The sequence below is a fragment of the Ursus americanus genome, chromosome 5, assembly GCF_024610735.1.
Source record: "Ursus americanus isolate L20-20 chromosome 5, mUrsAme1.1.p, whole genome shotgun sequence".
NCBI lineage: Eukaryota > Metazoa > Chordata > Mammalia > Carnivora > Ursidae > Ursus > Ursus americanus.
The window spans coordinates 70,096,496-70,168,584 of NC_142131.1; positions in this window are offsets into that span (position 1 = coordinate 70,096,496).

The following is a 72,089-nucleotide window of genomic DNA, read 5'->3' on the forward strand; positions in this document are numbered from 1 at the left end:
TAACTGAAGAATAACTCTTTTTTAGGATTGAACATCTCTAAAATTTAAAATTTTCAGTTTGTGCTCACAGAGCAATTAAGCGACCTCAGCATGAGGCCTATTTAGGGCCCAATTCTGTAAATTTGATAACTCTGGTACCCTACAGGTTAAGATAGGTGTAAAGAAGAATATCAAACATAGATCTTTCATGGAAACAACCATCAAAGGATAAATGAATAAAGAAGTTGTGGGATATATACATATTTCACACTACACACAACACACACACACAAATATATATATATATGAGTAAGAACAAATATATATATATATATATATATATATATATATGAATAAAGAACAAAAATGTAAATGAATAAAGAAGTCATGTGTGTGTGTGTGTGCGTGCGTGCGCAAGGGAATATTATTCAGCCAAGAAAAATGAGGAAATCCTACTATTTGTTAACAACATGGATGGATTGTGAAGGCATTATGATTAAGTGAAACAGAGAAAAAGAAATACTGTTGGGTCTCACACGTGGAATCTAAAAAACAAAAACAAAAAACCAAACTCACAGAAACAGGAGCATAATTATGGTTATTCAAGGCAGACGGAGGGGGAAGGGGGAATTGGAAGAAGGTGGTCAAAAGGCACAAACTTCCAGTTACAAGGTAAGTAAGTACTAGGGATATAACGTACATGATGATACAGCTAACACTCCTGTCTGATATAAAAGTTGTTGAGAAAAAAAAGTTGAGAGAGTAAATACTAAGAGTTCTCATCACAAGGAAAACATTTCTTCCCTTTTCTTCTTCTTTCTTTTTATTGTATCTATATGAGAAGATGGATGCTAGCTGAGCCGTCAATGGTCATCATTTCATCACGTCTGTAAATCAAGGTATCATGTTGTTCACCTTAAACTTCTACAGTGACGTATGTCAATTACTCCTCACTAACACTGGAAAAAAATGTAGATCTTTGTCTGACTGTGTTTAATTGAAAAGAAGAGTGACATCTCCTAATCTCTCTCCTCATATTTCAAATCATAGCAGTTCAATGGAAATGAGAAAAGAAAGCACGAAAATTGGCAAAGAATCACTTTGAAAGTATGTGACGCGTATTGTTATACCAAATATCATTAGTCCATATTCTGTCAATATTGAGCTGTCGATAATATGTATTACGCTTCGTTTTCTAACTAGATTTTAAGCTTAAGTATCTGGGTTGTTTTTTTTGTTTTTTGTTTTTTTTTTCTCAAAATGCCTGTCCCAGTACCTAACAGAAAGAATGCTCGGTAAGTACTGCTGATAGATTGATTATTGATCATCAGTGCTGAAAGGAGTCTCCTCACCCTATAGGTAATGCCTGTGGTAAAAGACAGGGTAAGGGGGAAATGTTGGAAATGTCTGTATGAGTTTTAAAAGTCTAGTCCCTGTCCTGTGATACATAACGGTAACTATTTAAAGCTTTTAGTAGTATAAAATTGTGCTGTAGTTTACATAAAACTTGTGGAATTCCTTCTGCTTCCAAATGGACACTACTTTATAGCATTGTCGTATCCTAAAATTCATGGTTCTCTATCTCAGCAAGAACCAGAATGTGTTAAAATATAGAAGGCATCCTTTATTTCTTCCAAAATAATGTGAAAATGATCAAAAATTATCTAAATAGAATATGAGCTGTTCTGTTCTTGCTTCTCTGATTAATCTTCATCCAAGGACACAAAATACATGAAGGGCTGGAGATGAAAACACAAGTCTCACAGCCACAGAAGAAAAAGAAAAGGGGACCAAATGAACGAATTCTGACTTCTTTGCGCGCTTCTGCTCTCAGAGCTCATCATTTGTTTTTTGGACGAAACTTGCAGACTTCTGTGAAATGCAGGATCCTTCTAAGTCAAAACTACTCAATTGTCTCTGAAACATTCTATGAATAAGAGAGAGACTCTTATTCAAGTTAACAATTAGCAGTAAGAAGAGAACCGTAAACAGAAACACAAATCTTGAATAAACCAATGGACATTAACCAGCATTCAAACATTGTATACAAAAGCTGAAGGCTTTGGAACTTAAAAAAAAGAAAAAAAGGTATTTTATATGCTTGGTCATACAGCTCATGCTATAAAATCAGAGCTTACTATATATAGTATGAAATTAATGCTAGATAATAATAGCTGTCTATCTGGGATTCTATACGTGTGCACACACATATACACATACATATACACAAAATTCTGCAAGGGGTTTTAGTTACTGAGTGATTCTGGAGCTGAGTCCCAAGCGAGCAATTTTATTCCAGGGAGAGCAAGTATCTAATGCTTGTTTAATGACCCAATAGAACTTGGATAATGAGACAATTGAGGGTTGAGAAAGGTACACCATCCATCACGTTGAGTCTAATGCTAGTGACATACTGTTTATTTACAGTGCAATATAGGAAGACCTATGGCTCACACTGCCAACACAAACAGAACAATAAAAAGTACTTAAAGCCATTTATATTCATTTTAAAACGAAACCCATGGGGTGATGTCAAGATTTCTACCCTTTCTGACAGAGATAGAGTATTTATCAACAGCAGTATGCCTTGTTCTTCAAACAGCGCACAGTGGGGGCTTGGATTTCTATAACTCGTGTTCCACTCTAATGGAAAAACAATGAAATTGGAGAAAGAGGAGAGTTATTCGATCATCTACTTTATCTCCATAGTTATGTCTATGAGACATGCTGTCTCAATTTTTTCCCAGGCCCGACACTGATGGTTTCCGATGAAAATTCTCTCTACTTTTCTACATCACGGTACACTACAATGTAGCTGTCACTGATTCCTTTTCCTCTTTTTGAAGTTATCACCTTATACTTAGTCAATTCTGTAAACTATTTGTGATCCTTTTCTTTGGCAATGTCATCATTTTGCTATTTGTAAAAACTGATGTGCGTATTAAATCTTGACTTACTAAGCCATTCCCGTGTGGTCTCACCGTCTAGTAGCTCCGCGGTCTTGCTTTTTTTCCTTCCAGTATTAACTGCCTCTATATAAGTGACTCACACTTTCACAAAGATTATTTAACAAGTCAGGAAAATAATTCTACTCTTCCTTATATGATTTAGAAGTGAGGGAACATATGTCCAGATGCACAAAGTTATATCTAAGGGCAAGTCAAGGTGAGGATGTCAGAGTTTCTGACTGCTGTCTTTCCACATAGAGAGCAGTTCAATTACATAAACTAGAGGAAAATTCCACTAGAACTGTAATACCACGAATGAGCTCCTTGTCAACCTTGCTCACCGATTTAGCCCTACTACTAAGCATAGTGCCTAGCATGTGGCTGACGATGCTTGCTAGAAATATTTCCTTGTTAGAAATAATTTGCTAATTCAAAACTGCCAAGTGTCAGTGATAATAGAAATATTTATGATAATTTTACTCCATAAATATTAAGAGTCAGCCTACTGCAATCCCTTTATGTTCTTCAGTTTTTTTAGTAATGTTTTCAATAGTATCTACGTTCAAAATAACGGAAAACACAGAAACAAACCATTTTTGAACTCACCTGTAGACCACTAACTTTATTAGTTCTCTCCCAACAAGCTTATCTAATTTCCCCATCTTTAAATTTGATTTTCTGTAATACTTCTCATAGCCAGAACAATTTGAAAAAAAATGAATGAGAATCCATGATGGCAACTATCAAGCGTTTTTCTAAAGCACTGATACGTATTCTCTCCTTTTGTACTCATTGATCAAAAGAACCATAAAACTTTTCCTTAGGGATATTTAACCTAATAAACTTTTGCTAGTGGAAAATATAATTTCATTTGCTATAATTCATATTTCTAATATTGTACCTATATAGGGACTTTCAAAACCTCTTGATAATCTTCAACACAGACTGTGTTAATATATTTTCATCTTTGGTCCTGTTTCTCATTTTGCTTTAAAAATCATTACCACACACACACAAATCATTACCATGGTTATATTACCCACATCTTCAAGTACTTTTCAAATACTTCCTATATGGGTTCAGTAATCAGCAAAATTCAAATATAAAAATCAAGTAACAATGTGGCTAAATCTTACTGATATGTATCCTCTGAGTACTTTAAATTAATTCATGCTTAGCCATTACTATATAATTGCAGCAATGACCTTATTATTTGGAAAAATGTCCATATATTGGTCATAAATTTTTAAAGACTCACATAATTTTGCTAGGAAAATTTGAGATCCCATGGCCCCTTTTAAGCAACTAGTATTCTGTCTCATGCATCATGCTTTTACTCCTCAGCTCATCAGTTCTATGCTAAGCACCTACTACTTGCCCAGTCTTCTGCCAGTGCTGCAAATCCAGAAGTAAAGACAGGCGAGGTCCCTGAATTCTTGGAGTTAGAACCTACCATGATCTTACATCTCTCATTTTTTTTTTTCTGTATACCTTGAATGTGGTGTCATGTTTTTACAAGTTTCCCCTTCTATTTAGCAAGTTTCAAGTCAGTTAATACAAAGTGAGTATTTCTTTAAAAAAAAAAAGATTTTATTTATTTATTTGACAGAGAGAGAGAGAGACAGAGAGAGTGAGCACAAGTAGGGGTAGCAGCAGGCAGTGGGAGAGGGAGAAGAAGGCTCTTTGCTGAGCAGGGAGCCCGATGTGGGGCTCAATCCCAGGACCTTGGGATCATGACCTGAGCCAAAGGCAGACGCTTAACCAACCGAGCCACCCAGGTGCCCTCAAACTGAGTATTTCTTAGAACATTTTTATTCTGAAAGCACACATAAAATTAAGAATGACGTAAATGTCCATGTTCAAGTATCATACTATGATCTGAGTATACTTTAAAAAGACCAATGTAGGGATGTCTGGGGGGGCTCAGTCGGTTAAGCATCTGCCTTCGGCTCAGGTCACGATCCCAGGGTCCTGGGATCAAGTCCCACACTGGGCTTCCTGCTCAGGAGCCTGCTTCTCTGCCTGCCACTCTCCCTGCTTGTGCTCGCTCTCTCTCTCTCTCTCTCTCTGGCCAATAAATAAAATCTTAAAAAAGAAAAAGACTAATGTGACAATTACTACAAAGTGGTAAATTTTAATTTTCCCTATAGTGCAGTGGAATAAAATCTCATTCCATATATTCTCTTCCGACTTTTATCTCATGATGCATTTAAACAAAAATATCCACTTGGTTTTCCATATAAAATTTATATACATAAATGCTAAGAAGAGCTTACCTATACGACTCAAAACAGGCAACTACCTGAAAAATTTCCAGACAGAGCCCTCAGTAAAAATTCCAGGTTTGGCATAATAACATGACAAGAAATAAATAAAGGCACATACTAAATCCATGAGAATCTGTGACAGAGTCCACTATGCACTCACTAATATCTACTTCCTCTTCTTTCTGGGCTCATAGCTAGATCACATTTCCCAGCCTACCTGCAGTTAATTCTGGACACGTGCATGAGTATTTCACAAAGAAATGTGAACTAGAGTGAAATGTGCTGCTTCCAACCCTTGTCTTTCTCTATGGTACTTCCGTGTTCTTCCTTACTATGACAGACTTGAATGAGGGGAGTGTTATTTTACTGAAGTCCACTACTTTGAAAATAGCGGCAGTAAGTGGGTAAGAAATACTTACAGGATGCCAAAATGGTGAAGAACTTTTATTTTTTGGCTAAATAGGTGTTAAAACTGTTGCTTATGAAAATTCTGAGGACAGACCCAGGTGTCTACCAAATCTGTAGCTCAGGAATGGTACGGAAGACACCAAGGTATTGGCTGGTACTGGCTGGTGCTTGATGCATTTGTCAAAGTACCATGAGAAAGAAATGAGCCCAGGAAAGTACTAGCTGGTTTGCGGGCCGGTATTAGGGTCTTGCAGTGTAGGAGAAGCCAATTTCTCCAAACCCCCTAATAAAAGAGTTAAAACCAAAAAAGGCTTTAGGCTCGAAGTCACATTCTCCTTTAGACAAGGAAGTCAGCCCTGGAACAAAAATTAAGATTAAGCATGTCACCTTCCTGTGAAAACCTCTTACTCAGATGGCAGCTACTACTATGATGAAAGAAATAGGCATTGAAGTAAAGAAGCAAAGAAATACAGCAAGCTTGAAAAGTAAATCTAGAGAACAAAAGACAAAAGACATTGTCTGTGGTTACTAGCACTTGGAATGCACTGTAAACTGCTAAATTAGAACCCTAGAAACTTTTCTGAGGCATAGCTAAAGTATGAGTTTAGCCCCTCCCCCAAAAAAAGACTGAAAGTAAGACAATCCTTGGGCTCCTGTTTGAGTAAGATCAAGAATTGGACTTTGAAAGCTGCACAGCTCCCTGAGAGAACGATATTCTCCAGGACCCATTTTAAAAGCATCTGCAGACGTAAATACAGAAGGGAGGCCTTTCAAGAGGGTGGAGATCAGTGGACAAGAAATTTCTTCCAGAACACAGAACCAAGATCTAATCATGAAACTTCCTCTCCTGCCAGTGTAGACATGTCTAAAAATTGCCTTCCCAGAAGGATTCCAGCACTTTCCTATGCTAAAGCTGGCCATGATTTTCCCATTCACACATTGTCAAGAGAGATGTTTCTTACAATTACCCTGTACTTGCTTCACTAGAGTATGCTATCCTCTAGTTCATAGGAATTAAAATATAGTAACATAGAACTGGTCCTAAGTGAGAGGACTGAACATCTTCCAGATATCCTGGACTTTGAAAGGAGTACAGTAACGGAAAGGTGTTGTAGGTTGTTTCACTTGGAAATGGGTGGGTCTCCTTTCAATATGGAGCCAAGGCTACCAATTAATATTTCAGGAGCAGGAGGGGAAACTGTGGCAAAAATTGCTTTCTATTCACAAATTTTATGTGTGTGTGTGTGTGTGTATATATATATATATTTATATATATTTATATATTTATTTATTTATTTATTTAATTTATTTATTTATTTATTTCTCTTTTTCAGGGAACAAAATCAGATGATATTTTTTCAGCCTTCCTTGCTTTACTATGTGCCAATGGGATGGTGTGGAAGTGCAATTCACAGGCTACACCAAGGAAAATGTCTCAAAAATCTCTACCTCTTCCAGTTCACTGGGATTAGACCACCATGTCTTGTATATGGGAAAAATGAAGCGGGGGGGAATCAGAGGAGGAGATGAACATGAGAGACTATGGACTCCGGGGAACAATCTGAGGGTTTCAGAGGGGAGGGGGGTGGGGCAACGGGTTGGCCCAGTGATGGGTATTAAGGAGGGCACGTGTGATGAGCACTGGGTGTTATACGCAAACAATGAATCATGGAACACTACATCAAAAACTAATGAAGTACTGTATGGTGACCGGCATAACAGAATAAAATTTTTAAAAAATGAGCCCCTGTGTGAAAGACAACAGAGCAGACAGCTGTTCCTGATGACAAGTAACACCTGCCTTGGATTTCTTGGTGAGAAAAAAATTCAACTTATCTTGGCTAAGGGATTTTGGTAACAGTAGCTAGCATTATGCTAAACTAAAAGCTAAATTTTCAAGTGTAGTTTTCAAAGTCATTCACGTATCGATTTATTAATGCTTGACACATCACAATTCCTCCTTTAATGTGCACTACTAGCCAAGACAACAGAACCTCCTTGTTTTTCCTCAAGTTCTTCCAACTTTTCAGTCAGCTGTCTTATTTTCAGATCCCCTACTACTGGTTTGCATGAGACCTATATAATAGGCCATCTATTAAATGGTCCACTGTTGGGTGCCATCATTTTTTGTGTTATGCAGATTGGGAAATTGAGGCACAAAGGGGAAAACTGAAAACCTTCCTCACGCTCACATTTCAGAACTGCTGGATACAGGATTCAGACAAAGGCAATCTTCTTCCAGAGACATCATATACAGCCACTCACTGGGGCAATGGTTATGAGGAAACACAAACCTGGTGGGACACTTAGTCCTCCCCGTGACTGCTCTGAGGACTGTGGCTACTAACAGTGTTAGAGAGAATTGCCACAGTTTGGGAACAATGGGTAAGATTTGGGAAATTCACATGACAGAAGAATTTCTTTCTTAGAAAGGAATTCATCAAAGAATCCCTAAAACCAAAGAGCTCGTGGTGATCTTCAAGCAGGATGTGCTTTAGAGAAATGTGAAGATTCACAACACCACAGGCCCACATTTATTAGATGACAGTGAAGGGCAACGCTTAATCCCCTCTACCCCAACTACATGGTTTGCAGAGGCAAGGTTTGCAATTTTTCAAATATTTTCACAGAATGAAAACACTATTTCCTTCTAGTAAAATGAGATGGTTTCCAGAGCTCATAAAGCACTATTTTGTTCCTCGGTTTTCTCATAAAATATCTTACATTCGTCCAATGAATGGGTTTCAGTTCCTTCGAAGAGAATTTGTAATAACATAAGATGTGGAATTTCTGCTTGCTCTAGATACACAACTATATTTTTTCTCCCTTATTACAGCACGTTTTATTTCTATGTGTATGCCCTTTCTCTCTCACTTATTAATTCCATCGCTCGTTCATTTCGGACGTGTTTATTGGCTATCTATGAATCGATTCCAGCGGTCGATATAAATTGCTAAAATCTATCCCCAGCATTCGGAGCAATTCCTGGAACACAACGGACACTACACAAGTACTTAGACAACGAATAAATGAATAAGTTAATAATGAGCAAATGAATGGTCTTGGTTTAACATCTAAAACAAACCTAAATATAAAGGAGACAGAGCAAACCCTTGAATCTGTCTACGTTCAATACCCAAATGTCGGTGGGAGTGTCTGGAAGGCAATTAGATGGGAGGTGGAATCCGCAGGTTAGACTCAAGCATGGGCATGATGAATTCAGAAAGATCTAAAATGGGACAAACAATGAACAAACTGCAAAGCTATGGAAATACATAGTGTGCTAGGGATTAGTAAGAAAATCAGTCTTTATCAGTCAGATTCTTTTCTTATCACAACCAGATGGCCTCAGTACCCTAAAATGTTCCTGGCCAACAGGCCTTCTAATTCCTACAAAAATGTAGTCTGGGGCTATTTTATCGCCCAGGGCATCCCGAGGCATGAGTCTAGGCTTAAGCACTGAACGTGTCTCCTACCTGCCTTCCCAGCAGGAAGATTCAAGTGTGAAAGTAAATGGCTTACTCAAGACCTGAGGGAAATCACTGCGAGTTAAATGAGAGTGCATAAAATTGAGGGAGGAAACCGCAGATGTTAAATACACATGGTCTGAGACAACTGTTTGTCCTTAGAGTCCCATGTATTCTTTTTCCTCAGTATTAATCGCTTCAGAAAATAATCAATTCCAGTCTTAGGTCCTCTGTGGGAGGTGTATGTTAGCTCCTCTGATAAACAGAAATGCCGAGGAAAGATGCCCATTTACTTCAATCACTTAGACGTTAAGGGGGCAAAACATGTAAAAAAGGAAACTTACATAAAATTTTTACTACCACAATTGACTGTTAAAATTATTGTTTTTAAATTTCACACACAGCAATTCTCAGGCCTATTACTGTATTACCAGTGGCACGATCTACAAGACTTCGCTCGGACTTTCTTTGTGATATCTCTGTCATTCCTTCACTCCTTGTCTGATTAGACTCTGAGACTGGTTTCACGGTCTCATGTCATAGAAAACATGTCATATATGTTGTCATATGTATGTAATACATATTATATATAAAATTTAAAATTCCAGTGATTTTTTCAAACTTAACTTTTTTCTTTCTTCAAATTTATAAAGTGAATTTATTTAAAGGAAAACACTGTTATAAGTTATTGAATACTATAACTAAATAGACTTTGGATATTTAGAAATGGTGATATCTGAAAAATAAATGTAATAGAAATTCTAAACTCAGGAATGCTACAATAATGGGGCGCCTGGGTGGCACAGTGGTTAAGCGTCTGCCTTCAGCTCAGGGCGTGATCCCGGTGATCTGGGATCGAGCCCCACATCAGGCTCTTCCACTATGAGCCTGCTTCTTCCTCTCCCACTCCCCCTGCTTGTGTTCCCTCTCTCGCTGGCTGTCTCTGTCTCTGTCGAATAAATAAATAAAATCTTTAAAAAAAAAAAAAAGAATGCTACAATAATACACATATAACTGCATGTGTGTGGTTTAAAGGGAGGATGGAACCCCCCCCGCCCATTAATGGAATGTAATTGTTACACTATGAGTGCCAAGAAGAATCTGACAGGCCATAATGAATACTGGCACTTGCTGTCCACGGAAGTTAAATGCTTAATCACAGACTCAGTGTAGGTCACTTACTTTAACATGTAAATTCTCATGTTTGGTGTCTCATCAATACTAAGGCTACAGAGGGGAAGATTTATTTTTTTTTTCTTTTTAAAAACGAATTGAGGGGGCCCTGGGTGGCTCAGTCGTTAGGTGTCTGCCTTCTGCTCAGGGCATGATCCGGGTGTTATGGGATCAAGCCCCGCATAGGGCTCCTCCGCTGGGAGCCTGCTTCTTCCTCTCCCACTCCCCCTGCTTGTGTTCCCTCTCTCTCTGGCTGGCTCTCTCTCTGTCAAATAAATAGATAAAATCTTAAAAAAAAAAATAAAAAAATTGAAATTTTCATTAAAGAATGAAAACAGTTTTACATGCATTCTAAATCTTGGTTATGTATTTGTACAACCTTCTCTTTGAAACTAAACTTTTATGAAAACCTGACATGACAGAATGAATCTATATACATATGAGTCTACACACATGACTTTGTACCCATGCCCATACATCACTCCTTGCAGAAAGATCCAGGTTTTTAGATCTACATGTATTGCAGTCCTACAAAGTATGCATTTTGGATACAAGTGGAGGACACTCTTGAAGAAAAATGCCTAACATTATAAATACAATTAATGCATAGGGCCTTGAAAGGGGCCCTTGCAAGTGAGAGGTCCCGACACTTAATTAACATAAGGCTAAAGATTCGTCCAGGGGGACACCAGGGTTGTCTTCCACATCAGCCATGAACACTCACACAATTCTGTGAATACCTTGGGTTTCCCACACTCACATCTGGACAGTCCTCTCAGCTGAGTTTTAAAGAACACGCACAGCCTATCTGGATCTCCTAAAAATCATGTTTGGAAATCTAGTTTTGTACGTGTTTTAAAAAGTCTTATAACAATTCTGTGCATTAACCCTTTCCATCATATTGTGACCTTTTAAACAAGGAGGATATGATGAGGTGGGAGAGGAGAAATATTAGGAAAATAATAGTATGCTTAGTTATGTAAACTTTATATAGGCCCATTTTTGGAAAGTGTTATAATCAACCATTAATAAGAGGTTTATGCAGTACGAGCAGTCTTCATCACAGCCATGAAAATTACATAGTTCTAGAAGTTCTATTCAGTCCTAGAAAGCACCTGTCAATTCATTTTTTTGTCCAAATAAAAAATTAATTCATGCTATTTCACCCCAACACGATTCAACTCATTTAATGCTTGCTGCTTGTTTATTTTTTCCAACTCACAGGATGATATTGGCACAGTAACACTTGCATTTTTTACTTTGCATTAAAAGTACCTCTTGGTAAATAAGTCATGGTGATGTAATGCAACGTACAGCATGGCCACTATAGTTAATAATACTATACCGCATGTTTCAAAGTAGCTAGGAGAGTGGATCTTGAAAGTTTTCAGTGTAACAAAAAAAATTGTGATTATGTCTGGTTACCAATCTTAACTGAATTTATCATGGTAGTCATTTTGCATTATGTACAAATATCAAATCATTATGTTGCACACCTGACACTAATGTCAATTTTGCCTCAATAAATTTTTTTAAGTACCTCTTCTTCAATGTTTAGAAATGCAATGAGTAAATGTGCATCAATCTGCCTTCATCTTTATGATAGTAAAACTGCTCAAAGCAGCTATGGGAGGGTACACCATATGGTTTTTGGAGTCCAAGAGAGTTAAGTACGAATTCCAGCTCTGCTAATGACTTGCTGTATGATCTCTCCAAGCCTCACTTTTTACATCTATCAAAGGAAGATAAATCAATTGCACTGGAATGACTGCCTACAGGGAGCAGGAAAATGAGAGAGGGAAACAGGGTTAAAATGGAATGAATAAGTGCATAAAACAAGAGAAAGGCCTTGGACAGACCAAATATGACAACATGCACTGAATATGATTAACTCAGCCCTCTGAACCTGGCGAACTACGTAAGTGGAAAATACACAATTATAAAATAAAACAAAGACCTCACAGAATACCAGGTGTGTGTGTGTGTGTGTCTGTGTGTGTGTGTGTGTGTGTGTGTCTGTGTGTGTGTATCAAGAAGCTGGTATGATTATGGTGCCACTTAGTTTTATGACTGCATGTTCTGGAAACCAGCTGGTCCTACTTGCCTCATATACCACAGTTGGGTGATATCTGACTTTGTCGATCTGCCACTGGAGCACGATGAAGAGAAGCAAACTCCAGTAAGGCAGACTGTTAGCACGAAGGAACAGGCAGGAGAAACCTCGAGGGGAAAAGAGACAGTACTTGTGGCAAATGCAAAAAACACGGTCTTTGATACGTGTGGGAACAGAAGACCAAGGAGGAATGTATCTTTTTTTTTTTTTTTTAAAGATTTTATTTATTTATTTGACAGAGATAGAGACAGCCAGCGAGAGAGGGAACACAAGCAGGGGGAGTGGGAGGGGAAGAAGCAGGCTCATAGCGGAGGAGCCTGACGTGGGGCTCGATCTCATAACGCCGGGATCACGCCCTGAGCCGAAGGCAGACGCTTAACCGCTGTGCCACCCAGGCGCCCCCAAGGAGGAATGTATCTTATGGCTCAGGTTCTGCGGCTCTGAAAGGATGGGCAAAGAGACACACACAGACCCCTGGACCAAACCAACCACAGCCTACGCTTATCATAAAACCAATGCCACCAACATCAGTTACACTTGCTAATTCAAGAGTCCCATTGTAATTCACTTGTTATTACCCAGGGTTATCCCCTTGCCTTTAAGGTCTGTGTTTCTCTTTTTCTGAGAATGGTCATTTGGCTGGTGTATCAGTCAGGATCCCAGGAGGAAATAAATGGCACACCCAAATGGGTGTAATTTGAGGAAGATTTCATAAGGAGAATAGTGACGAAGGTATAGAAACTTCAAGAGATGCTGTAGTGCTCTGGGGCTACTGTTAAAATCCCCAGGCCTAAGGGAGTGGGGAGAGGAAGAAGTTATCCTGAGGGAGAAAGAAAGAGATATTGAGTCGAGCAAGCCACCTGGAGAGGAAACGTGGCATTTGGGAGTGCAACAGCTCTTCTGATGCACCTGACGAACCAGCAGAAGAAATGGTCAAACCTCACTCTCTTCCCTGCCTTCCACATCTCCGCTGGCTTGAGGGTCTGTTGACACAGGCCATGCAGGTGAGCCAAGTAAGGGGGGAGTCATGAGGAACTGCGAGAAACAGACATGAGCAGACAGAAGGTACCCAGCACAGCTGATTAAACATGGCCAATGGCGAAGGTTTTTATTTTTAAATAAACTACATTGCTTGCCAAAGTAATACATGCACAGGGTTAAACAGTTGAGGAAGACACAGGGCTTTATGAAGGAAAGCAACAACTTTTGGTCAGTCTTCCATCTCAAAGTCTGGACCATGAAGTTACCACTTTAAATCACTTTAGGCTTTGGTTCTTCTAACGATTACGTCTGAATATTGAGTAAGATGCTCAGAATTCTATTTCTTGATTTATTGACTTTAGAAACTGCCTACTTATTTTTTAAAAATATTTTGTTTGAGAGAGAGAGAGAGAGCGAGCATGGCAGGGGGCAGAGGCCGAGGGAGAATAGACTCCACTGAGCAGGGATCCTAACATGGGACTCGATCCCAGGACCCTAAGATCATGAACTGAGCCATAGGCAGATGCTGAACCAACTGAGCCACCCAGGCACCCCAGCCTACTTACTTTCTGCTACGGAAAACGAAGATACAGCTTACTTAAACCAACATGCTTACCTAGGTACCTCCCAGGTGTTATTTTAGTTCTCTGAAAGTTAACCCTGCAAATTTTTTAAAAAACTGATTTTGTTCAAGATGCTGAGCTTTCTTCTAATTATAAAGTTTATTTTATTTGATGAGACAGCTAATTAAGAAATTATACCTTCTGGAAACATCCACAAAAGTTTACTAAATTTACCCATGAGCAAACTTGTCTGTTTTATGACAGCTTCACTGAGATCTAACTTACCTGTAGTAAAGTTAATAGTAAGTGTATAGTTTTAAGAGTTTTGACAAATGCACGCATATATATATATATATATCAAAAAATAAAGTATTTACATCACTCCAAAAATATCCCTGTGCCCTTCTCTAAACAAATTCTCCTGACCTCAACCCGTGGCAACCATTGACCTTATTTCTATCTCTGCAACTCTGCCTTTTCTAGAATGGCATATAAATGGAATCATAAAGTATACTTTTTATCTAGTTTGTTCACTTAGCATAATGCTTTTAAGAATCGTCTATGCTAAATATGTCAGCAGCATATTTCTTTTTGTTCCCATTGTGTGAATAAATCACTATTTATCCATTCACCCATTGAATACGCTAAGCTTTTTAATTTTAAGAAAAAAAGTGGGGCGCCTGGGTGGCACAGCGGTTAAGCGCCTGCCTTCGGCTCAGGGCGTGATCCCGGTGTTATGGGATCGAGTCCCACATCAGGCTCTTCCGCTATGAGCCTGCTTCTTCCTCTCCCACTCCCCCCTGCTTGTGTTCCCTCTCTCGCTGGCTGTTTCTATCTCTGTCGAATAAATAATAAATAAAATCTTAAAAAAAGAAAAAAAGTACACAAAAAGGAGTCCACAATATGTTCCTGATATAAATATGTGTGACACAGTACGTAGCCCTGATTTTCAATTACTATTTCTCTTCCTGATAATTTTCCTTCATTTATATCTAGTGTATTCTTTCAAAAATCGGGTCATTGCTTAAATTTTTGTTGTTGTTGTTGCCTATTTCTTCTAACGGAAGAGGACATAATTTTCAAATGTCATTAAGGGAAAAAAAATTTGTAAGACTCCACAAATTCATGGAATGAACACTAATTCTGGAACTTATAAAAACAGAGACTACCTTTTTCAAAAATGTAATGAGGAAAAATTTTATAAGCCCCTAATTCAGATAAAAATACAGCAAATCAGTTTCATTAAAAATTTTAAGAATTGAGAGCTAATTTTTATGTATAGTTTTACAACATGCTAAGTATATTTTCATAAGTCAATAACTTTTTAATTTTTCAGTCATGATAATAATAAAAACAGAGCTCTAATAGTCACTATTGCTGTCTAGAAGGTGAAAATGTAACCTTTTGTGGCAGAGCTAACCTATGACATCTGAAAGCAACCGAACAAAAATGATACAATGAGTAACAAATGGGATGGACTTGCTAACAACTCATAAAGAGGAGAAATGGAGAATCATTTTACCAAATATCACTAAAATACACAAGGGAGAAAAGTAGCTTTTATTTAGACTTCATAAAAGCTCCTGATACATCACAATATGAAATTTCCTTTGAAATAAATTTTTATTTGTGTGTCATGATCAAAAGAAAATGAAAAACAGCAATTATTCAACGAGGACTGTAAGCAAGACTAATGATGTTTCATCTAGAGCTCTTGAAATTCTGGGAAGACATTTCTGGGAGAGAGAGACGAAACATAATTTGGTGTAATATAAAGATGAGATAAACAGCTTGCTAACTACTGAGGAAGTCAAAACATAACTATAGGAAGAGCACAAGCACCAAGAAGAATTTTTTTAAATAGAAAAGGCCATCATTTTTTATAATCCTTCAGGGTTCTTTTTTGTTTCAGATTTTGTCTTGAGGCCATGTTATTTCTAACGGTATCTTATCTGCTAATGAGTCCATCTTCTACTTCACCAGGAAATTCATGCAGCCAGTTTTCAGGTGCAGTTCAACTCGACGCACATGATGTCTTTGTCAGATCCCCAAAGACTTAGCTTTGACTTCATTGAACCAATGCAGGTGATAATAGAGCATTTGGGAAGGTGAGCCAACGTAATAAAAAGATCGTTTCCCCAGAATGAGAGAGGTTTATATCTTTACAGACTTCACAATAAAGAAGAGCCATATGTGAAGCAATAATGCCAAAGAAATTTACAATGAAAGAAATATGAAGGTTACACGGCATAAAATAAAAAAGTATTAGAGACCAAGTTCTGTTTTGTTTATTCACTGCCGTACCCAAAAATAAAGGGGAAAACACCACAACCAGCCCATGGAGACATGCTATCAAGAGCGAATCAATATGCAATCATGAGTTCAAAGTTCTGTGAGTGAAAAGGGATCCTCGGTATTTATAAATTATGATTTAAAAAAAGAGAGAATGAGGGAAAATATAAAGGGGAACTTTATATCTTCTCCAACTCTCTTCATTTAACTGCAAATTATGCCAAGTGATCAAAAAGGGTGGAGGGCATCATAGTTGTTTATTTCAGTTGTTTTCAATATCACTGTAACGAAATAAAGACATCAGTTCCTCCTGTATCGGATCAGTTTATATCTCCAAGAGAAACTCTCCTCTTGTGGCTACAGATTATACCTTTTGACCATAATCACCCATAAAAATATTCCTTTGATGATGTGCATAGGCTTACTGGCAGCAGTACCAACGGAAAAATTACACAAGATTAAGGTCACGAGAGATTGGACATTGTTCTTAAGCAGTAACATGAATAGGCAGACAGGATTTGGTAAGAATCCATTAGCAGGGCAAGAGCAGACACATCTGAGATTCATCAGTGGGTTGGAGCCACTGTCCAAAGTATTCAAGGTGGTCTCAGAATCTGGGTCCCCACGGTTTATGCAGAAAAAAAATCTTCAGCGCCACTAGTGGACATCTGTTGAAATAGTTGTTCTGACACCGCAGAGGGCTACTGGTTGCCTCGCAAACTAGGGCAACCCGAGTGTATTTGTTCGTCTAAACATAGTCATACGATGCACAGTGCTAGAGGTTGGAAATACAACAGTCAAGAGGACAAGCAAGTTTCGTTCTGCCTAGGAACTCAAAAAACGCAGAAGTGATAAATTCGATGAAGGGAATAATGTCACCACGAGTGCCTTGAGCTCAGGAAGGAAGTGGAATGACTTAAACAGAGCGAAGAAATCGTGACCTTAAATGGGAACCTGAAAGCGGAATAAACAAGAGTCAGCCTTGAGAAGTGAGGGCGTTCCAAGCTGAGAACTGCAGCCTTAGTACGGACTCATCCTCTCGGGACCTCATTTCTAAGTCCAGGAAAAGGATAATAAAGCCTGTCCTGTAGGGCACTTAGAGAAAATGAGTCTGGCACCCAGTGCAGTGAGGGCCCTATACCTGCCATCGTGACTCCTCTCTGAGTTGCTGTCAGTGTCAGAATTGCGTGTCTTAACAGTGAGTGGGCACTAGCAATACTGTTTGAGAATTAGTACAATTTTAAGAGGAAAAAAATATCAAGAAAATTTGTATGCATTCCAGATAATTGATAAAGAAGGTGTTTTATCTTGGAAAATAAAACAATGTAGGATCACTGAAAGAACAAAGTTGCCCAATGTCCTGGGCAAGAGTCCTCTCAAGGTGCACATGAACAAAGACAGCCACACACGAAGAGAAAATTGGCTTACCTCCAGAACATTACCCGCCTGAAGCCAAATCTCAAGCCAAATCTCAATTCTCTTCGAGCTCAGTTCTTCCTATACTGATTACCACACACATTATCAGGTAAGAAAACAGACTACTTTTTTTTTTTTTCTTCCCAGAAAAATCAGTATCTTTTTTTTCTCCCCTAAGAGCACATCACGACCTTTTTTAAATGACATGCTACAAATATAGACAGGATAGAACAGAAGGAACAGGAAGAGCCTAAGTCTGTAGGATCAGGCTGGGAAGGAGAGGAGGGTGTTTTCCTTCCAAGCTTCCTCATCCCCACTTCTCCCCTTGCCCTGCCCCAGGCAGTCTGCTGCAGACTAAAATGACTGAGACCCAAACAGGCAATTTCACGTAGCTAATATCAAGTAGAGGAGATGATTTATTCACCCAACAGACAAGCAAGATAAAAAAAAAATTCAAGATAAGGAAAAGGAAGGGGTAAGGAAGCCAGCTATTAGGATTCAGAGCGCTTTTGATAAAGAAGCTGAACCATCTAGTAGGACCCGGTAAAAAACGTAGTCCGATTATCAAACAAATTGACAAAAGACATACATTCCCACAGAAGTAGGTACGCCGTAAGTGTGATATTTGGGGTTTTGAAATAAGAACTAGAACAAAGTACCTGAACGGAACAGTAAATGAAATATGATTTGGGAAGTACTAAATGAAAAATTCATCATTTCTGTTTGACTGAAACTGTATTTTAAAATACTGAAGTGCAGCTAGCAGGAGGGTCTGAGTTTTTTCAGTGAGATTTATACACATTAAAGCACATTAAAAAAAAAACAGGAATACACGATATTCTTAAAAAAAAAAAAAAAAAAAACATCGATTATGTGGCACTCGGGTGGCTCAGTTGCTTAAACAGCCGACTCTGGATTTCGGCTCAGCTCATGAGGCCGGGGTCTTGGGATTGAGCCCCGTGTGGGGCTCTGTGCTCAAAGTGGGAGTCTGCTTGAGGATTCTCTCTCCCCCTCTGGCCCTCCCCCCTGCCTGCTCACTCTCTCTCTAAAGTAAATAAATCTTGAAAAAAGAAAACATTCATTACTATTGGTCTGAAAGAGATACTTATTAAAGTTCATTTAGACTTATTCTGGTTTGCTTGCTTGTTGATTTCCAGGAAAAGACAGCTTGTGACACTAACAAGAAGCAGGCCTCTGTTTCCCAGGAACTGTTGGGAAACATCAATGACTCACTTATGGGAGTAAACAAAAGGATTAAGGAGAGAAGAGCTATTTCACAACTATAAACACATACTAAAGTTACAGAGTCTTTCCCAGACAAATCTATAAAGAAAATTGGGGAAGAAATGAAAATGGCTTTTGCAGAAATAAACATAGAGGAAAGCAGGAAAAGAAAGCTGAGTAACTTTAATCTGTGTTAAGTGAAGTAAGTCAGACAGAGACGGACAATTACTGTACCATTTCACTCATCTGGAGAACTCAAAAAGAAAACAAATAAAACAGAAACAGAAATGTAGACACAGAGAACAAACTGGTGGTCCCCAGGAAGAAGAGAAGTTGGGGGATGGGTACAACAGGTGAAGGGGATTAAAAGGTGCCAACTTCCAGTTATAAAACAAATAAATCATGGGGATGTGATGTGCGGCACAGGGAATACAGTCAATAATATTGTAATAACTTTGTAGAGTGACAGATGGCAACTAGACCTGTCGAGGGGATAATTGCATAATGCATAAAAATATTGAATCACTATGCTGTATACCTGAAACTAATATAATATTGTATGTCAATTATAAGTCCCTAAAATAAAAACTTTAATCTAGATTGAAAACATGTGGCTTCCAAAGAAAACCAAGAAAATATTAGAATTTTGGCTTTGTTTTTGCTTTAGTGCCAGCTTCTTTTAGCCTATGGGCCTCTTTGCATTCAGTGTTAGAAAACAGCCATTAGCATCACCTACCATATTGATTTAACCAAAGCACCATTACCTGAGACACTTAATTCTTACGCACTAACAGACTTTTTGTTCATTAGGTTTAACTCTTCACCAAAGATTATGCACATACTGTGGTCTTTAAGCACAATGTACAATATTTGAAATAAGCTATGCGGGGGTAAGGATTCTTCTGATACGACAATAAATCTTAGGCAAAAAGAAAACCTTATTTTGAAAATTCATGTTTTGAATTTTGAAATAATGGCAACTGTATCTAACAAATTGCAAGAATAGTAAGAGCAACCCCTGTATCTTCTGTACCTAAATTCCCAAACGGTAACGGTTTGCTACATTTGTTCATTATCCTTTCATTCTCTCTCTGTAGATTGTCCTTTTTTTTTTTTTGACAGTTTGAACTATCGCCTCTAAATACTGCAGTGTTTTTTCCCAAAAAAAAAAGGGGGACCTCCATACATTATCGCTACACACCCTTTCCACTCAGTGAAATAACAGTGAAAACAACACTGACTCAACTCACAGATCCCAAAGTTTAACCCAACCTAATTGCATCTCTGTAACAATTCTGGCCCAGCAAGCCGCCCAAGAATATGTACTGCATTTAGCCAAGACGCCTCATCAGATCACTGCAGTCTCATCGGTGTTTCCCCATTTCTTCAGCCCCTGGTGGTCTGCAAGAGCGCAGGCTTTCACATTACAGGAGAACCCTTAGTGTCTGACGTTCCGTCACAACAAGACTTAGGCCATGCACTCTGCACATCACATGAGGACACATACTCAGGTGACATCCCACCAATGATGATATTCAAATGGTCACCTGGTTTCTGCCAGGTTTCTTCAGTGGAAACCCACTTTTGAACAGGTGGCTGGGCCATAAAGGATAAAGAGATATAGGGAAGCCGGCAGACACGAAGGGGATCCGAGAATTGGAGGGTAGTGCTGTTCTCAGCATCATGCACTGTGGTACAACTTCCTCCCTCTGTTTTGGTTACTGTATGATTGGGAGCGATTCTCTGTTCCTCATCAAACCCCTGCCAGCCAGTATTTACATAATTGATGATTCTCACCTGTGCTGACTACCCCAGTGATGGCTGCCAGAAGATGATGGCCTAGTTTATCATTTTTTCTGTATCCATCACTCAATAAACTACTCTGAGGGAGTTCTTTTCCTTCTTCCTTATTTAGCTACTTACGTAAGTGTAGAGTGGTGGATTTCTATTTTATTCATTGGCTTGCAATCTAATACTCTCACCATCTATTCTGACACTCAAATTGTCATGGATTTGGTGAGTAGAAGCTCCTTCAAACTTGCATCTCTGGGTTTTTTGCCATGCCCCCAACAGCCTTTAAGCATTTACTTATTTTCGGGCATAAGAGTATGTTACAAACTAATCTTAATACTCCTGCCATAGGCTCACTGGCTCCGGCTCTGTAATCCAAGGAGCCTCGGTTCCTTTTAGTGGAAGACTTTTTTCTAGAAATTAAATCCAAGTGTTTGCCATGTATATTACTACTGAAGGTCATAGTTCACAGTCTCTCAGCAAAGAGAGCTACAAAAGACACAAAGCTATAGCTATATATGTAATATCATTTTTATATATAATCTCTTTGTAAAGCTATATAGATATAAAATCCATATTCATGTAGAAATATGCATGTTTATATAAATACAATAATGCACACATACCTGGAACTCTCAATATTTGTGTATTCACAGTCCTGAGCTTTATAGGTTTACAAGTCCTGTTCTTAAAGGGGCACTAAGATATCACACAAGCCCCACTGAACTTTAAATTACAGCTGTCTCCCTCCTACTTTGAGTTCTTTGTGCCAAGGGATGAGGTGGGGCAAGAAAAGAGTCATCGCGCTGGCAGGGATCACCGGCTCTGTCAGAAGATAGAGCTTCTGTAAGCTAAGGAGGGCGAGGAGTAATTCTTCGGCACTAACGTTGAGCCATCTGAGCATCTCTTGGTATTCCCCTGCTCATTTTTCAAGTTCAATGGAAAAGCTGAAGAGCCTGAGAAGGATGTAACAAGGACTCAGAGCCCTCAGTGTAGAGGGTCTGGATCACACCACCAAGTAAGCTACGTAGGACAGCAAAATGCTGAGAGGGAAGGCAATCCAGAATGGAGAGTAGAGGGAGATGGTAAGTACCACTTGCAGCCCTGAGATCCTGTTGAGTTGTGTGGATGACAGTGTCTACCACTGACCTCCCTCTCAGACATTTCCCCCAGGAAAAGAGGCCCACCAGAAGGCTGGAGTAGCTGCACGGAGACCTTGCATGAAGAAGTGGATGGGCTGTACCAGACTGCTCCGCCCTTGAGATCCCCCGCACAGGACCTGAAGGTTAAGTCCCTGCTTCCTCTGAGTACTGCCTACTGATCGGCTGAGTCTCTTCATCCTCCCCAGGAACCGCCCTTGCTGAAAAGAGCTACCTATCACCCTCAAAAACCTGTCAAATGTACAATTTTTTAATTCTAAAATTTGAATTATACAAATTAATATACAAATACACTCTCTTCATTACATGCAATTACGAATAAGGTAATTAAGTTCCTTGAGTACCACCTTCATGCCGGTCACCTTTCCTCTCCACAAGGAGCTACCATGCTCAGTTTGGGATGATCCTTCAAGATGTTTTTCTCCGCATGTGCAATTACTCCAGTTCTTATCAGTGACCAATGTAAAATTATACTTCCATAAAGGGATTAGAGCTGATTCAGGCACAGCTGGTAAGGTGAAATTGTGTTTGCATTTTTAAATATATTTTGGCTGAATTCTTTCATGTTTGACAGCATCTATCATTTTTTTTAGAGACATACATTATGTTTGAGGCATCGTACGGATGTTCTAGCTTGGATATTTTCCCCCCATTCTAAGTAATAATTATTATGCTAATTTCATAAGGATTTTTTATAAACGTGAGCAGTCTGCAATCTATAATACAGCTTACATTCCAGAAGTCTATAATAAGGGTGTAATTTAACAATTTACAAAAACATTTGAAATCATTAATGTTAATTGCTTCTGATTTTAAGACAGAGGTTTACATTAACAAGTTAAAAAAGAAGTCACTTATAATCCAAGGATGCTTTCATAATGTTTTAGATGTATATAGCAATAAGAAAAAAATCTTCTTTCTTTCTCCAGTACAATAGAGGTACCAATACCTTATTTTATTTATCTATATATCTGCTTATATATCAACATGTTTTGTGCTTAACTTCATAGCTAGAAAGACAAGAACAGACACACAGACATATGCACACAGCTAATTTTGTTTAGCTTTCTACCAAAACAATGGAATTTTACAACCCACATTTGTTACAGATAAAGCACAGATCATGAACTATCTTTATGAGTCAGCATATATACACGTACGCCATTTTCACATGAACAACATTCATTCCATTGTATAAATGCATTAATCCCCCAAAACTGATGTCAAGAATGTTTAAACTTGTTTTTGCATTTTTGATAGTCAGAAAAAAACTGTCATTTTAATTTCCCTTTTATAATGTTTATCTATTTTTATCAGGATTTTTTTAGTCATTACAATTCAAATGTAATTCATTATTCGTTATCTACTGTCTAATTCTCTTCTAGGTAGTGGAGTTTCTTTCTTGTGTATTTTGTTGCACTTTTTCTATACAGTCAAAGTATCAAACCTTTTTCTATTCAAATACATTGTAAATGTTTCTCCCCCTTTTCACTTCTAACTTTGTTAATAGTGTCTTTAACCATTCAGTGTTTTTCATGCTAATGTATCCAAATCTGTCCATCTCATCCTTTATGGATTTTGGAATTTATGTCACAGCTAGAAAAACTTTCCCTACAACACTATTTACAGTTTCTGTTTTGGTCTGCTTTTAGTAATTTTTTGATAATGTGAAATATGGACAAAGTTTATCTTTTTCCAAGGAAATGGATAACTGTACCAAGCCAGTGAAGTGAAAAATAATTATTTTTCCCAATGATATAAAATACTTTATTATACCCTAAAGTACCCGTCTACATCTTATTTTTTATATAAAATAATAGCATAGGGTCTCTGGGATTAATAACGGTACAATGGTAAAAACAAAAACTTTACAGTTGAAATGCCTGCATCATGTGTTATCACTGTGAATTCATAATTTGATCTAAATCTCTGTTTCCACATCTTTAAAATGGGGATAATGGCTTCCTTCTAGGGTTGTCTTAAAGATTCAATGACATAGGGGCACCTGGGTGGCTCAGTCGTTAAGTGTCTGCCTTTGGCCCAGGGCCTGATTCCAGGGTCCTGGGATCGAGCCCCGCATCAGGCTCCCTGCTCCTCTGGAGCCTGCTTCTTCCTCTCCCACTCCCCCTGCTTGTGTTCCCTCTCTCGCTGGCTGGCTCTCTCTCTGTCAAATAAATAAATGAAATCTTTAAAAAAAAGATTCAATGACATAAAAGTCAATTGCCTGAAGTACGATGCGTGCTAGGAAACTAATTCCTGTGTGTCCCCTTTTCCTTCTATTCATTCTTATCAACAGCTTTTATTAGGTTCTCCCAGGTAGTATACTTCACTTTGGCTCATTCGAGTGTAAAACTTGAGGTGCCAATAATACGTACAAGTTTAGAAATTCTAGGGGTGCCTGGGTGGCTCAGTCATTAAGCATCTGCCTTCAGCTCAGGGCGTGATCCCAGAATCCTGGGATCGAGCCCCACATCAGGCTCCTCCGCTGGGAGCCTGCTTCTTCCTCTCCCACTCCCCCTGCCTGTGTCCCCTCTCTCGCTGGCTGTCTCTCTGTCAAATAAATAAATAAAATCTTAAAAAAAAAAAAAAGAAATTCTATGAGCCCCCCACCTCCAAACTAAATATTCCTTTGTAATGGCCACTGTATCAAGGTAATTTTTATAGCACCCTGTCTGTGGGGAGTGACAGGAGCTGACTGTAAGTGAATTAAAGAGTGGATGACTGTTAGTTCAGCACACCTGTCATTTCATTTTGAAGTATAGTAGGCTTCTTAACAGACTTCCACTGTAATAATATCCCATTTCTGCTAAGAAGTAAGTTTTCTCCAAACTCTTCTACTGAAAGTACAAGGAATCTCAATGTTCAAGAAGCTGAAGTAGAGTGGGAGTTGTCAGAGAGGAAATGATGGCAAATATACAGCATTTCAATAATACCAATGGTGCTCATAATGGTATGAAGAAGTCCTTAATAAGTAACTGGAAAAACTGTTATTAGACTTTCAATAATGGATGTAAGGTGGCTTTTTGTATTAAAAAACATAGAGAACATAAGGTTATGTGTTAAACAGGGCAACTGAAACAGAAGGAAAACCAAGAGACATCTTTGTTCCACGTTTTAAAGAAGTTGAAGTCAACATTTATTTTATGAATTACCTGCTATTGCCAGGTACTGGGCCAGGCTCTACAAGTTATGTCTCGGGGCGGGGGGGGGGGGGGGGGGGGGCTTTTACTAGATTTTTTCCAGAAATACTATTAATAATAATTTCATATTAGTTTTCAAGGCTTGGGAAAGCTTCCATGCAAGTCAAAATATATGTGATGTAACTGAATATATAATGATATTAACAATTTTCTTAATTTTGATAATGGTATCATAGTTCTCTTTTTTTTGAGATAAGATACTATAATATTTTGGATTTCTTTAAAGTAATTCAGTTTTCTGAAGGGGTATGGATGGGAGTACAGATCAAACAAGATTGGGTTATCACTGAAGCAGCACAATGGGTATAAAGAAATTCCCTCTACATTTGCATGTATTGGAAAAATTCTGTAATAAAAAGCTTCCCCTCCCCCCAGAGAAAGAGAGAGGTGGGGGGGAGGGGCAGAGGGAGAGGCAGAGAAAAAATCTTAAGTAAACTCCACACTGAGTGCAAAGCCCACTGTGGGGCTCGGTCTCGACAGGACCCTTAGATCATGACCTGAGCCAGAGTCAAGAGTCAGACTCTCAACCAACTGAACCACCCCAGTGCCCCTGTAATAAAAAGCTTTTTAATGGCATGTGATATCAAGTAAATCCACAAATATCAGTGGCCGGAGCATCTATCATAGTCCACAGAGAAGGGCATTTCCCTGGTCTCATCATAGGAGTCCAATCTAATTCAGATTTTTTAGGCTTAAATCCCAAACCCTATAACTTACTAATATGTTTTATTAGCCAGGTCACTTAACCATTTTGTGCCTTGATTTTCTTATTTGTAAAAATCATTACTAGAGTATTGTGACAATTAAATCAGCCCATCCCATTTTTGCTTAGAAGTACTTGGAACATTATAAATAATAAATACTTGTTTGCTATTTTTTAAAATATCTTATTTATTTATTCGAAAGAGACACAGTGAGAGAGAACATGAGCAGAGAGGGAGAGGGAGAAGCAGGCTCCCTGCTGAGCAGGGAGCCTGATGTGGGCCTTTAGCCCAGGACCCCAGGATCACGACCTGAGCCAAAGGCAGATGCTTATCGACTGAGGCACCCAGGCACCCTTATTATTCTTATTATGTAGTGGGAATAGTACTATTAGGCTCATCACTCAGATAAATGCCTACAGATTACTCCCTAGATTATTGGGCTTCCAACAGTAACAATTCACCTGTCTTGTTAAATCTCATCTGGTTACTCAAAGTCTTGTTCTATGTAGCAGCAAGAAGCAATACATCCCTAAGTTTATAGTTACTGAGTTATCAAGCTCAATTCTTGAAATATTGGCAAAAGATTAAAAGCACTTTAAACAGTTTGAGAAAAGAAAAACACTAATTCAAGCTCAAACATTGACTAAATAAATGTAAAAAAAAAAGGAAAACAAAACATATGATATAAACATAGATATGACTACTGTATTCACTAGGATACCATTATCAAAATTTTAAAAATTTTAAATATCATTATATATTCAGTTATATCACATATATTTTGACTTGCGTGGATGCTTTCCCAAGCCTTGAAAACTAGTATGAAATTGTTATTTATAGTATTTCTGGTATTTCTGGTAAAATCTAGTAAAAGCATATTTTTTTCTAAGACTATAACATGTAGAGCCTGGCTCAGTAACCAAAAAACATACAGAAATAATCTCAAAGCTCCCATATGGTAATATTTCATGTCGAAATAGCTGATCAAAGAAAATACTTTATTACTTATTGATAAATATATCCCAACAGGACATATTAGACTATGCAGAAATTCTTTTTATACTTACTATAATAATAAAAGTCCGGACTTAAAATGTAGTCAAATTTGTCAAATAATTTCAAATATGTCATTGTTAATGGTAAACCTAATCATAAAAATTACTGTAAAAATCAGGAGAACAGGGGCGCCCTGGAGGGCTCAGTCAGTTGAGCATCAGACTCTTGATTTCCACTCAGGTCATGATCTCAGGTTTGTGAGACAGAGTCCCTCACTGAGTCCAAGACTCTCTCTCTCTCTCTTTCTCGGCCTCTCCGTCTCACACGCACACGCATACTCTTTCTCCCAAATAAATAAAATCTTGGGATAGGCTGGTGATGGGTATTAAGGAGGGCACCTATTGCATGGAGCACTGGGTATTATATGCAAATAATGAATCATGGAACTTTACATCAAAAACTGGGATGTACTGTATGGTGACTAATATAGTATAATAAAAAATTATTATAAAAAAATAAAAAATAAAAATCAGCAGAACATATAAAGAAAGGATGAACCAAATCAAGGGGATGCACCCAAAAAGTATAATATGACATCCAAAATTAATAGTTAGGACTACCTTTAAACGAGTGCTTACAAACTCAGGGGGTTCAGCTCTAAGTGGGCATGATGGTAACCTCAGGAATTAATCATCGAGGAATGGAGACTGTGGCAAACTGGGTTTCCAATTACCTGGTGAATCTAAACACATTCAAACTCACTTATTTGAAACAGAGGGGACCAGCAGAGAGTTACACCAAAGAATGCTCATAAATCACTTGGCAATCTATGTCTCAGACAATATATTGATATAAAGGCACGTTCTATCTATAAAATTCAGATGTTTCTTTCGAAGGATAGAATATCTTTATTTTTCCCATCGTGGATAATGATGCCACTCCTATGAATCACCTCCCTGGAATTTTTAAACATATTTTAGTGGGTTCCTAATTGGTTTCTCTGCTTACAGTTGCGTGGGCTTCGAATCTCTCCCCAGTACAGCCTCAGGGTGCTACTTCTTAGGTCTCACACCTGATTGCACCAAGTTGCTTTAAATGCTGAGAACAGCCGAAAGACCCCTGCAAAAACGTTCTTGATTGACATGCTAGCTGCTTCTCCAGCATTCCCCTGCCTGTTCCCATCCTTTCAGTCACGGTGAAGCACTTACATTGCAACTTTCCTACTGTCTGAGGCTAACTCACAGGTTGGTGCTCTCTACACTGTTCCCTCCCCTACTTGGTTACATCCTACATCATTCAAGCTCCAAGGCAAAGGTCACATCGCCTGACCCCTGACTTAGCCGAGATAGAATCTGCTCCTAAGGGCTCCCACCATCCCCTATTCTTACTTCTTCCATGACCTTTATTAGGTTGTTTTGTACTCAGGATTGCCAAGGTAAGATAACTTTTATGTCTCTATCTTTTTATTTCCTTTTGTTTTTTTTTTTTTTCTGTGTTCTCAGCTTTATGCACAACACGAGGCACAAAGCATTTACTCAATTTATTTTTCTTGAATATATGAGTTCATTAATGAAGCAGAACACAAACCAAGTCTGCTCTATTCTGTGCACGGTTCTCTTCTGTTGAATTGTGCTAAACAAATAGTATGGTTTTCATTTTTACTTAAGCACACAGATACCACGTCCTGAAACTTACCGAGGAGCGACAGCTGGGTGGCTCAGTCAGTTGACCATCTGATCCCTGATCTCAGCTCAGATCTGGATCTTAGGGTTATGAGTTCAAAGCCCGCACTGGGCTCCACATTGGGTGGGGAGCCTACTTAAAATAATAATGATAATAATAATAAACTAACTAAGTCCATACCTACAAAAGGAAGGAATTAATAATTCTACCTCACTGGAAACAAAAGTACCACCAACAAATTGAACACTGATTTTTCTGGATCTACAGAATGCCAAATGTAAAGGGAAAAGGTTTTATGTGAACATTTTACATGAGAATGATGAATGTGTACTGGTTTAGGTGTCCTCTAATTTTAAAAAACTCTCTATGTTAAAATCCACTAATTAGAGATTTTCTCCTAACTCCAAAAGCAAGGACATATTGTCATTTCATGGGTGTCTTATTGCATCTTTTTTTCCCCAAAGTGAGCCCTGAACTTCATTATTCTATTTCCAAAGAAGATTTCCCCCCCCCACATTGTGTTATATGTACCTTTCCATTATCACATGACAAACCCTGACAGTTTTCTTAATTCTTCAGAAGATAGAAAAACATGTCTAACTCACTCACTGGCATTTTGGGTTGAATTCAGGAGCACCTCATTTGTGATCAGGGAGGTGGCAGAATTGTCGGTGCTTACAGATGTCAATGCCCTCCGGGCCATCTCAGTTTAGTTCACCTTTGTATCTCCATGGAAACAATGTTTTTTTCCTCCACTTCTAGAAAATAAATCATGGGGAACACTTATTGTGTTCCCATGGAGATCTGGAAGCCCATATTAATCTTCTCCTTTGAATAATAGCCAAATATGAGATTTTCCCTCTCTTTTAAATGGTAAGTAGAGTATCCATGAATTTTACAGAAATAAAAAATCATTGGTACCTACTAAGGAAAATAATGAACAGATAAAACAATCAAAGATGTGATTTTACACTAGAAAAAGTTAAAGCTAAAAAAAAGTTGAAAAAAAATCAGAGTCTATCTAAAAATCACCCAGTTTAAAAACAAAACAAAAAACCCACAAAGAATATACAGTTGATAGCGGTGCCTGGGTGCCTTAGTCAGTTAAGCGTCTGCCTTCAGCTGAGGTCATGGTCCCGGGGTTCCGGGATCAAGCCCGGCATCAGGCTCCCTGCTCAGCAGGAAGTCTGCTTCTTTCCCCCTCACCACACCCCACTTGTGCTTTCACTTGCTCTTCCTCTTATAAATAAAATCTTTTTAAAAAAGAGTATCAAGTTTGTCTTTATAGACCAGAAGGTGGAAGAGAAATTATCATGTAAACAGAAATAGAGAATGTCTTCATACTATTGGAAAGTAATAATTTACTCCTTATGAGACTTGTTCCAGAAAAGAAATATCCATTTAGAGAATAAGGGATCAAACAGTTAACACAATTTTTCTTTTTCTTCTCTCACAACATATTCTATTTAACCCTCTAACCGTCATCTTCAAAACCTTGAGTAAAAGTTTACAAGTTAGTTGTTTAAAAGAGGCTCTTAAATTTACTCTATATATTAGGCACAATTTCAAGTAACAGGAATAGTCTTCAGGTGTTAAGCAAAATAGATTTAGTAACTCATTTTGTTATACACAGTAATTGACATCTATCAATTATCAGGCAATTTTTATGAATGGCTCTACAACCTTTAATTAAGGATCACCTCTTTGCTCCTTCAGTTCATACAGTCAAGGAGAGCTGGCTCCATCCAGGCAGACAATATGAGGAGGCTTAGGACGCGGTCATAGCAATTTCGAGAACTGCACACACACCCTACTCTGGTCTAACATGAACATGCAACTCAGGTAGCAAACACAAGAATTAGGCTCAGATGCTCTGACGCTTAAAGGGAGTAAAATATTGGAAGCAGTTAACTGTGCAAGTACCGCATGCAGTATGTCTGTATCATTGGTGTATCAGCGTTCAGCAGAGAAAGTAGAATGAAGGTACTACGACTCCTATCCTGTGTTCATTATGTGTGTGTTCCAAAATTCTCAGTTTAAGTCCTAAGATGTTTGATTGAACAAGCTCAAGCTTTATGTTTGGAGGTACAGTGGAATCAACCTCTGGAATCCCAGGGACACCTGGTCAACTCAGCAATACTAAGAAGTGGGAAAGTTGGGGTGGCTAATGGGAAAATAACCAAAAGATATCCTCTCTGCTTCCCAGAGTTGGGCATTCTTTCCTCTAGGTTCCTACAGCACCCTATGATGATGTCTACAGCTGCAGAAAACACACTGTAGTGTAATGATTTGCTTACTGCTTCCTTCAGGGACCTATGAACTCCTTGGTGGGAGTGATTTTATCACCTATCTGTAGCTAGCACAGTGGTAGACACAGAGTAGAGGGGGGTATAAGTACTTGTTGATATTGAATCATACATTTTTAAAAGTCAAAATGTCCCTAGAATTTATTTAGCTCCTTATTTTTTTCTAAGTGTGGATATAAAGAGATCCGAGGTGACATTTTGAACCTGAAGTCACAGTTAACTCCAGAGGGGAATTTAGAAGCAAGTGTATTAAAAAACAAAAACAAGTTGCATTACCCCTAATTTTGTATTGATGAAACATTACCCCTCACACATACACTAATATTCATTTTCCCAAGATAATGAACTATACAAAGCCTCACCAGTAGGATTCACATATAATCTAACATGATGGTGGACCAGTGGTTTAGGCAATTAAAAAACACCTTTCCATACAGAGCCTTCTAAATAAGGACTCATCCTAGAGAAACAGCAAACTGAACTTAGCGATAAAACTGAAGTAAGGGGGGCGCCTGGGTGGCACAGCGGTTAAGCGTCTGCCTTCGGCTCAGGGCGTGATCCTGGCGTTCTGGGATGGAGCCCCACATCAGGCTCCTCCACTATGAGCCTGCTTCTTCCTCTCCCACTCCCCCTGCTTGTGTTCCCTCTCTCGCTGGCTGTCTCTATCTCTGTCGAATAAATAAATAAATAATCTTAAAAAAAAAAAAAAACTGAAGTAAGGAGCTGTCAATCATCTAGATTTATTCCTCTTCTAGCCCTTCATGTATTTATGCCTTAGTTCTAGATGAAACACTGAGAAAAATTTAAGTTACTGTTTTGTTTTGTTTTACTTTTTGAAGATTTAACAAATAACTGCAACATTTACAGTATACAATCATGTAAGTTTTAACAAATAGACAACACCCCTCCCCCAAAGTTTCTTCATTCATATTCAATTATCATCATCCCTCAGGTCTCTATCCCCTTTGCCCCAGGGAAACACTGATGTGCATATCACCACTATAAATTAATTTATATTTTCTAGAATTTTGATTGCTTGCAGTTTTAGAATTCCATACAAACAAAAGCAGATGGTATTTACTTTTGGGGGGTTAATTTCCCAATCAACTAAATTATTTTTAGATCCTTCCATGTTATTTCTTGTATCAAGAGTTCATTCCCTTTCTGTTGTGTTGTGTTTCATACAACATTTTTTTTTCCACCCAGTTAGTTGTGATGAACTTCTAAGTTGTTTCCAAGTTTTGGCAATCCAAATAAAATTGCTATGAACATTTGTGTATGAATCCTGGTCCAGAAATATGCCATTTTCTTACTTTCATATCTAAAGGGAAATGGCCGCACCATATTAGAAATGTACACTTAACTTTATAAGTAACTTCCAAACCTTTTTCCTCAGTGATTGTACTATTTTATATTCCCACCATCAATGTACAAGAATTCCAATTGCTACACATTCTTGCTAACACTTAATATGAGCCGTATTATTTTTAGGCATTTTGATGGTTGTGAAACGTTACCTCCTTTTTTTGGTCTGTTTCATACATTCTGCAACTGATGCTTGGTACGTACATCTTTAGAATTGTTTTATCTTCTTGGAGAATGGACCCCTTAATAATCATGTAATGTCCCTCATTATCTCTGGTCATGTTCCTCTTTCTGAAGGTTACATGTCTGGTATAAATATATCCACCCTAGTTTTATTTTGTGTTTACATAGTTTATCTTTTATCATCCTTATGCCTGTCAACTATGTATGTCTTTATATTTAAGTTAGGTTTCCTACAGGCAACATACAATTGGCCCATGCTTTCCTAATCTGCATCTTTATATTGGTGTATTTAGATTCTGTATGTAACATGAATATTAACATGGTTGATCAAAATTTACTATTTTCTAGCTGTTATTTTTTTTCCAATGTGTTATTTTTTTCTGCCTCCTTTTGAATTGGTTTTGAGCATTTTTAACAGATTTTATTGCCTCTAGTAACTTTTATTTATAGCACTTTAAAAACTGTTTGGAGGCTAACCTATACGTTTATAATATGTATCTTTAGTTAATATATTCCTTCGCATATACTGTAAAAACCCTTAAAAAACACCTATTTCCAGTTCTCCCTTTCCATTCTTTGTACTGTTTTTGCCATACGCCTTACGTTTGCATATGTAATAAATATACAACACTTTGCTACTATTTCCCTTCAGAGAGTCCGTGAATTTTTAGAGCAGTTAATAAGCCATCTCATCTGAAAAGAACCCAACATGGCTTTGCTAGAAAGTTCCTTTCCTAACACTTACCTGACACATAGGAGGCACACAACTAAATACTTGGTGAATAAATATATTAATATATTCTTTCCTGAAAATAGAATTTTTGTAGTTTCTGCAGAACTAAGAAAAGCCAGGAAATAGTTCACAAGTCTATTACGTCAATTAAGAAAATATTCATGTCAATTAAGAAAATATTCACACGACAAGGAAGTATGGTTACCCAAACTTACAGAAGGGGGGGGTGAAGGCAGAGAGACAGAAAGAGAATGGGAGACAGGCTATCTCAACTCCTTCTAAATGATACAGCAGAGTTGACATATATCTAAGGTGGAGGTTTATATTCAATAAGTCATATTAACAGAAAAAGCTTAGTTTCAATTCTGTGTGTATATTTTTTCTCAGGATGACTTTTTAACTTTTAATCTGGAGGAGGGCTAACTGAAAGAAGGAAAAGAATCCAACCGTATATTCTTGGTCTCTTACTGCCCATTTTGCATTTTAGAATGAATATAATACCAATGTGTATTCTCTATTAGTACTTCTGCCAAATATTTAAGTGCTTATAATGTTTGATTCAGCACAAAATATTGCTAAGTATTTTGCAGATACTGTGTCATTTGGGTCCTACGCAAGCACTGCTTCTTATACTGAATAGCATTTCGTACGACTTACAACATTCTGATAATTATTGTCATATTTGATCCTTTCAGTAATCCCGTGAAGTAAGTATGGTAATTCCCATTTGATGGATTTGTAAATCTGAGGCTCAGAGATTTTACTGGGTAAGTCACAGACTTCATCAATGAACGGGAACACCGAGACCAAATCTGATCTCTGCACCCTCCTATCTCTGGGTTATGTATCACCCCAATCATCCCTTGATGTCCTGTTGCCATTTTGCCCATGACTCTTCCTATCGTTCATCAGTCATGGAGCCAATCAAAACAAAACCAATTTGTATCATAAAAAGATAGTGGCCTATCTCCATATATTTAAGGATATCTCAGTTTAGGTCTATTTGACTTACTATAGGATGATACCCTTTCCTTCTGAATCTTGAGGAATTAAATTAAAACTCCACAGAAAAGTCCATTTTTTTCTCCAAAATCAAATAAATCATGTGCTAAGTGAATATACTCTTATGGCTATGGTTTATTAAGGAGTTTTTAAGACCACACTATCACCTAGTTAGTGACTGTAAGCAAACTGTGTGCAGTGAATATCAACATTAATGTTTATTATTAAAATTACTTAAATGTAATAAATATTTCATTTAATGAAGTGATAGGAACATAAACCATTAAGCTGAAGATTATTTTGTAGCACGTTCACTGACCATATGATCTAATTAAAGCATGTAAATTATCAGAGATGATCTAGCTCAAATTTATTTCAAATGAAAGTAATCTATCATTAGGAAATAGGGTTTGTGAATGACCTTAAATAACACCTACCGCAGATGATTCCGAAAGTATGGGTGTAGCCAGAAATTTTATGTTGTGATAGAGAGGAACAGAGACTCCTAACTCAAACTGTGTATAATATTGCCTTTAGCTACACTTGAACCACAGTAAATAATGCCAAGTTTAGAAGAATTGTTTCTCATGATAATGAGATCATTTAGGACAAAGAAGAAATTGTCACTTCTAGAATAGTTTGGACTCAGTTTGCATGGCTAAATCTAGACTGCTTCTCATGGAATCTTAAAATAAAAGATCCCCTGATAATTTTTTTTTTTACTATTTACCCTTATCCAATTATTTATTCTTAAACATATAAGTATTTGACTTCTCATCATTGTGTATAGAAACAAAAAGGTCAACTAATCTCTGAATTAACTTCACAGCAGACTATGAGAATACACTTTCTTTGGCATTTCCCAAAAGCTCTCAGGGCTTTTGCAAATGTGTGTGTTTCTTTTTTAACAGTTTCAACTATCCTGAAGATAGTTCCCAAAACCCAAATGATGATTACACATCATGAAGAAAGCATCAGCATGGCTTACTCATGTGTCCTCTAATAAAATACCTGATTCTGTAAGAGAATGGTTACCAGAAGGAACCAGGTCACACGGGTCTTTAATGGACGCACAATACTTAAAAACTGGCCATGATATTTATGTTTGAAGCTCAAAGATTTTCTTCTTCCTGAGTGAAAAATCCCTCCTTCTCTATCTTACAAGGCTTGGGATTGCTTTGCTTTCAACCAGTTGCCCACATGAGAATGAGGTGGGGGAAGGAGGACTCAAAGGAGGCTGGTGTTTGAGTGATAAATAGAGGAAGGGGATAGAGCAAGAGAATGAGAGAAAATTCTAGGAAATACTTAGGTTCTAGGCAATTATCTGTGATGCCTTGTCCCCACAGAATATCAAACATCAAAATGGATTCACACCCTCACTAAATACTGTTTTGATACATGACCATCTAAAAGTGGAGTCTATTGCAACCAACTAAATTGCCATGCATTGTGCACCTTTTACATGAATCCACTGTAAATGTACAATTTTCTCTTTGTATTTTGGAGCTGACAATTTTTAGATCTCCAGTATTTTCAGTCTCTTGAAAAGCTAGCAGGACCAAGCAATTGTGACAGTAGGAGCCAAGGGAGAATGAAGCCCTGCTAAGGCTGAATTTCGCTACTGGCCACGAAGCTACCTATTTTTGAAATGCCCATCTTGGGAAAATGTTCAATATTTTCTACTACTTGTCTTTAAACGTCTCTAAAGGAACTGAATGCAGATCTTGGAATATCGTCAAGGTGTACATTTCTCTGCACCTGTTTCAGGATACTATGTGAGTTTGAGTTTCATTTTGATATTTTATTCAATTCTTTGTAAGATAAGGAAGGCATTCTTATTAATCATAACTGCCTAGTAGTCCACCTTGACTTCCAGAGCTATCCTTATACGATTTGTTCATTTCCATATAATCCCTCCCATCTTCCAATGAAATAAAAAGCACTGTTAAAGACAGGATTAACAATAAGAGAGAAAGAGAAAAGGGAGGGTCGATTTGTAAAATAACACAGTCATCACTAATATAACAATAATGTAAGATTATTTGGCAGGGCCTGTGGCCCTGTTTTCAGAATAAATTAATACCTTTATTTTAGCCACTAATGAGCTGTCCTCGATTTTAATTCCCCCTCTCCCAAATAAATGACAATTTTTCCATGTCTGTTAACTAAGCTGCCAGTGGTCTATCAAAATAAAAAATCAAGGATCACTTAAATGTCCAAACTTGGGTTTTACCTTTGACCTTCCCTGACCACACCACCAGCTTCCCAGGATACAATATGCTCTTCATCTTTGCTCCTGAAGGTCCTGACAACCACACTCCTCTTCGAACCTTTGCATGGAGGCGCAGCTTTACTTCCTGATAAAGGCTGACAAAATAAATTCCTAATAATATACTACTTTTTGACAGATAATAATACTTTCAGCTAGGGATCCCATAAACTCAAATGTCCTCAGGGACCAGGCATGCATCACAAACATATGAAGGAGTCTGGTGTAAGACGGTGATCAGAAGAGCCAAAATTCCAAATTGTATCTACATTTAGAAATATTCTTACAGCCAAACAAAATCGCTGCTGTCACTCATTTTCAGGCCTTACAGTAACCCTGTATACGCATTCGTTACAGAATATCCTCTTATATGGTAATTATTCAGTAAACAGACAGATGGATAGATTGATGGATCAATACAGGGATGATAGAATGACTGAGTGAATGACTGGATTTAAATAGTTTTGGAGGTTTTTTGTTTGTTTGTTTGTTTTTGGGGGGGGTTGTTTTTTCTGAGTAGAGACACCCAAAATTAAACAGGTAAATTATGTGTTTTGACTTTTAGTGAAACCAATTCTGATAGAGCCACCCTATGATCCAGCAATTGCACTACTGGGTATTTACCCCAAAGATACAAACATAGTGAAGAGAAGGGCCATATGCACCCCAACATTCATAGCAGCATTGTCCACAACAGCTAAATTGTGGAAGGAGCCAAGATGGCCCTCAACAGATGACTGCATTAAGAAGATGTGGTCCATATATACAATGGAGTATTACTCAGCCACCAGAAAGAACGATTACCCAACATTTGCAGCAACATGGACGGGACTGGAGGAGATTATGCTAAGTGAAATAAGTCAAGCAGAGAAAGACAATTATCATATGGCTTCACTCATTTATGGAACATAAGAAATAGCAGGAAGATCGGTAGGAGAAGGAAGGGAAGAATGAAGGGGGGGGTAATCAGAAGGGGGAATGAAGCATGAGAGACTATGGACTCTGGGAAACAGACTGAGGACTTCAGAGGGGAGGGGAGGGAATTGGGATAGGCCGGTGATGGGTATTAAGGAGGGCACACATTGCATGGTGCACTGGGTGTTATATGCAAATAATGAATCATGGAACACATTACATCAAAAACTAAGGATGTACTATATGGTGACTAACATAAAATAAAAAATTATAAAAAAAAGTTTGTTTCATGCCAACACTGTTGTAGCACAATAAGCATTTCACAGAAAAGCAAAAGAAAATCACGAAGTACCCTTTTCTAGAACTACTGCCTAAGCAAAACTGGAAAACTTTTCAAACATCCTATGTATTTCCACTAAGACCAAGCAAGTAACACATGAAAATATGGAGCGGAAGTGTTCACTGGGACCATCAATCCAAATGTGTAATTTGATTTAAAAAAACAAAATAACAACAACAACAACAACAACAACAAAAAAAACCCAGAACAACAGAAAAAAACCTGAGGCCCAAAAAACAAATAATTTTCCATAAACTATATAAAGTTAACAACACAAATACTAGAATTCTCTGTCTCGGATTCTTTCTAGAGCATCTCACTTTTTAAGGAAGAAAGATAATCTCCTGTTGTAACTCATTTTTTCCCATGAGAAATGAGTTTCCTCACTAGTAGCATAAACACATCATATTCTAATTAGTACAGTGAATTATATCTATGTTAAGTTACTTGCCATGGATTCTTTGGAGGTGTTTGGAACTAATCTCAGTAATTTGAGAATTGCTGGATTACATCATAGCAGGCATTTATACAAACTGTCAACTTTCATATTATTTAATTCCCATCATAGCCACTGTGCCGATTATTTCATTAGTGGACCACAATGAACCACATATCCTTATATTATGCCTTGATAAACCACTCCACACATGGACTGTGAGCCCTACTACCCACAGGACTTGCATTGGCCAATGGCACAGCAGCAAGCATGATACAAGAAGGGGATTGAGAATCCTCTCTCACCAGGTCAGTTATCCTTGAACTCACTCTCAGAGCCCAACCATGCTCTAAGCAGATCAAGAAACCATGGTAGAAAGAGGAACAGGCCACATGGCAGAGCACTGAGACACCAGACAAGCCAGTGATCCCAGATTCTTAAATTCCCAGTGAGGCCTGTTCTAGGACCTGATGCACAGTATTGTGGGAAATACTAATGCAGCTTTAAGTCGCTTCTAGTTCCGAAGTGACATGTTACACAGCAATACCCATACACCAGTCAAAAACCGGGCAGAGGTATTAACTAGACAAAAGCTCAAAGGTATGTGGAGTGGGGGCAAGTGAGAGGACAACCTAAATATACGCCAAAAGATGACTGACAGATACAGGTTAGTGTTGTTAGAAGAACCTGCATCACATAAGCACCAAGAAAACAGCAAAAAGCATAGGCCCATCAGACAATACGGAGGAAGACATGAAATTGTAACAACCTGAACATCAGGACTTTAATGATTTTTACATTAAATATAATAAAGATTAATTGTAACAAAAGCTTTATAGCAGTAACTTGATAGCACTCTACCTTATTATTTACATTATACACACAAGGAAATGGAAATCCTGAGGGATGGAGCAATTGGCCTCTGTTCTTATGTGTGTTAGGGGACAGGATTCCAAGACAATACAGGTGACTACCTAAAGATCACACAGCTTTCTGACTAGCTACTGGACAGATGAATGAAGGCACTTCTTCTAAATTAGTATTTCTCTTAGTAGATTGTATTCAACTTTTGTGAAAGTATCAATATACCATCTGAAAGAAGTATTAGGTTTGGGTGTTAGATTAATTCGGATAATGCTATTTTATTACTTTCATATTGGGACAGTAGTAAAAATCACTCTCTTTTTAAAATGTCAAACCCTTTTTTCCTTTGTGATTCTTTACAAATAAATTTCTATTAATTTCTTTAGAGTAATTTAAGTTTCACAGGAAAATTGAGGGGAAAGTACAGAGATTTTCCATGAGTCCACTGCCCCCCCCACATGCATAGCCTCCCCCATTATCAACATCCCCCAAAGGGAGACATTTGTTGGAAGTGATGAACCCACACTGACACATCATAACTACGCAGAGCCCACAGTTCACGTTACAGTTCACTCTTGGTGGTGCGTATTCTATGGATTTGGGAAGTATATATAATGACATATATGCATTATTGTGTTATCATAAATAGTATTCTCACTGCTCTAAAAACCTTCTTTGCCCTGGCTCTTCATCTAGCCCAGCCCTCACCCCTCATCGTACTGTGGGGACCACTTATCTTTTTACTGTCCCCATAGTTTCGCCTTTTCCAGAATGTCATGTCATAGAGTTGGAATGGTAAAGCGTGTACCCTTTTCAGCTTGGCATCCTTCACTTCATAATACGCATTTAAGGCATCTTCCTGTCTCTTCATAGCTAGATAACTCATTTCCTTTTATCGCTCAAAGGTATTCCATCATCTAGAGGTACTCTGGTTAATATATCAATTCACCTACTGAAGATCATCTTCGTTGCTTCCAGGTTTCGCCAATCATGAATACAGGTGCCATTAACATCCATGGGCAGGTTTTTGTGTGGATATAAGTTTCCAATTCCTTTGGATAAATACCAAGGAGTGTGACTGCTATATGTTTAGAGTACATTTAGTTTTCTAAGAACCTGCCCAAATGTCTTCCAAAGCAGCTCTACCATTTTGCATTCATGTGAGCAATGAATGAGAGTTCCTGTTGCTTCACATCCTCACCAGCATTTGGTGTTGTCAGCATCCGAGATTTGCTAGACAGGTCTCCCAGGCAAGGAAAATAAAAGCAAAAATTAAACTACTGAAACGAAATCAAAATAAAAAGCTTCTGCAGAGAGAAGAAAACAGTCCACAAAACTAAAGGTAACATGTGGAATGGAAGAAGACATTTGCAGAGCTCCAGGTGGGGACAGAAGCCTTCCAGCCCCTGTCCCTAGGTGCCCTCCTTCAAGGGAGAGAAGCAGCTCTTGGCTGGTGCCCTTAAGGAGCTCCCAGGGCCCACACAGGACCTGGCATTCTGATGGTCGCACGCTGCCCTTGGCTCTCAGAATTCCCACAAAGTGTGCAGCCACCAGCCCCAGCTGTTCCTGGTAGCACAGCTTTGTCTCCAGAAGCTCCCAGGCAGTGCAGGCACGTGTCCACTCGCAAAGGGCAGCCCGCTGCTCTTTCACCTGGCACCGTGCACTGGAGCCCGGCCTCTCCATGGTGGGCTGAGGGGGTCGATGCACTGATCTAGAAAATTCATGCTGCCTAGATGGCGTTCTCACTTTTCAAACTTATTTTTTAACGTGTGTGCAGATTTTTCTCAGTAGGAGATTTAGTCTCAAACAGTTTCTCAATCTCAGCGCTATCGACATTTGGGGTTAGATCATTTATTGGGGAGGACCATTCTGTGCACTGTAGGATGGTAGCAGCTTGCCTGACCTCTACCCACTGGATGCCAGTATCGCTTCCCCAGTTCTGACAACCAAAAATGTCTCCAGACACTGCCAAATATCCCCTTGGGACAATATTGCCCCAGTTGAGAACTACTGATAAGAAGTAACTACTGTGTCATTACCAGAAGAGGCAACGGGACACATACTTAAATTCCTTGAATTCTGGTTGTTTTTATGTGAAAAATAATAAAATAGAGTGTTATAAAAGGATTAGGTAACATATAAAAAGCTCAGCTTAGTGTTTGTATATAAGACACTATTTTGGAGAGCTAGGAATGTGCCTAAAAGTACCTAAAGACATAAAAATAGTTATTAATATATTTAGGCTAGGTCAGTAAACAACAATTACTAAATTTGCATTTGCCCCAGGCTTGTTAATAATTTTAAGTTATTACATGTTTATGAAGTTACAGGGATTTTTCTAAGCTTGTTTTCCATGTATTCTATTTCACCCTCAGACTAATGCAAGGAGATAGGTACATCGTTATCCTCATCTTCAACATGAAGAAATTGAGGTACGGAGACGTTAAGTATGACAGGAGGTAAGTGACAGAGCCAGAATTCAAAGGGAGGGCTTCAGTCTCTAGAGACTGAGCTTTCATCGTCTGCTATTTTTAAAGGAATGAAATTTAATAATGAAAATGTGCTTTGAATTCCTGGTTGCAAGGATTTCTGGATGTGATAGATTTTATTGAATTAGTCACTGTGTTTCTCTTCAGGGTTCTTCTCATGCTTGCTCATACCTCTTTTAAAAAGGATGAAGACAGAGTTCATTTAAGACCATTTTGTTCAGTACTTAAATAAGCTGAATAATGTTCATAGTAATGAGATTGTGGATTATACGTGCAGGAATCTAAAATGTCCCAAGAGGAATTTAGGAGAGAATTTGTAAAATATCTCCTGACAGCAATGGCTCTGAAGCACCATCGTGGCCAAAAAGTAGTAGAATTTCCGAACTGGGGGGAAAAAAAAAACCCAAAACCAAAAAACAAAACAAAACAGCTAACAACATGCATGCTAGAATTGACCAGCATAACTTCTTTTTTTTTTTTTAAAGATTTTATTTATTTATTCGACAGAGATAGAGACAGCCAACGAGAGAGGGAACACAAGCAGGGGGAGTGGGAGAGGAAGAAGCAGGCTCACATCAGAGGAGCCTGATGTGGGCTCGATCCCACAACGCCGGGATCACGCCCTGAGCCGAAGGCAGCCGCTTAACCGCTGTGCCACCCAGGCACCCCTGACCAGCATAACTTCTTAATGGGATTTAGGTCATAAACGTAATTTCTAGGTGAAAAGTCACTATTAAAAGTTGTTGTATTCCAAGCCAAGATTACTAGATATACAAGAGGTACAGATAAAAGAGAAGAGCAGACATTTTTTAGTAATATCCTCTGTCCTAAAAATCAACTGTGTTATTAGTTAAATATTAATATTTACAAGGTATAGGGTGTACATACTGCTATAAAATTCTGAGATCAAAGTTTCAGAGAAATGGTCATGTACCTGAAGTGAGGTAGGGAAGATACGATGCAAAAAGGAGAGAGATTTTACTGGGAGGGCAAGGACGCGGACACAGTTAAATTTGGTAAACGGAAACAAATCTTTATTAGTGCCTGAACAATTAGAAATAGGTATATCTGGGTACACACGCACATGTATTTACATGTATGTTCATATACATTTTTTGTCTGGTCTACTTTATTAACCTCTCTGTTTATTATGACCTAAAGATCCATTGAATAAGCCCAGAAAACTTTGTCTAGTTATGGTCTTAAATATTCTCCCAAATTACACACTGAAACCTTGAATTTAATAGCAGAGAGTGAAACCAGAGTGCAAACATGGGTCATGCATGTTTAACTCGGAGATATCTTATGTCATATTCAAATAGCATATGAGACGCTGTTACATGGCTCTCTCATTAACAAATTATTGTTTCGTTGCTCTATGTAAAACACATAAAGGTAATTAAGGGCAGGAGCCTAGATTTTAAGAAAAAGACGACTATTTAGGGTTTTCCCAAAGCTTTGTAGCCTACATGGAATGATGAAAATATAATTTGATATTGGTCCTAGCCATGACAAGTACTAGCCTAGCCCTTCAGAAATAAAATAGAACACTCTATGAGGCCACTGTTTGCAAACAGTGGACAAAGGGATGCAGGACTGCTGTTCTTGGTAGTTTGGCAATACATGCAGTAAGACCCATAAGAGCCCTGGGCTTTCTGTCTGCAAGCACTTTCTGGAACACAGGAAAGCGAAAGACAGAGGACAGTGGTCTTTCTAAACTGAGGAAACAGAGATTGGAGATATAAACTACTAAACTTACTGCAGGTCAGGTTAGGATACCATGAAAAAGGCTGCTGAAGAGAAAAGCTGCCCCAAAATCTACATGGGGGTCTCCTTAAGTTTTTGGTCAAATACTAAGCTGTATGTATTGTGAGTGAGACTTTGCAAGGTCTGGAAGAGAAGAGTTGCTGGAGTTGGGGGCTAGCTGGAGATTTCAACATCTGCGATGTGTTAGGAGACATATAAGTCCAGCAAGAATGCAATGGCTCTCCTGAAGATCTGGTACTCGGCTGACTCCCAGGAAGTCACATACGAGTCCTAGAGTTGCCAACAAAGCTTTTTAAAAGCCTCAAGTTAAACATGGTCACCAATAAGGTGACGCCTGCAAGAACGAAACACTTCCCAAAGAAAGGCAACAGAAACTGACCCCAGAAAGCCTAGATGTTGGAATTAGTACTCAAGGTGCGTATGTATTTACATATGTTGAGAGACTTAAATGTGCATAATAAATGAACAGATGGACCTGCAAATAAAATATTTGAAAAAAAAAAAGGGTCAACGAATCGGTTAATACAGCTTGGAAACAATAGAATAATAATAAAAAAAAAAAGACTCAGAGATCAATAAAAAAAAAAAAAAGACTCAGAGATCTATGAGTCCAACTTAAGGGGTATAATGTAAATATAAATGGTGTCCCAGATAGAGACTGTCAAGCGGACAGAAAGAGTACTTGAAAAAAATGATGGCTCAAACCCACCATAATTTGGTTTAAAAAAAAAAAAAAACAAGATATAGGAAGGTCAGCAAATCTCAAAAAGAATGTACAAAAATAAAACACATCTGGATACATCATATCCTAACAGCTATAAATCGTAACTAAAGATAAAATAATGAAAGCAGGAAGAAATATAAACACATAACATATGAGAACAATGAAATAAAAGAGAACTGACTTCTAATCAAACAGTTCAGACCAAAAAGAATGTAATCTTATGCTTAAAAAAAACTGTCAGCTCAGAATTTTTTATCAAATGAAAATATTCTTCAAATGTAAGTATGATATAAAAACACTTAGATTTAAAAAAAAAAAAAAAAAACAACCCATGAAGCAAATTCGTGTTCTTCAAACTGAAGGAAAGTGACCAACATGGCAACTTCATTATACAGGAAGAAACAAAGAACGTAAGAAATACAAATAATGTGGATAAATGTGAAGGACTGCATTTTTATACTATTTCTTTAAAATACATGTAAATGTATAAACAGTTTTAACACTTTATCATGAGGCATAGGTGGACGTATCATGACAATGAAAGCACAAATTCAGTAAGCAATCAGGACAGTATATTCTACTTCAAGGGTCTTACACTTCACACGTAGTAATGTAATAAACAATGCATACTGAAAACCAAGAGGGACCATTAAATATTACACATATACACATACATACAGAGACAGAGAGAGAGATACCTTACAAAGCCAATAGCGGAATGAAGATGGAATATCAGTACATCTGATTAACTCGAGATAAAGTTCAATGATCGAAGAGATCTCAAAAAAAAAAGTTTCCCCAAGTCTGGCATCACCATTTCATAGTGAAAATTAAACGTATTTTTTGTTTAAGCTGAAATTAAAAAATCAAGTATGTCTGACAATGAAGATCATGAGGAATGCCAAAAAAACCCCAGTTCTAAATATTTAAAACCATCGTTCAACGTTCAACATGCAAACGATGAATATTAGAAGTCATTTAAAAATCAAATCATAAATCTTAAATTTTGGCGTTCCTTCTTTATACAAACATGTATCACATGCCCACTTTGTGCCATGCATTGTTCCAGGGGCTAGGAACATAGAAACAGAGAAGAGAAAGATGAGAGGGTGTGGAGGACGGGTACCAGGTGAGAGAGAAAGAAAAAGAGAAGGTCTGATAGTAGGTTCTGTGACGATGAAGAAGCAGGGACACCTGGGTGGCTCAGGAGGTTAAGCGGTGGACTCTTGGTTTTGGCTCAGGTCCTCATCTCAGGGTCGTGAGACCGAGCCCCGCATTGGGCCCTGTGCACGGTGTGGAATCTGCTTAAGACTCTCTCTCCCTTTGCCTTTCTCCCCACTCTCTCTCTCTTCTCTAAATCAATCAATCTTCAAAAATATAAAAGAAGCAAGGAGGTGAGAGAGGGCTCAGAGTGAAGAGGAAGGGGGTTATCATCTTAAATATGAGAATAGTCCTCTTCTGGATGGTGACACGTGGACAAAGATCTGAAGACGGTGAGGGAAGAAGCCATGTGAATACTGGAGGAAAATAACTTCCAGGCAGAGGAAAGAACAAATGTAAAAATGGCCTTAAGGCAGGGATTTGTCTGGTGTGTTCTATAAACAACAAATAGACCAGCGTAATTGGAGTGTTGTTGACAAGATGCCAAAAGGGTAGGAATGAAACCAGATACACTGAGGGAAGGCCACTTTTTAGACCACTGGAAGAACTTTAATTGTTGTTATCTTACTATTCATTACTTTGGGGCTACATTTTTATCAAATTAAGATACAGTAAAATGAGAAATTAGATAGTTAAACAAAAATTTCCTGCACATTTAGTGGGCATAGTCATGGTGAGTTTTGACATAATTTTATCTGTTTCTACTTTTTGAGAATTACTATTATGTTAAGGAGAGAACATGACGGGAGGAGGCTGACCGTGGTGATCAGTGAAGAGACTACTGTAATAACCCAGGTGACAGGTAATGGGGACTTGGATAATGATCACACAAGTGCGAGGAAGTGATTAGCTTCAGAATATATTTTTAAAGTAGAGCCTACAAGATAAGGAAATGGCTTTTCAGTAGAATGTCAGGGGAAAAAGGAATCAAGGATTTCTAAGGTTATAATCCACGCAATTGGAAGTAAAGATTTAACATCAAATGAGCTAAGGAAGAATGTGAGAAACCTTGGTTCATGGGGGTAAGATTGGGAACATTTTTTGGACAAGTCTGATGTAAGTGTACACAATTCTGAGACAAATGTGGCAGCTGCTGGAATATAAACGATATTCAAAGCTGTAAGACTGAATGAGATCACTGAGCAATGGCTGGAAAGGGAGGGAGATGGGGTACAAAGAGAGAGAAAGAGAATAAGAAGTGAAAAAAAAATTAAAAAACCGAGCCTGGGAGCAGTTTCAAATTGCAGACCAGTCATAAAAGGAGGAAACTATCAGCTTTCCAGTAAGTCAGAAGAATATGATTTAGAATGAATTATGGGTAAAAAAGAAGCTGTACACCAAATTCCCTCAACAGTTATGAGACACAGACATGTGACAAGAAAAAAACTGCACTTTTCCAAGATGATGCTGTGATTGTAAGGAAATTCTTAGAAAAGCTCAAATTGGCTGTCATCCCACAATATACAGAATTTCAGAGTTTACATCAGTTCAGGAGTCCTTTATGTTGTGTCTACTAAATAAAAGGCAGAGAAATGTGCTGAGCGAAGGATCAGGTTGACTGTCCCTATACCTAGGGACGAAGCACTAGCAAAAGAAGAGCTCTATCTAGATAGCTACGTTAAATCGCTTAATTCAGTATGTGAACAGTGACTAACAAACGAATGCGTTGTTAGAGGGAGGTTGAATCCCTTTTAATTTAATGATTTAAGTGTACCTAACTTGGAAAAAAAAAAAAAAAGATGGACGGAAGGATGGACAGACGACTTCGAAAGATTCCATGGTGCCACTGACTTCAGTCTCAAGCATTTTTCTAATCTAGTCTCTGTTACAGCTTTCCACCTTTCCCTTGAGGCTTTGCTTATAGATGAGTGCTTCCTTGGGGCTCCCCGCAAGTTTTTACCTTCCTTGATTAAATTCCAGCAGAAAAAAAAGAGAATGTTTTCCCCAAAAGCTCTAACTAGTACTGTGGGCCAAAATCTGATGGGTTTGGATTAGGTTATACTGATATCTATGAAGGAACCATTATGGCTGGGTTGGGGATGGAAGAACAGGGAGTATGTTGCTGGGATTAGCCAGATGTCACAATACATGAGCTAAGGGTAGGAAGGGAATGGTTTCAAAAGAACATCAGATGATTCTTATGAGAAGAGAAACTGCATGTGCTAAACAGAGCCCCCCAAAGCCCCCAAAATATATACACGACATATGTATATATAAAATACATACTATGTATGTATATATTATATGTGCGTTATTGTCTGTGTGTGAGCAGTTCAAGAAGACATCAGGGGAGTTGTATAATTTCAGGTGGGACCTTTTGAGTTTAAGTAAAGGCACCTAGAACAAAGAAGACATCACACATTGAAGGAATGACAAAGCAGAGGGATGGTCGCCAAAAAACTAAATGAATGCTCGAAAATAATCAAGGCACAACTTTGACGAGGCGACTTATATATAGAGAGGGAAGAACGAAGGGAAGGAGGGGGAGGTGGGGGAGGGGGAAACAAGACAACTCATATGAAATGCTGCTAAAAAGCCCTAAATGCCAGGGTAGAGAGCTGACACTTCAACTGTTAATGGGAATCCCGAGCCATTTGGGGAGAACGCGATGTATTATTTAAAATGCATTTGCAACCAATTACAGAATTCCCAATTAATAGCTGCTTATGCCAAAGAGTATTTATTATTTACTAAGAGTCCAGATGTAGGCATTTCCAAGCCTTAAGCTGTTAACATCCTCTACTCTCTGATATGGTGACATTTGTCTTAGGGCTTCATATTCCCACACATCGCAACAATAAACTCCTCCTTATGCAGCTTTCTCTTTCTCCAGGAGGAAAATCTGTTCCCAAAGTTCGCAGTGTAAGTGTGATTACATCTCTTTGACTGGCGTGTGGCCACACGCCGACCCTAGAGCAATCGCCAGCAAAGGAGGACAGTCTGCTGATATTAGACTAGACCTATCATGACTTAGACTCTGCATTGGGCATTTTGCTACTCAACCATGGTTTTATTGGTTAAAAGGGGGGGCAGGCACTGGCTACTGAATAGATAACCAGTAGAATGCATAGAAGGTATCAGGTTCAGAAAGACAAAATTAATCTGGAATTTGTGTGCAGAATGGATGAGGTAGTGAGTTATAAAGGGCGTGAGGGACAGCGTCTGGACGCAGGGCATCAACCAGAGCACGGCCACTGAGCAGCTGCCCAAACGGTAAAGGAGTATAACCTTGCAGGACATAAACCACCATCTAATGTGAAGTTATAAAACAGAGAAAGAGAGATCCTATTTGGTTTGTACGCTGCATTACCAGATTGTTTAATTGCTGTAATTTCCTCATATCCCCAGGAGACCACTTAGAATTGTCTCATGTGTCTCCCAATTTAATTTCTATTGAATACTCTTAAACCTCCTTCCTATACTCTTCACCTACCCTCTGGCTTTTCTGGCAAAGGAATACTGGCAGTCTCGTTGCCATCTTTTACTTATTAAAATTTCTTCACTTGCACCAGCTTAATGCAACATTCAGCCCTTGGCAATCTGCCACGTGCGTTATTCCTTTTGGCTTGGGTTTTCAATTCCTTCTTTAAAGGAAGTTAATACCCACTGGGCACTACGGAGATTTCAAGCAGCAAATGGCAGGACAAGGGCAAAAACACAGTGTTATCAACATTATTAATTTCCCTATAAGGGTATGAGGAGCAAGCAAAGTAAACACAGATAATAATCACTCTACTTCATTCTGATTTCTATGTCACACACACACACATATATATAAATATATATATATTTAATATATATAAAATATATATATATATATATATATATATATATATATTTAATCTACAGTTATGGCTGAGCCTAGATCCTATCTGCCTGTTGTCAACCCACAGAGCCACAATACAGACAACATCACACAAACGGGACCCCTGAAGTTTTCTAATCCAATGGGAATAAGGCTTCTGGAACCAGTGCTTGCTGATTTGTACAGAAGTCTGGATTATATGTCTACACTGCAGCACAATCAACCCATTTATTTTTTAAGATTTTATTTATTTATTTATTTGAAAGAGAGAGAGAGAATGAGGAGAGGGAGGGGTAGAGGGACTGAGCAGGAAGCCCGAAGCCAGACTCAAGCCCAGAACCCTGATCATGACCTGAGCTGAAGGCCGACACTTAACCTACTGTGACACCCAGGTGCCCAACCCATTTATTTTTCAAACCGTTCCACATGTGGTCAAATACAGCTTCCTAAAGCAAATGCCAACTTTGACCAAAACTTGATTCATAGAAGTAATCAGATTTCACTATTAAGTTTATTGAGCATGTCATTTCTAGTCAGAGGCCACAGCTGATATTATGGGTGTGGCAAAATAATTTTCAATAATCAAAAATTAATAACCAGAGATTAAAACATGCAATGGTAGCAGTCACATTACTATAAATCATAACCTGTATTTCTCGGTTGGTAATATTAAGTGCTCCCTCATTCTCTAAAGTAATATCTGCTCTTTTTTCCTTTTTTTTTTTTTAATTGTAAAGTTTCTTCGTAATTTCATGACAAGAGAAACTGACCAAAACCCTCCTGTCTACTCTGGATTGTTAACTTAAAAGAAAGCTAATGAATTCTAGGTTGGTAATGCTCAGCTCTTCAGTGTCCTTATGGTACATGTAATACAGTAATGCTAAAAAAAAAAAAAAAACAAAAAAACAACAACAACAACAAAAAAAACACTTAGGTTCACTGTTGAAGTCTCTTCCAGTTACTTAAAAATTAGGTATCTCTGTTCTTGTTTTTTATTTTCCTGATAGCATAAAAGAGCTCTGAAAAAATTTATAACAATTAACTTAAAATATAAATTCTTACATAAAGATGGACCAACATACTTAATATAATAATTTCCATTGCTATAAGACTTTATATGTATTAAATATGTATTTTATGATTTTGATAAATTTTATATAATGTTTTACTCTAGAAATTGGAAGACATTATGTCCTACGTTGCTACACCAATTAATTTTTCTGCCAGCAAATGGAAAACAGAAGGCATAGAGTAAAATATGTCTTACGTGGCCACTTTTAGCCATATCCATGGTTGAAATAGCTGTCCTTTTTTTTTTTTTTTTAGTAGTACTAATGACTAATATAGGGCAACCCAAAGCTTCCATCAAGTTACCTTTTCCCAACTCCAATTAAAACACAATAACATACATAATATACAAATTAAAAAGCTTTTTATGCAAACAAGAAATACCTATTTCTAAATACACAGCACCAAGACTAAATATCTAACATTTACTAAAGGTTGAAGAGATATCTTCTATTTTTCCCTTGTTGACAAAATACTCAATCTGCTGGTTTATGTCACCAAAACAGCTGCGAGACAATTCATTAGGACAACTAAACTCTCGCTCAGCCGTACTACTTTCGTACACGGATATATTGATTCCTGCAGCATGGTGTCTCTGGATGCCTCAACATTATTCAAGTTCTTTATACTGTGCATGTTTAAACAAAGGTATCTGCTAGTCTAACCATTCCCCACCAGAATTCACAAACCATTTCACTGCAGCAATTACAAAGTAAAATGCAAGAGCAATAAAAGATATCAGCCATGTGATCTTGCAAGACTCACAGCAAAAGATGAAGTTTAAAAAGAAAGGGACTTAGACCCTAAGAGACCGTTTATTCTTCCTCCCTATGCACCGTGTTTTCTACTTTAGAAAAGAAGCCTCAGGGGCGCCTGGGTGGCACAGCGGTTAAGCGTCTGCCTTCGGCTCAGGGCGTGATCCCGGCGTTATGGGATCGAGCCCCACATCAGGCTCCTCTGCTATGAGCCCGCTTCTTCCTCTCCCACTCCCCCTGCTTGTGTTCCCTCTCTCTCTCGCTGGCTGTCTCTATCTCTGTCGAATAAATAAATAAAATCTTAAAAAAAAAAAAAAGAAAGAAAAGAAGCCTCAACTTCAAAACTATAATCAAAACACTAAAATGAATTTAATGTTAAAGAAAAAAAAATTATGTTGGATTACTTCAGAACAACTCGGGACTCAGCAGAGCGTATACACACACAAAAAAAACATACTTCTATTCACATGGCTTATTCATTTAAGATGTATTTACTGTGCAACCAATACTGAAAACTAGAGAGGCCTGGGGAGAAGATACTGATGAACAGCCATGATAATCGCTCTCAAAGGACTTCTAACCTTGCCCTCAATTTTATACAGACCCCTTTCATGCATTCTTAAAGTTCACAGTTTGAATTCCTTGAAGCACTAGCCAAAAAGCTGTCGTTGTTAGCATAAAAATATTATTCTGGCAATAAAAAAATTAAAACAATTACTTTTTAAAAATTACCTGTCTCCCCTTCTTGGGTGACCAGGGACTATGGAATCCATTTATTGCTTACTTTTGCAGTTTCCAGAAGCCCCCCCCAAATCATCCTCTCGGTTCTCATGCTATTTTTGTAATAGCTCTTTTTAAACTCCTACCTCAGATTCTCTACACCGAATGCACTCCTCCAGTGTTGCTGTCTCGTGGCTCAAGGGTGTTTGCTATACCCTTCCTTGAACACTTTCCTGAAATTCAGGGGGTTCACGATCTTAAACCCAATAGCTGTACACATGCCTGTCATACTGCCATACTGGAAGGCATGACCATCGCTTTCTAGAAAGTTGGTTTTTGTCACTTGCAAAATAATCTGATATTTGGTTTTCCGAAGACCTATATATCTCAATTTAAATTAAGTTAGTAAGTTGAACAAGAGACTTCTGATGCCTAAACGTCAGACATGCGGTCCTTTGTATAGAGAATAGAGCATTTCAGTGGAATGATAATCCACTTTATACAGAAAATAAGCAAACATGTGAAGTTCTTGTAAGCAACTGAGTGAGGTTTCAGTGGTAAATAAAATTAATTTAAATTGCTCAGATTTATGTTAAGTCAGCTTTAGAATCATTTAAAAATCATAAAATATGCAAGTCCTGGCCTGGTCCAGCTGTTTAATTTTCCAGGATTATTTATAAATCACTTTTGTTCAATAAGTAAAACTACCTTCCCTGCTAAATTTGAATTACCAGACGCTTCCCAAATATTTCTGAAACCAGCAACTGTTTTCTCATTTGCTATTTGGCCTGTCTTCAGAAACTTATTTAGCACTTGGAAGCGGCGTCTCAGAGATCGGATCCACCATGTTGTAGTGATTTGTTCTCCCACTGTCACAGGGTCTGACTTCCGGCAGATGCTCTTTCCGCAAATAAGCTTCACAAGTGCGAAGCGCCTTCATCGCCATCCCACACCAACGTGCCCCGAGCTCAAGGGCAGGAAATGGTTAAATGGCAAAGCCCTGAGCAGCTGCGGCCAACAGGGACACATGATCTGGTCCAAGAAAGCACCTCAGAGACGTTTCCTTGATTAATGGACTGAGAGACACTGAAAGCGTCTCCCTCTTTGTGCCAAAAGCCAGAGTGGTCTAAGACTGGTGGGCCAACTCATATGATCATCAGAATCACCTCGGCAGCTTTTTAAATCTAGAGATTCTCGGGCTCCATGCCCAGCAATTTTGTTCAGTAGTCTTGGGGGGGGGGGAATACCTCTATTTTTTATGAAGTTCCCCAGTTAGGAAATTTTCTCTAATCCCCTGCTCAGCGAGGATCAGAATAAATGATAGAACCACGTATCCATACCAACTTTGTATATAAATACCTATTTTATTTGGTGTATTTACTTTCAGATCTCATTCGTGTGTGTGTGTGTGTGTGTGTATACACACATAAACACACTCTTAGTTTAGTGATCTTAATTACAGTTCATTTAATTATGTGTCTAGATATAATTTTAACTGACATTTTCGGTTGTCTTTATCATATCCACGCAGAGGAGGAGCTCAGATACGCTTACACAGAAATTCCTGAACTCAGTGGACTCAAATGGTCAACAGTCTCACCCAAGAGTCAGTAGATCATGTCATCAGCAACCCTCACAGAAAAAGACAGTAACAAAGTCTATTTGGATGTTAATTTTCTTCATGTGAAATGCGATGAAAGAACCATGTGAGCTGTGACCATATGGAAACCACTGATCTAAACCTCTCCTTTCCCCTGCCCCTCACCATTCCTTCTACGGAGAGGAACTGCATTCCCAGGCAACTGTACTAGGCCATTTTGCGAAGTGGGAAGTGCCAGCACTTCCTTACCTTCTAAATTCATATGGGTAATTGCCATGACATCCAGGAGCGGGAAGAGCCAAAGGCGTTCATATGTGACGGGCAAACCTTCATACTCTAGAGGTTGGGTAAAGGGTGGTTAGCACCCATACTCTAAACCTGGGTCCAATCCTTGTGATGCCACTTACACACTTTACATTCTGGTATATGTATTTAATCTCTCTTTGCTTTACTTTCCCTTATCTGTCGAAATGGGGTATCTGTCGAAATTTTAATCTCTACCTCATTATTACCAGATCCATGATTTCTACCTTATTATTCAGAGGATCAGCAGACCAGGAGCAGAGGCACTACCTAGAGTCTGTCAGAAATGCAGCGTCTCAGGCCCCGTACCAGAATCTGCATTTTTAATAAAATTTTCACATGTAGCATGTGACGGTTTGAGAAGCACCAATTTAAGACACGTGAGGATTTAAGAACTGTTATTTACTATTATTAATTTAAATCTGAACATTAAACAAAGTCAAGAACTAAAACTCTGCCAATAGGTATATAGACTTCATATATAATATAATATAATAGACTGCTTCTAGCACTGCCCAGTCCAATCTGGGGGGACCAATCAGGACCAGCGGAGATCAGTTTCGACCAGAGAAGAATGTATGTGGCTGATGCAAAACTCAGAACTGAGAAAGATGAAGTAGGAAGAACTACAACAGAAATATATCTCTTGGGGTACCTGGGTGGCTCAGTCAGTTAAGTGTCTGCCTTCAGCTCAGGTCATGATCTCAGGGTCCTGGACTGAGCTTGTATCCTCCTCCCCGCCCCGCTCCTCCCCACCTCTCACGATCTCCCTTTCTATCAAATAAATAAATATAATCTTTAAAAAAATAAAGAAGAAGAAACATGTCTTTGATACATTTTCCCTCAAGGCTGTCTCTCTGGGAAAGGAGATAGAAAACTCCGTAAGTCATCACACTGCAGTGAAGGTTGATAATGCATGCACATAGAACAAAGAAAAAAAAAAAAAGCAGTGGTGTACACTGCCCGGAGAGATCAGATAATGCTTTTCCTGGGGACCCACATGTGAACTGGTTTTTAAAGAAGACACATTGACAAAGAAGAAGGCTTTTGAGCTTTGGAAAATCTCAAATACAAATACCTGAGGTCTTGACTCCATGATCGCTGAATTTCAAAGTCCCTACACCTTGCATGTGGATGGCAGTGGCTCTGAGTTTATAAAGGGAAAAACCAGAAGAGGGTGTTGAAATGCTGCTCAATGCTGGGCTTGCCTCTCTAAGACACAGTTCTGTTGTTCAGTGTGGGCCTAGGAATCTGTATTTAGAGGTCCTCCATCTTTCTGATATGTTTGAATGGACATGACGGTGTGGGGCTGAACTAGAAAATGTGTTCTGTTTCTTTCTGATCATCATGAACTGTGTCCTGGACCAAATGAGCTGCCAATGAAAAGTTTAACCAAGGGAGTGAAGTGATCAACAGTATTTCTTAAGTGGCTAACTTGGGGGAATATAGTCATGCATTTATTTATAGAGACAGTTAAAGGTATTGTCTCTGGAGCCAGTTGCCCCAAATGTACTATGCAACCTTGTACAAGTCACTTTAAGGCTCTGTGCCTCAGTGGACTGACCTCTCAAATGGGACACATAACAGGGCAGCTGAGAGGATCACAAAGCACTACGAACGTTGCTGAACATGCAGCAAACATGTAGTGACAATACGTGTTCAATCATGGTCACCATCATAATCACGCTACACCAGACTTCACATGGCAGAGCTTTAAGAACAATGCATCTGTCCTAAGATCAGATTCCAGAGGATGTACTTTCAAATCCTGTTAACATGTAGTGCCTGATGCAAAGATACAAATCCATACTTATTTCAAAACTTCTCAGTACTGTTTAAGTGGAACTATTTCCTTGCACAAGTCTTCTTGTATTCTGAAGTATATGTGGATGGCATGTGGCTCAGTGATGTCACATCTAATCAGAAAGATGAATCCTTGGTTACTATAAAGAAGCAATACTTGAAATATTTCTTGGGGCCAAATGTGTTCTTTCTCAAACCAGATTCACTGAAACAATGAGCAGACTCCAGACTTAGACTAAGATATGAGCAGAGAGGAGTCTGAAGTACTTTATTTAATACAGTGACTGCATCACACAGAATTCAACCTCTCCCTTCTTAAAAATAATCTAACACCAGAAGAGGTTCCACAAGCCCTGGCTCATTATAACAACAGATGCATAATCTAGGAATTCGCAATCTGTTTGTACATTCATTCTGTTTTGGCAGCTTGCACTTAACACAATACTGTTGAAAGACATGGAGCCTCGGTAGATTTGAAATACTTGGTGACAGAACTGCTCATTCTTTATTAGCAGTACTATGAATCATCAATGATGAGCGTATTACCAAAAATTTCAAATAATTTCTTTCCCAGTGATTACAGATCTCAAGCTAAAATGCATTAAAAGGTCAATATAACTTTCTCTTGATAGCTCTGCATTTGAAACAAGTATATAACAAGATACGAACATCTAGAACTATGAAAATACATTTTATACACACACACACACACACACACACACACACACAAATGTTTGCTGATTTAACTGAGGCCTTTTTGAGGACACAATTTATCCCGTATTTGTTGCTTTTTCTGGGTATTAAACAAAAGCTGAATATACGCATATTCTGTATAGCCGGTATCCCAGTAACTGGAAAATCTTGAAGTAAAAGGAATAGAAAATGATGTTGTTTGGGTAATAGGTTGAAAATTCAATGGTTTTACCTTTTATTCAATGTTGAGGATACCTACAGTAGTTGCTATATACTCCTTTCAAAACAGACAATTTCAAATTGTAACTGAATAGGGGGCGCCTGGGTGGCTCAGTTGGTTGAGCGTCTGCCTTCCGCTCAGGTCATGATCTCAGGGTCGGGAAACTGAGCCCAGCCTAGAGCTCTGCACTCAGTGGGGAGCCTGCTTCTCCCTCCCTCCACTTGTGCTGTCTCTCTCTCAGATAAATAAATAAAATCTTTAATAAAGAAATAGTAACAATTCAATCATCGGCCTGTTCTATTCTGCAGTCCTCCCACCTGCCCCCTCCCACTAGTCCTTACACAGCGGGTATCTCTGCTTTCCCCTCCTGGCTGCTGTGTGATTCCACCTTGTCCTCAGCACCCCACGTGAAGACCATGTCCTCAGATGAGCCTCCCCGAACTAGGTTAAATCCTCCAGTACTGACTCCCCTCCCATGAAGTGCTTCTCCATTCTAGCCTTTGTCAACATGTCAAGATATAGTCTGTGTGTATTTAATGCCTGTCTCTCAAATGGCTCCATGAAGGTAGAAACTGGACTGAGGGCCATCCTCAGTGACTATCACATAAAAGACACTTAAATACGGTTGAATGAATTAACACATTTTTTTTTTTAAGTAACAACTGTCAAATACCAAATGGACAAAAGTGTCCTGAAGCCAGTATCAACTGAATTGTTTTGAGAGCCGTAGCAACCCGGATCCTCCCCACTTGAGGCCACACCACAGCAGCTACTACTCCTTCTCTCCTCTTCCTCCTTAACATGTTCATCATAAAAACCATTTATATGATAATATCCCAGGCTTTGAGCTTTGTGAAAATATTTTAATTTCATTATTTTATTTAACCCTGACTGCAGCTCTCCAGATAGGCACAGTCTGATCCCCATTTTACAGGTGGGGAAACTGATACTCTAATGAACTAAGTAACTTGCCTTAAAGGAAAGTCTGCATTTCTTAACCTCTTGTCACTTATCCCACACTGGCCCTCCCATACTTTAATGTTAGCCTAGGAAATGGCAAACTATTTCCGGCTTTCTCTAAGTATGAACTAAACCATGGAAAGAACACACAATCATGTGCTGTGATGGGTATTCTCTGTACTTTTATCAGCAGCAGCATTTTGAAGTATCAGAACACAGATGTGGAGACTCATGAGCATTCACTTGTCTTGCAAAATGTCTATACAAGTGCCCTAGAAAGTACCTAATTGAAAATGAAATACATATTTAGAGAGACTTCAAATTAACACTCAGCCATTATATAGTTTAGACTAAGTAACTCAAAACGTTTAGAGCTTCTGATGCTCTTTCTACTTCAAGAAGCAGAATTTGGCATTTGCGGAATCAAATCAAAAGTGAATTCCTGATACAAAGGATAAAAATACACCACTTTAAATGTCAACAAGTACAATGAAAGTTAACATTCCATAATGCAGATACTGGATTTGGGCAAAATGTAACACTAAAATATCAAATCTGGATTTCTTCAGAGGTGTTCACCATTTAGGACTTGAATGACGAATTCTGAAGAAGGAATCTGACACAGAAGAGTTGGTTAGTGGAAAGAAGGCACTACAAAGGTAACTTGATCCTTCTCTTTGGTGTGCATGTGAGGAAGTTGGTTTAAGAGAGACGAAGTGATTATATCCCTTAATGAAATATCAAACCAGATCAGTCTTTACGTATATGTTAGTAAATCCAAAGCCTACCTATCTTCTCCAACCTGTCATATGTCTGATACTATCACTTAGATACTGGTTCACCGTTCCTTGAACAGCAGCAAAAACCAATGGGTTCCTCAAATGCTTCTCCATGTGTTGAACCAAAAAATTAAATGTACACTCTTTCCTGGATACTCAGTTTACAGAAAGACCAACTCTTATTACACTAAAACTCCCTGGTTGTCTTTAAATTTTTCCAAAATTCACATGACGATGGGAAACGGTGAGTGATTCCTTCAATAACATCCCACTTTCATTTTGTCGTAAATCATATGATATGGCACGAACAGAGCCACCTCTCATTTCAAACAGTGTGTATCTTGGAAACGGAACAAGAAATTTCTTAAGTTCACAAGGACATTATGCTTTTTTTTTTTTTTTTTGGTCGTACATTTGGTACAAGTAAATTCAATTTAGATTTTAGTTTATTTTAAGATCCTAGATGTAATCACTTTCGATTTCTTTTTTCCAATATTCTACAATTGCACTCTGGACTTCAGCCAGTTTATTGAAGGGGAAGAATACTCTATCCTCAAATGAAAAAATATGAAGACCCTCTAATACACAACGATATACTGGCTCAGCTGAATTCCTGAAATCACAGGCATGTATGTGAATATTCATATGCTCGCCCACATATCTACGATGACACGCAATCATGCAGACATAAAGAAAATTGTTGTCAACTTCGTCAAAACTTCTGGTTGGACACCTCTGAGTACACACTAGAGAAAATAAATTCCTACATGGTACAGGCTCTTTGCTGTCCTACAGAGAGGCAATAGTCTGGGATAATAATATTGTAAACTAAGATAAAGTTAATACATATTAGTAGAACCACACTACCTTTTCATCAATTATCACTTTTAGGCCAAACAAATAAAAGTTTGTGGGATTCATTTTGTAAATCATTATAGTGTCATAATTCGAATCAAATCAATGCCAGAAAGTTCACTTCCAAGATGGTTCAGTTTCAACTGTGATAGCACACATAACAGTGTTAAAATAATCTTTTGTTTTAACTGACTAGAGTTAAATCATTTCCACTAGACACAGATTAAAAAGTACTGTGGGATCATATGGCATTTACCTTTCTCTGACTTATTTCATCCAGCATTTTATGTGTGTGTGTGTATATACATATATATCACATTTCCTTTCCTCATTTACCTGTCGATGGACACTTGGGTTGCTTTCATACCTTGACTATTGTAAATAATGCTGCAACAGACACTGGGGTGCATGTATATTTTCAAATTAGTATCTTTTTCCTTTGCGTAAATACCCACTACTGCAATTACTGGATCCTATGGTTTTTCTATTTTTAACTTTTTTTAAAGATTTTATTTATTTATTCGACAGAGATAGAGACAGCCAGCGAGAGAGGGAACACAAGCAGGGGGAGTGGGAGAGGAAGAAGCAGGCTCCCAGCAGAGGAGCCTGATGTGGGGCTCGATCCCATGATGCCGGGATCACACCCTGAGCCGAAGGCAGACGCTTAACCGCTGTGCCACCCAGGCGCCCCACTATTTTTAATTTTTTTGAGAAAACCTCCACCATGTTTCCACAGTGTTTGCACCCACTTACTTATGAAGCATCTAAAAAGCAAACAAACGAACAAGCAAGCAAACAAAAAACCCAACAGACTCTTAAATACAGAGAACAAACTGATGGTTGCCAGAAGGGAGGTGGTGGGGGGATTGGTGAAATCGGTTAAAGAGATTAAAAGAGATACAAAGTTCCAGTTATAACATAAGTAAATCATGGAGATGAAAAGTACAGCATAGAGAGTAGAGTCGATAACACTGTAATAACATCGTATGGGGACAGATGGTGACTGCACTTACCACAGTGAACACTGAGTAATGTACAGAACTACTGGGTCACTGCATTGTACACCTGAAACTAACAGATCATATGTCAGCTATACTTCAATAATAAATATGTATGCACATACCCACATCAAATAAAAACAAAAACGCAGTGGGTCCTGCCAGATGACAGAAAATTGAGTTGTCCTTTCGCAGAAAATGTTTCCAGGCTTATTTGAATTGAACCAAACTTCTGACAATCTAATCAAGAACAATTTTTAGCTGTAGCTAAGAAGCTGTGAAACAATTATTTTCTATCTAGGGTTTCCTTATTCCTTTATATATGCTGATTTTTATCTTGAGGGAGAGCAAAAGCTAAGCATAGCAGGCTAGTTCTTCACCATGGTGTCAAGATTCCACTTCCCTCCTTCCTCTGTCATTCCACATAAGCAGCCTCTTCCAGTCACCTTTAGGTGATGGCTTCTGTTATTTCAAGTCCCGAAAGAGTAGTGAGAGGTAGCAAGCACAAAATGTTTTCATGTACTGGACTTAACCACAGTTTCTTCAGATATTTACCCTCCAGAAAAAGAAAATCACAGGAACGTCTACAATATTTCTTTATTTCTCTTTGATACAGATATATAATCTTAGAGATAAACTGTTCCCTCCCTTCTACACCAACCCCATGGAGCTTCACTGCCACAGCTAAGACTTCAACATATTCTCAAGATTTAGTCATGCTGCTTTAGTCATGAACCTTTTATGAAAAAGTTAGCTTGTTGTGAATCAGACCTTCCCACACAGGGCCACAAAAATGTATGAGTTCATTTTTGAGTAAAATATTTAGCTTAGTTAGGGTTGGTTTGTTTGTATCTCATATAAGACATGAGAACACAAATCGTATTTTTGAAACATGTGACCCATGATTTTTGCTTATCATATTGTAATAATCTTTGCAGAGGAGTAGATCTAACTCACTTTTTCATGCCTTTCTTCTTTGTATCTTCCTACAGGTTAGCAAGTTAAAAAAGCAACCTATGGAATGGGAGAAGATATTTGCAACTGACGTATCAGATAAAGGGCTAGTATTCAAGATCTATAAAGAATTTATCAAACCCAACACCCAAAAAACAAAGAATCCAGTCAAGAAATGGGCAGAGGACATGAACAGACATTTCTCCAAAGAAGACATACAAATGGCCATCAGACATAGGAAAAAATGTTCCACATCACTCGGTATCAGGGAAATACAAATCAAAGCCACAATGAGATACCACCTTACACCAGTCAGAATGGCTAAAATTGACAAGTCAGGAAACAACAAATGTTGAAGAGGATGTAGAGAAAGGGAACCCTCTTACACTGTTGGGAGGAATGCAAACTGGTAGAGCCATTCTGGAAAACAGTACGGAGGTTCCTCAATAAGTTGAAAATAGAGTTACCCTACAACCCAGCAAATGCACTACTGGGTATTTACCCCAAAGATACAAATGTAGTGATCCAAAGGGGCACCCGCATCCCAAGGTTCATAGCAGCCATGTCCACAATAGCCAAACTGTGGAAGGAACTGAGATGTCCATTGACAGATGAATGGATAAAGGTGTGTGTGTGTGTGTGTGTGTGTGTGTGTGTGTGTATACACATACATACAATGAAAGCCATCAGAAAGGATGCATACTCACCATTTACATCGACGTGGATGGAACTGGAGGGTATTATGCTGAGCAAAATAAATCAATCAGAGAAAGGCAATTATCATATGGTTTCACTCATATGTGGAATATAAAATACAGCACAGAGGATCATAGGGGAAGGAAGGGAAAACTGAAAAGGAAGTCATCAGAGAGGGAGAAAAGCTATGAGAGACTTTTAACTATAGGAAACAAACTGAGGGTTGCTGGAGGGGAGGTGGCTGAGGGAGATGGAGTAAATGGGTGATGGGCATTAAGGAGGGCACGTGATGTGATGAGCACTGGTGTAATACGCAACTGCTGAATTACTGAACTCTACATCTGAAACTAATGATGTACTATATGTTGGCTAATTGAATTTAAATTAAAAAAAAAGTCTTTGATTCTAATTCTCACGTGGGAGAAGACAGCCCATGTTGTTCTATTCTAAAAAATTATATAGAAGGATAATGTTCTATGTCAAACGGGTGAAGCCCACACACAAAAATGCCCTATTGCCAGTGAGCCCGCAGAGGCCAGGCAACCAGCTTACACTTCTGAGTCAGCACTGAAGGGCCCGCTTTGGAGCCGGTCATGGTGTCTGGTCTGCATGGACCTTTACCAAGGTCAAATGAGGTTTTATTCTAGAAGGACAATGACATTAGTCTTACTCATGACCTCAGGTTTTCTGCTCCACAAGGTAATTCGCACACTCAAAAAGCAGTGTTTCAATATATATATATATTTCAATATATAAACACTTAAAACAGTTTCACACCTTTAAAGGGGATTGTGAATGGTTACGACTACACACACACACACACCCCACTTTTAGCTCCCAGGATGCAGCAGAGCAGATAAAAAACAAGGGGGGAAAGTCTTGACCAAGTGGGTATTTCCAGCATGCTGGTCTCCTACTTGCTTAGGAAGAGGGCTTTTTTGAAGTCCAAGTCTTCGGAGAGAAACAGAAGTGGCCAGAACTCAGGACTTAGCTCAAGGTTGTCTTGCTCAAGAGGTCTGTGATGGAAATCTAATTATTTAGAGACACGTGCTGTACCTCAAGCTACAACGTACGGTAGCTGCTTTAGAGTCTTACACATGTACTCTCTCGCTACAAAATCAATTCAAGTAAACATTGAAGTGACCACTTTCTCCGGATGCACACTTTAAAACTAAAATTCAACACTGGCAGTGGTTGCATTATCTGTAATGAAAAACCTTCTCGAAGTAATCAAGGAGAATCAGTTCCTTCCAACACAATTTTAACACCTCTTCAAAAGATGATGGGGTTAGTCACACCTGATAATGACTCTCACGCACTCTCACCTCAAGGAAAGCTACACAGTCTCCCCGGACACTCTGTAAGGGATTTTCTCATCTAGTCCAACTAAAAGCAACTAGAATTTGAAATCTTCCAAACATTGAGAACCAAAGAATTGGTTCAGGGACAGAAAAGTCCTCAAGTTCCTTAGATATAAGCTCCAGAACAGCGTGTCTGAGGGACTAAATGCCAGTCTTAAGAACCCTTGCAAATGTATTTTCAGAGAGTCCTAGCTCACCTCTCTCCCCTTATTTACCTGGATGTCTTACAAAATGTCTCTTAAGCAATCTGACCTTCAATTTCCTCAGATGTAAAAGATACAGAACAAAGCCTAGCTCACTGAGTTGTGAAAATTAAAAAAAAAAAACTGAACATTTTAAAGGTCTTTAAAAAATGTTAAATCCTCATGTTATGGTGAGATACTGCTTATAAAATGCGGTTGGAAAAAAAATACTTAAATGATCACGAAATGTTCTACATCTTGCCACAAAATAGCCAGAAATACTTCCACAAAAATATATATCCACCCTCTACACCAATTAAACAAATAGTCCCCAAAACATTCTACACCACAGAGAAAGAAGCCAGTTTTATGATGTTGATAAATATAAACCCTATTATCAAAAGTATACAATTCCATACAGACAGTATCATGAAATACTCATGGGAATCAAAGTTAAGATAACATTTATAAGGATTGGGCAGAGAAATCTGGTTCTAACTAGACTTGTTTCTTGCCTTAAGCCCTCATAGCTACTGCCAAACACTTGTTTACAAATATAAAGATCTTACATTCATAGATTTCAGTACATTTTTATTTCCATATTGAAATAGGAACTCAGTCTTCTGAAACCTATAAGCCATAAACGTATAAACCAGAAACCCACATACAGATTGAATAATAAATGTTTGATCTCCTGTGTTTTTTGCTTTACCTAAAAATATTAAAAATTTTTCTTAACCCGTCATTCTGTTGTGAACTAAAAGCAATGTAATTTCACCCTTCAACTACATGGAAATAACATTCAGTCATCCAAGTTTAAGACTCTAAAGTTAAATCCAGGAAAAAAAAAAAACAATTATTTAACTTTGAAACAGTGTCATCTTTGCAGAATAACTTTTTTAATCATAATGTTTATATAAGTGTAGTTTACTGGCTTAAAAATTTATTAGACTCTATTCTGTGGTCTGTGATAAGCAATACATGGTTAAAGCTGAGATATCTGTATATAAAAGCCATTATCGAGATCCCCGTCAGCCATGTGCACATGAGTCTCGTGTTATCTCCTGGCTCTCTTGACCCAGAGCACCCCTGCTATACTCTCTCATGAGGTACAGTGCCTTTAGCACTTCCTCCTCATCTCCTAATTAAAAGATTCTTCTGGAACAGAGCTTATTCCTTCCCTCTACCTATGAATGTCCCCTTAGAGTCCCATCATGTCAGTCCTTCACACAGCAGGTCAACTTCTTGAGCTATCCGAACAGTTAACGCTGTAACTCCATCTTTTGCCTGCTTTAGGACCACGGGACACCTGGTATCCCAGCTCCCCAACACTTGCCCCCTAAGAAATACGGGAGGGAAGGAAGAGGTTGTTATGCCACTCAGCAATCTCCTGACATTTAGCTCTCCGGGGGCACAAGGATGGGTCCAGAGATTCTGGACCTCAAAAAATACCCTGTGAAAAAAAATAAAATTCCAGTCTTTGCATCTTGCAGAAACTTCCCAACATGATGTGGAAAAGGGGGAAATAACAAAGAGATGTCTTTGAATATGTACTTTGGGGTTTTTTTTTTAAACCTTTTCTCCATAAAATTCAATTATTTTTCTCATTGGTTATTTTTGTCCCTCTTAATGAAGGGGGGGAAAATCCCACAAATAGGCTAGGCTTCCTTCAAAACTTGATGCAGTGAGGAAGGTCTCCATCTATTATTCACACTCATTTGAATTTGCCTTCTTTTTCCTTTAGGAGCGATCTCTGTACTATACCCTACCAGGTGTAGACAAGTTACCCATTCTGTTGATCCCATACAGTTGTTCACATAACAACTGCACATATGATAAATGGTGATCCTTCTCTTAGCCTACCTGATGAAAGGTGATGTCAAGAGAAAAAATACCCTGGGATTCTGAATGTTATGGAAAACCTAATCTTGGAGAAGCCAGCCTCTACCATTCTACAATTAATTTTGTTCTTGACTTATTCAAACTGTTATCCAAATTACTCATTATAGAGGGCTAGTCTTTTGGGCTCCATTTGGGCACTGATATCCTACTTCAGGTAATCAGAAGATCAAGTAAAAACAAAGATATAAAAGCTTTGGTTTCAGTGAGTACCACAGGTCAACCCTGAATACTGGTGAGGCTCTGAGCCAAGAGAACAAGATGTGAGGGTTCACATGCCCCAGCCAATTTCGCACAAGCTGGCCTTCTGCACAACTCCCCAGAAACCAGCCCCTGCCAAATTCCTGAGGCAATCAGTCCTAGTAAAAGCTGAGGTGGCAGCTCAGCCCACAGGTTCAGCAGAGGGACAAGTGCAAGTCTCAAACCCCATCCCCCTTATCAAGTAAAGAGAAGGACCTCAATCAATGAATGCTGAGAGAGGAGAAAAGGGATAGAGGACAAGCTCTGGCACAGCATACTGCTGCTGTAACACAGGGCTTGGACCCAAGGCCCTGAATGTGGCTCTACAAGGGCTGGCACTTCTTCACTGATGTTGTATGAAAACTCCAGTCACAAAAGCCAGGATTTCTGTATCAGAATCTGATGACCAGCCTTGCTAGATTCTTGTCCCAGCTTTTATATACAACTGAGTACCTGGAGACCCAGCAGATGTTGCAGATGATTTGGTCTTGTCATCAAGCCAACTGCTCCTTTGTGCTCAGCACATACACAATTTGTCCGTTGTTGGTAGAAGTATACACTAGTAAAATTACAGATTAGAGAACAACCTTTGTATAAGAGACTTTATCTATCAAGACTATAATATATATATATATTTTTTTAAAGATTTTATTTATTTATTCGACAGAGATAGAGACAGCCAGCGAGAGAGGGAACACAAGCAGGGGGAGTGGGAGAGGAAGAAGCAGGCTCCCAGCGGAGGAGCCTGATGTGGGGCTCGATCCCATAACGCCGGGATCACGCCCTGAGCCAAAGGCATACGCTAAACTGCTGTACCACCCTGGCGCCCCAACACTATAATATATATTTTGACCCAGAATTTCAACTTCCAGAAATTTATCATTTACAACATATTTGCAAAATGATGTATGTACAAAGTATTTATAGCAGCACTGCTCTCTTACAGCAGATTATAAAGAATGTCATGTTCATCAACAAGACACTGGTTAAATAGGTAACACTACATCCATAGGACGGAATTCCCTACAGCAGTTTAAAATAAAATTTAAAAAGAGACAAGAAAGCTGGTTTGGTGTTGATTTAAAAATATGCCAAAATACACTGTTCAAGTTGTATATGGTGGGAAATGGTCTACGTATTTTTTCCCTTCCTAACATTTGAATGATACAGACATAATGCAAATTATTAAATACATGAAGACTAAAAGTGAAGTAAATGAAGTAAAGTAAATCTTTGAAAGCATAGTATTGGGCGCCTGGGTGGCTCAGTGGTTAAGTGTCTCCCTTCGGCTCAGGTCATGACCAGGGAACTGGGTGGGACTGAGGCCCACATCAGCCTCCCTGCTCAGCAGTGAGCCTGCTTCTCCCTCTCCTCTCCCCTCGTGCTCTCTGTCACTCTCTCTGTCTCTCAAATAAATGCAATAAAAAAATAAAAATAAAAAGATAAAAGCATAGTATTTATTAATAACCACAAAATAAGGCAATAAAATTCGGTATCACTTACAATTCTGAGACTTTTTAAGACGAAGTTCAAGTGACGTCTTATGTGATTTCTGTAGGCAAGACTCAATTAATTGGAAGTACTCACTTCATGAAAACATGAGAAATGATGTAAGATCAATCTGTTGACTGATTCACTAAGATTTTTCAGATTATAGCCCAGGATTAGCCATAGTCAGCTAGTCAACTTACTTTTTAAACTTTTTAATTTTCAACCTACTGTTATAAAATGGAAAGTGATGCTCAGAAACATGGCCTTGTGGTGTGTGGCAAAATAAACAGGATAGAACCAGAGAGTGGCTGGTTTAAATCAAAGCCATGATTTCTGACCAATCATTTGATTTCTGAGGACCTCAGTTTCCTAATAAGCTATAAAATAAAAGCTAGGCATATTTTTCACCAAGATGCCTTTCAGCTTTATTATTTTTTAACTCCATTCATTATTATTGTAATACAGTAAAAACTCTAGATTTTTAAAATACCTTAAAGAATTATGCTACAAACCATAGGGTGAAGTCAGCAATCATACAGTAAAGAAGAATATGCGAACAAAATACAGCAAATAAAGGTTTCAATTGTGGCCTCTTGACTTTTTTGGAATTTGACTATTGAGAGATCTGCATGATGAAGAACCCACTATGAAATCAAGCCAAGTATTTTCCCAAAGCTGCTTAATGATTCAGAGTAAATACTATCACCTCTGTAGACAGACCATGAGACTAGTGTCTTTTTTTTTATAATAGTTTTTTATTATGTTAGTCACCATACAGTAGATCCTTAGTTTTTGATGTAGTGTTTCATGATTCATTATTTGCGTATAACACCCAGTGCACCATGCAATATGTGCCCTCCTTAATACCCATCACCGGCCTATCCCAGTGTCTTAACACCCAAGATGGTCACCATTTTGAATGAGCGATGGAGGTACCAAGAGTTCCATCTTGCAACATGAAACATCATTCAAGAAATGTCAGCTGCCTGATACATATGGTACTTGAAACTCAAATGACTGGGGTGAGAGAGGGGAATAAGAGAGATAAATATCATTTGCTTTGATCTGAGTTTTTTAAAGTTCCACTACTATATCCTAGATAATTTTCACCAAAGATACTTTTTAATACAATGTAGAAACAAATGAGAATGCAAAACAAAAACAAAACCCCAAACCAAACAAAAATAAATAAACCAATTACATAACCACAACGGAAAAGTCAACTAAACCTTAAATGGTAAGCAAACAGGTGGTCTTGGGGCAAATGCCTTATCTTGACAGGGAAACAAATCAAAGCCTTAGGCTCTGGCAAAACCAGGGAGCTGAGTTTTAGTCCAACCTATTAAGCCAGAATTATCTAGGGGGGCTAAATTGAAAATGTAAATGAAAACATTTCTAGAAAAAATACACTTATTTTTACCAAATGTGATATGAGAAGAAATAAACATCTTGACTAGATCCACAACCATTAAAGAAATCTGATCGATGACTGAAATATTTCCATAAAAATACCACCCAAATAATATATATCCAATGAACTATCAAATAATACTATATCATTCAGTAAACAAATAATTTTAATCACTTACAGATTCTTCCACAGGCTAGGAAAATCTGTCTATTAAAAAAAATGCTACATGTTCATGTGGCCCAAATTTTCTCTAGTAAGCATAACACGGAGAGAAGCTGTTGGATTATGGGATGTGTATATCTTTGGTGGAGTGAGATAATGCTAAATTATTTTCCAAAATGCTTATACCTGCTTATATTTCATTCAGTGGCATGGAGGAGTTCCAGTTGTGTTATCTTCTTGGCAGCATCTAGTATCATCAGCACTTTTAATTTTGCCAATGTATTACATTTAAATTATTTATTCTGGACTTAATTTCCTTTCCTTTGGCTTCTCCAAGTTTAGAATCACGCGAAAAGCTTTTGCTAATAACCCACCACCACCTACACTTCCATCAGCTCTCCTTTGAACCTTTCTCCTTTCTTTCCTCTCCAACAACAACCCACTACCCTTCAATTTTAAGGTTTTTTTTCAAATAATACATCTGAAAGTCATTACTGTCAGGACCTGGATAGTTGGTGTTATTGATAACTAAGATATTTATTGGCTGTCATGTAGACCTGGTAGCTCTCCAATATCATCCACTGAAGCCAAGTATCAGCAACCACGTGATAAAATTGGATGGTTAGTTTTGCCATATGCTTATTTTGAAAATGCAAATTTGTTCCAAACGATTGATATATTAGAGAACTATTTGAGCCCAGCACACATTTTGCATTTGCTTATGCACAAATTCATTTGTGAAAAATATTAGGTGAAGAAAGTATTCTGCTGAAGTAAGCCATGTAGGAATTCACGAAAACCAACCTCAGTTTCACAGCTTCATGCCGGTATACTCACCCTCATTTGACACCACCTATTTTAACATCAGATTTAACAAGTAATTATTGTGGTCTTTTTACCAGGCACTGTGGTAGGCACTAGTGATCAAAGCTCTCTGTGGTCTTCAAACTCATAAACTGATGCACAATCTCCTAGAAGCTATTTTTGCATAATAACTACTAAATTATAATTGTATTAAGTGCTGCAAGAATAAGTATATGATACTGTGAGGATGTGTTACATGAATGAAGTTCTAACCTTCCTTGGAGGCTATAATTCAATGATAGCAGAGAAAGCTGCCTTGAGAAACTGACCTCGAAAGTGAAATGGCAAAGGTGAATTAAAGTTAGCCTGACACCATATAGGAGTGAAAAGAAGGGAAGTCTACATGGAAGGCTCTGAAATAAAAAGAAATTTGTCCCGAGGAAGAAATAGAGTGAAGGCAGTTTGGGTGAAGCACAGCAAGAGAGAAGAATAATGATACGGTAAGAGGATGCCGCGGGTCGGGAGGTGGCCCCCAAAAGCTTTGTACCTCTGGAACCTGTCAATGTGGTCTTGTTTGTAAAAAGTGTCTTTGCATATTTAACTATGCAAAAGATCCTCAAGATTAGACCATCATCAATTAACTGCGCGGGCCCTAAATCCACGAACACACATCCTTCTAAGAGACAGGAAAGAAGAAAAAAGAGACACACACAAAAGAGAAGGTGATGTGAAAACGGAGTCAGAGGAGGAATGACGGATCTATGAGCAAAGAATGCCAAGGATTTCCAGAAGTCTCCAGAAGCCAGAAGCAAGGCATGAAGAGATTTTTCCCTCTACAGAAGAAACCAAGAGCGGTCATAAAGTTGATTCTGGACTTCCTCAGAACTCCAGGTGAATAAACTTCCATTTTTTGAGGTCACCCATCTTGTGACAGAAAACTGATACAGAGGCCAAATTAGTCAAGGGCCTTACAACTAAAGTCACTATGGCAGGCAGCTTCTAAGAGGGCCCCCACTAACTGCTGTCTCCAGGTATTCACATCCATGTGTCATCTGCTGCCCTGGAAAGTGCCTCCACATCAGGTATACAGCTCAAGGTTTTTCGGCTCTTCGTTTTATATTTCTCATTTTATTATTTCTAGGGCTTAGCATGGTACCTAGAACATAATAAAAGCCCAATAAATATTTAAGAAATGGATATCTGATCACTTTAATTTAGAGAACTAGAGAGTTGGAGGATTGTGCAGTTGGGAGAGGGTCTAAAGAAAATTAAAATCACCAATGTTCTATAGAGAGAAATTCTTTTTAAAAAGAGAGAGAATACAAATATAAATAGTCACCACAGTATTGTGACCTGCTATTGGATCAAATGATAAACTGCAATTTTACTTCTAAAAGATGGCAAGGAATTTATTCACCTTGTTAACTGGGCTACGTGAACTTGAACACGTAACTTAACCTCTCTGTTGATTCTCATCTGAAAAATGTATATAATAACTGCCTGAGCCTGAGGGTATGGTGAAGATAAAAAGGCAATGTAGATATAAAGAGCTTAGAACTATACTCAAATATTATATAAACTCAATAAATCTTTTTATTTAAATTTTATTTGAATTTTTTAAAATAATTTTATTTATTTAACATTAGTATAGAGAACATTCCATTGAACAGCAGCACAATACATATCTTCTCAAGTGCAAAGGGAACACTGTCCATGAGAGATCTTATGTTAGAACACGAACAAGTCTTAAACACAAGAAGACTGCAATCATATCAAGGATTTTTTCTAATCACAGTGATAGGAAACTAAAAATCATTAACAAGAGGAGAATGAGAAAATCCACAAATACATGGAAATTAAATACCACATTTCAGAACAACCAACCAACGGGTCAAAGAAGGAAATCAAAAAGGAAATTTAAAAAAATGTTATCTTGAGACAAATGAAGATGGAAACTCAACATACCAAAATTTATGCAATGCAGCAAAAGGAGTTGTAAGAGTAAAGTTTATAGTAATAAACACTTACATTAGGAAAAAAAGAACAATATCAAATAAATAACCTCAGTTTAGAATTCAAGGAAGTAGAAAAAGAAGAACAAATGAAGCACAAAGTTAGCAGAAGAAATAATAAATATCAAAGCAGAAACAAACAGCATAGACAAAAGAAAGAAAAATAGTAAAGAACAGAATTAAACACTGATTTCTTGAAAAGCTCAACAAAATTTACACACCTTCAACCAGACTAACCAAGAAAAAAAAGAGAGAAGACTCAAGTAAAATTATAAATGAAAGAGGAGACATTACATCTGAAATACTAAGGACCATAAGAAACTAGTATGAACAATTACACGCTGACAAACTGGGTCATCTGGAAGAAATGGATAAATTTCTGGCAACATATAACCAATCAAAAAAGAAAGATGAAGAAATAGAAAATTCTGACAGACCAATATCAAGTAAGAGGATTGGGGGAAAAAAAAGAAGACTGAATCAGTAATCAGAAATCTACACACACACACACACACACACACACACACACACACAGCCAGATGGTTTCAGGGGTGAATTCTGAACATTTAAAAAAGAATTAACCCAATTCTTCTCAAACTTCTCCAAGAAACCAAAGAAGAAAGAACACCTAAAAACACATTTTACGAGGCAAGTATTACCCTGATACCAAAACCAGATAAGGACAGTACAAGAAAATAAAATGATAGGTAAATATTCCTAATAAGTATATATGCAAAATATGTATGTGAGAATCCTCAACAAAATGCTAGCAAATAGAATTCACACATTAAAAGGATGATACACTATTACCAAATGAGATTTATTCATAGGATGCAAGGATGGTTCAACGTATGCCAATCAATAAATGTGCTATACCACATTAACCAGAATGAAGGATAAACATATGATCATCTCAACAGATGCAGAAAAAAAGCATCTGACAATACTCAGCATGCTTACTTGATAAAAACTCTCAACAAATTGAGTAGAGATGGAATTTATATCAATATTTTCAAAGTCCATATATACAAACCCAGAGCTAACATTACATTCAACGGTAAAAAGCTGAAGGCTTCTCTTCAAAGATTAGGAACATCAGGGTACCCACGCTTTCCACTCCTACTCAACATATTACTTGGAGCTCTACCCACAGATATTAAGCAAGAAAAAGATAGAAAAAGTATCCAAATCAGGAAAGAATTAAAATTGTTCCTGTTTGCAGGTAACATGACATCATATATAGAAAACCATTTTACATACACACACATACTTACATATACATGTATACACAAACATAATGGATTCTTAGTCAACTATACGTAAGAAGGAAACTCTGTCATTTGTAAAATGGATGAACCCAAGGGTCATCATGCTCAATGAAATAATGTAGACAGAGACA